The sequence below is a fragment of the Salvelinus alpinus genome, chromosome 14, assembly GCF_045679555.1.
Source record: "Salvelinus alpinus chromosome 14, SLU_Salpinus.1, whole genome shotgun sequence".
NCBI lineage: Eukaryota > Metazoa > Chordata > Actinopteri > Salmoniformes > Salmonidae > Salvelinus > Salvelinus alpinus.
Window position 1 is genome coordinate 33,535,710 of NC_092099.1, and position 72,089 is coordinate 33,607,798.

The 72,089-nt window shown below is 44.5% G+C and overlaps 2 protein-coding genes and 2 pseudogenes across 5 annotated transcripts; all 4 read left to right on the plus strand.

Annotated features, from left to right (window-relative positions):
• The first annotated feature begins 519 nt into the window (after nt 1-519).
• LOC139538812 (E3 SUMO-protein ligase RanBP2-like) lies at nt 520-36,825 on the plus strand. Of its 3 annotated transcripts, none has more exons than XM_071341276.1 (30): nt 520-739; nt 1,335-1,402; nt 1,507-1,618; nt 2,552-2,704; nt 3,039-3,269; nt 3,354-3,496; nt 3,649-3,844; nt 3,935-4,235; nt 4,316-4,497; nt 5,503-5,681; nt 9,982-10,105; nt 13,193-13,351; nt 17,088-17,225; nt 17,401-17,532; nt 18,249-18,464; nt 18,632-18,715; nt 18,843-18,984; nt 19,114-19,214; nt 22,685-27,452; nt 28,361-28,438; nt 31,240-31,395; nt 31,500-31,586; nt 31,701-31,906; nt 32,024-33,056; nt 33,211-33,321; nt 33,473-33,618; nt 34,667-34,940; nt 35,050-35,225; nt 35,346-35,519; nt 35,722-36,825. In XM_071341276.1, exons 1-30 carry the CDS (start codon nt 668-670, stop codon nt 36,025-36,027), a joined length of 10,248 nt encoding a protein of 3,415 aa, XP_071197377.1. In that variant the 5' UTR covers nt 520-667; the 3' UTR covers nt 36,028-36,825. The 3 variants fall into 3 exon arrangements, with proteins under 3 accessions (XP_071197377.1, XP_071197378.1, XP_071197379.1); XM_071341277.1 differs by having other exon boundaries at nt 31,704-31,906; XM_071341278.1 differs by lacking the exon at nt 28,361-28,438.
• A 9,615-nt stretch (nt 36,826-46,440) lies between these two features.
• LOC139538813 (translationally-controlled tumor protein homolog) lies at nt 46,441-50,358 on the plus strand. Of its 2 annotated transcripts, none has more exons than XM_071341280.1 (6): nt 46,441-46,628; nt 47,331-47,404; nt 47,964-48,148; nt 48,324-48,429; nt 48,666-48,782; nt 49,690-50,358. In XM_071341280.1, exons 1-6 carry the CDS (start codon nt 46,601-46,603, stop codon nt 49,690-49,692), a joined length of 513 nt encoding a protein of 170 aa, XP_071197381.1. In that variant the 5' UTR covers nt 46,441-46,600; the 3' UTR covers nt 49,693-50,358. The 2 variants fall into 2 exon arrangements, with proteins under 2 accessions (XP_071197381.1, XP_071197382.1); XM_071341281.1 differs by having other exon boundaries at nt 46,484-46,628; nt 47,331-47,421.
• A 9,316-nt stretch (nt 50,359-59,674) lies between these two features.
• LOC139539226 (U2 spliceosomal RNA) lies at nt 59,675-59,841 on the plus strand (annotated as a pseudogene).
• An 11,375-nt stretch (nt 59,842-71,216) lies between these two features.
• Nucleotides 71,217-72,089, plus strand: part of LOC139538814 (translationally-controlled tumor protein homolog) — a 2,672-nt pseudogene continuing 1,799 nt past the window's right edge.

Below are 72,089 nucleotides of genomic sequence, written 5' to 3' on the forward strand. Positions count from 1 at the left end.
ACAGCGAAGAGCCCAGATCTCAATCCCATTGAGCACGTCTGGGACCTATTGGATCAGAGGGTTAGGGCTAGGGCCATTCCCCCCAGAAATGTCAGGGAACTTGCAGGTGCCTTGGTGGAAGAGTGGGGTAACATCTCACAGCAAGAACTGGCAAATCTGGTGCAGTCCATGAGGAGGAGATGCACTGCAGTACTTAATGCAGCTGGTGGCCACACCAGATACTGACTGTTACTTTTGATTTTGCCCACCCCCCCCTTTGTTCAGGGACACATTATTCCATTTATGTTAGCCACATGTCTGTGGAACTTGTTCAGTTTATGTCTCAGTTGTTGAATCTTGTTATGTTCATACAAATATTTACACATGATAAGTTTTCTGAAAATAAACGCAGTTGACAGTGAGAGGACGTTTCTTTTTTTACTGCGTTAAAATGTGCGTTTTCAAAACGTATCGGCTATGTATCGACCAATCACAGGTCATGGTTCAATTACGTTTTGTACCACGTGACTACCGCTTGCATTTGACGTTCTCGTGGCAGAAGCGGGGAGACATGGCTAATTAGCTAAGCAGTGGGGGAAATATTTACGATTCCTGCTTTTTCCGGATGAGTTTTGTCACTCTATGCAATTTTAGTTTTGAATTATAAGAAAATACGCTTTACACAGCCATGCGGCGAAATAAGGCCGAAGTGGACGAATATATTTATTCAGTAGAGAGTTCCTCTCCTTCACTCAAAGAGGTGAGTCAAACCCGGCCCCAACCAGCTCTTCAGCCTGCGTATACTACCTAGCTAGCTAGGCTAAGCTAACTGCTACTGCCATCTTGGCCTGGCATTTAGCTACACCTAGCTGGTAGCTATTACAGCTAATAGTACATTAAGCATTGAACGTAGCTATCAAAATACTATTAATAGACTAACTTTGAAACAATAAGTAGCTAACGGATCAATTTGGCTAACTATCGTGGCTAACTAAAATGGGAACTGGGACACCTCAAGTTAATCCATCGCAAGGAACACTTCCTCGTTGAAAATGCGGGCAGCAGGGCTTGCTAGCTTTTGAAACCTGTCCATCAGCTTGCTTTTTGCCGGCTAACTAGCTAAAGTTATGGCTCTGTCACTCTTCCTACGATCCGTTGGAAAAGAGCCATCATTACCTTTCTTACTTGATTTGTACATAGTTAACAATGTATACTTGAATGGATCCAGCTAACTAGCTACCATTTTTAGCTAACTAAAGATGTCATATGTATGTAATCTGTAACGTTAGCGATCTAGTTATTATAACCAAGAGTGTAACCTTACTTTAAATTAGGCCTATATGATCTTTCCACAGATACCAATTAAAGGATTTTTATTTGCTAGATTATACTTCGAGGCTAAGGAGTATGAACTTGCTAAAAGGTAAGCCCTGAACACAACCAACGCAGACATTGTTGACATTGAAGTGGGTAACGATGCCGTTTTTGTGTGTATTGTGGTTCTGAATGCCTGGTCCCCTCTGTTAGACATGTATCAGCATATTTGAAGGTGGCGGAAAGAGACCCCAAAGCACACAAGTTCCTGGGCAAACTTTATGAGAGGGAAGGAGATATCAACAAGGCCATAGGATGTTACAAGGTAAGATCCTTCTCAGTTGCTCACTTACATACTATTGCTATAGTATTATTTTACCCTGTCCTTTAGGCTTTGGCAGTCATCCAGTTTGATATGATTGATTTGTTTTTGAAGAAACAACTATGCCAGTTGTGTATGTGATTAGTGCTAGGGAATATATCAAATTATTGTTTTAGCGTGATATTCCAAATGCCTGTTTTGCAAGAAATGTTTTTAATTCTCCTTTTTATGAGCGTTTATGTCCGCTTGTTCTCATGTCTTTTTGGTCTTGTCTCCTTTGCTCCTTCTGTGCTGTGTGCACCTTCCCACTTAAACCAGTGATTTGTATATAATGACGACATGCTCATGTCTCTTCCCTAACAATGGGAGTTGTTGTCCCAAAGGAGGGAGGACAGATTTTGGACAGATTTTGGCGAAAGTGAAACCTCTCTCTTTGCCTCTTTCTCTCTGTTTTCACACACCAAGCCCCTCCCCCTGCCACTCACAACAACAAAGATGAGAGATCACTTTTTCCTCTCTGACAAGCGGTTTCAACTCACTATTTGCATTTGAGGTTTGGTCCAACAGAAACAGTCATATGGACACTGAAACAGAGACATTATTTTACTGTAATAGAGAAGTTAGCCTTTCTAATGATACCCTTTTTATGTCTCAACTCTTCAAATTGCTCGCAGAGCAGATGTTACTTAACAGGAGTATCAATGAACATTCATTCTGGAAAATGAATGCTGTTTGTTGCGCATGGCATTGCAGTACTGCTAGCAGCATTTTAGCCAAATACTATTATACTAACTATAGAGTGTGTTTTATAAATGTAATGCAATAAGCATAGAACACAATTATATAAGGAATTGGCAACTCATTCTCATTCTGATGCAGTTTTAGCCCATACTGCCCAGCTTTCTGGTCTTTAATTGTGTGTGTTTGTCCGTCCAGCGGTCTGTGGACCTGAACCCACCCCAGAGGGACCTGGTTTTGAAGGTGGCTGAGCTGCTGGTCAGTAAGACCGAGAGAGACAACAGAGCAGAGTTCTGGGTGGAGAAAGCTGCCAAGCTGCTGCCTGGACACCTTGCTGTCTTCAACCTCAAGGTAAGAGCTCTAACACATTATTGATTTCCTGTATTAAAATTATTTTTAGGTTGTTTAAAATGGTTTGCCTAACCTAAAATAGTGGGTCAAGGCTAAAGTCTGACTGCATTGTGACTGGAGGATTGTTTACAAACTGTGGCACTGGGTTGACACATGATCACTACCCGCACCACTCACCCCCTTGCCAGGAGTGCCTGTTGAGCTGGCAGCTGTTTAATGCATATGCCCTCCACACTCTCTCTCCCCGTAGGAGCAGTTGTTTAGCAGCAGATGGGCATGGGGGCTAGAAACAACTGTTTAAAAAAATCCTTGCTTTACTTAACTCTCCCTCTAGGAGCACCTACTGAATCAACAGGGCCAGCAGGGATGGAACCAGTTGTTTGACCTACTGCAGGCAGAGCTGGCTGTGAGGCCTGGCGATTCCCATATCAACATCAAGCTGGTTCAGTTGTTCTCCTCCGATGGCAGGCTGGAGGAGGCTGTCAAACACTGTCTGGCCACAGAGAAGAGAGGCCTGCTTAGATCCAGCTTGGACTGGTACTCTACTGTAGTACATACTCTACAGGTCAGCAGGATGCTCACAAAATACAATTATGTTCTTATGGAATTACATGTACAATGGTAAAGTGGTGAATTGTGTGTTTCTCAGGAATCCCTAGCCCAGCCCAGTGTTTCATCCAATGAGAAGATGAGTCAACATCAGCAGAGAGAGCTACTTTTGGCCCACTGCAGCCTGCTGAGACTGACTCTGCAGGGGAAAGGACTGCAGCCTAGCATCCAGGCCCTCTGGAGGTGTGTTTGTCACATCTAGGCTAGGCAGGGACATGTGAATGCTGTACTAGTCTACCAACAGAGCTCCTTCATTAGAGCACCACTCCGTAGAGTCCTATTAGATTGTAGCACTGTGTGTGTGAGTATTTAACCTAATTTCTCTCTCTGTGTAGTTTTGACTGTGCGATGCAGGGCCTGAAGAAGGCAGAGGGCAGTGTAACAGAAGATCTGTCTGGGGTCTATGTGGAGATGAGGGGACATCTGTACCTGCATGCTGGCACTCTGCTGCTGAAGATGGCTCAGGAGAGAGAACAGCAGTGGCGGGCTGTCATCGATCTGTCTGTTCTCTGCTATCTGCTGGCCTACCAGGTAACACACACAAGCTAGAGGCTTTGTAGTAAATAACAGTCCCTGTGTATCCAATTTCTTATTTTCATTCTTCCTACTTTTCATATTTAGGTCCCCAGGCCAAAGAGCAAGGTGTCTAAACGGGAGCAGTCTCCTCCTCAGCCTCTGGAGCTACTGGCCAGTGACCGAAAGAGCCAGGCTGGACACATGCTGCTCAACCTCAAGCCCGAGACACACACCTTTGTCAGAGAGGTGGTGGAGGCGTTTGGGAACCGTAGTGGTCAGGACGCTTTGTTTGAGCTTTTGTTTGGGCCTCTGGCTCCGGCCGGGACTTCCTTCATTGGCAACGATGACATCCGCTCCATCAACACACAGGCTCCAGAGATATCTGACCTCACCAAATGGGATAACGGTATGATGCGTGTGTGTGGCTCTACACAACAGGAGCCCAGTTGATCTCACACATAAGATCTCTAACTTTTTTGTCTCCAGGCTCCATCCAGCTCCATGGTGGGGACCTCCAGCAGCTGTGTTGGCTGGGCCTCCAATGGTCTCTCTTGGCCCAGAGGCCTGCTCTGAGGGACTGGCTCAAACAGCTGTTCCCCAGGCTCAACCTGGAGACCTCCAAACTGGACACCAACACACCAGAGTCCATCTGCCTGCTAGACCTGGAGGTGGGTGTGGTCGGGGTGGCTCTACAGTATCTAGTCCTGAGTGATTTAGTGCTCTTTGGGGTTGTTCCGGTTAGATTATTACAAAATAATTATCATTTTTGATTTTGGGTTGGATTATTTTTAACATTAAATGCACTATGCATTATGTGGGTTGAATGCTGTATCACAGAATAAAACTATTAATAAAAGTCCCATGATGGTAGTGACTGCCCATGACTACATATTAACCATCAGTTATTCACATCACTTTAATAAAATATTTCAGTTGTGTATATTACATTTGTTTTATTTGATTACTTTATTTCAAGTCATCTCATCTCTATAGAGCTGATGTCTGACAAAATCACTATTTTTAGGAGTTCTTCGAAGTAAATAAGGCATACTTTTATGACGGCTGAATACCAACTATCAATCACTTAGATCATGTATTTTCAGGTACTCCCTCATGAAGAAACTGCTCTCTTGGAATAACTTCTTGGTCGCGCATTCTTCTTTCCCTTACGTAGCAGGCGTAAAACACACAGGCCGACAACTAGCTGCACGATGGATTATGGTTATTGTAGTTAATTATCACGTTTTCTGCACTAAACTATGTAGAACATTGGCCTGTTGGAAACTACAACTCCCTACTACATCGCACATTTTGGGCTAGACCTGATTTATCTCTAGAGAAACTGCAGCGCAATGTGCGCATAGAGCTCAGAAAAAAACGGAACGAAATGGAATTCAAATAATTGAACGACCTCGGTCAATTAGTTGTTTAAAAACAGGAAAATAACAAATATTGGTTATTCGCTCAGCACTAACAATATCTATGCTGTTCAGTTACGGCCTTATAACAATCTTAATACTGTCCTTCGTATCATATCATTGATGGTTTCCTTTTGCTTAATTTTTCATTCATACAATGACCTGTAATGCACTAAGAACTAATGCAATGAACTTGTTTGGGTTCTTCTAACAATACACTGGGGTGATTCCCTCCTCTCTCTCTCTCCTGTCTAGGTGTTCCTGTGTGGGGTGGTGTGGTGCAGTCACACCCAGCTCCAGGAAAGGGCCAGGATCAGTTCTACTGGTCAACACGAGCCCCGCTGCCTGCCCCTGCCCCTCCTCCACCTCCTCTTCACAGACAGACAGAGGGACTGGTGGGACGCAGTCTACAGGCTCATACACAAACGAGCTGCGTGAGTCACGATGGGTTATAATCTCTGTAGTTATGTGATAGTTGTCTGAAATCAAGTGTTTTACTACATTTTACATTATAGTAATTAAGCAGACACTCTTTTCCAGAGTGACACATATATTTTCAGCTTTTTTTTCATACTGCCATCCTCTACCAACTGAGCCACACGGGACTACACAAACAAGCTCTGTAAAAATTACCCAGGCTCCCTCCCTCCCTCCTTCCCTCACTTGAACTGATCACTGATATTATATGTCGGTAACACTTTACTTGACACCCAGCGTCATAACACTGTCATGACATATACAGTACCAGTCAAAAGTTTGAACACCTACTCATTCAAGGGCTTTTCTTTATTTAATTTTTTTCCTATGTTGTAGAATAATAGTGAAGACATCAAAACTATGAAGTAACACATATGGAATCATGTATTAACCAAAAAAGTGGTTTGAGATTTTTCAAAGTAGCCACCCTTTGCCTTGATTACAGCTTTGTGCACTCTTGGCATTCTCTCAACCAGCTTCACCTGGAATGCTTTTCCAACAGTCTTGAAGGAGTTCCCACATATGCTGAGCACTTGTTGGCTGCTTTTCCTTCACTCTGCGATCCAAATCATCCCAAACCATCTCTCAATTGGGTTGAGGTTGGGTGATTGTGGAGGCAAGGTCATCTGATGCAGCACCCCATCACTCTCCTTCTTGGTCAAATAGCCCTTACACAGCCTGGTGGTATGTTGGGTCATTGTCCTGTTGAAAAACAAATGATAGTCCCAATAAGTCCTAACCAGATGGGATGGCGTATCGCTGCAGGATGCTGTGGTAGCCATGCTGGTTAAGTGTGCCTTGAATTCTAAATAAATCACTGACCGTGTCACCAGCAAAGCACCATCACTCCACCACCTCCATGCTTCACAGCGGGATCCACACATGCGGAGATCATCCTTTCACCTACTCTGCGTCTCACAAAGACATGGCATTTGGAACCAAAAATCTCATATTTGACCTCATCAGACCAAAGAACAGATTTCCACCAGTCTAATGTCCATTGCTCGTGTTTCTTGGCCCAAGCAAGTCTCTTCTTCTTACTGGTGTCCTTTATTAGTGGTTTCTTTGCAGCAATTGACCATGAAGGCCTGATTAACGCATTCTCCTCTTAACAGTTGATGTTGAGATGTGTCTGTTACTTGAACTGAAGCATTTATTTGGGCTGCAATTTCTGAGGCTGGTAACTAATGAACTTGTCCTCTGCAGCAGAGGTAACTCTGGGTCTTCCTTTCCTGTGGCGGTCCTCATGAGAGCTAGTTTCATCATAGCGCTTGACGGTTTTTGCGACTGCACTTGAAGAAAATTTCAAAGTTCTTGAAATTTTCCAAATTGACTGACCTTCATGTCTTAAAGTAATGATGGACTGTTGTTTCTCTTTGCTTATTTGAGCTGTTCTTGCCATAAAATAGACTTGGTATTTTACCAAATAGGGCTGTCTTCTGTATACCACCCCTACCATGTCACAACACAACTGATTGGCTCAAATGCATTAAGAAGAAAATAAATTCCACAAATGAACTTTTAACAAGGCACACCTGTTAATTGAAGTGCATTCCAGGTGACTACCTCATGAAGCTGATTGCGAGAATGGCAAGGCAAAGGGTGTCTACTTTGAAGAATCTGAAATATAAAATATATTTTGATTGGTTTAACACTGTGTTTGTTCCATATGTGTTATTTCATAGTTTTTTTGTCTTCACTATTATTCTACAATATAGAAAATAGTCCAAATAAAGAAAAACCCTTGAATAAGTAGGTGTGTCCAAACGTTTGTCTGGTACTATATATCTCAAATAAAATTGATTTATATAGCCCTTCTTACATCAGCTGATATATCAAAGTGCTGTACAGAAACCCAACCTAAAACCCCAAACAGCAAGCAATGCAGGTGTAGAAGCACGGTGGCTTGGAAAAACTCCCTAGAGAGGCCAAAACCTAGGAAGAAATTTAGAGAGGAACCAGGCTATGAGGGGTGGCCCGTCGTGTTCTGGCTGTGCCGGGTGGAGATTATAACAGAACATGGCCAAGATGTTCAAAAAGTTCATAAATGACCAGCATGGTCAAATAATAATAATCACAGTAGTTGTCGAGGGTGCAGCAAGTCAGCACTTCAGGAGTAAATGTCAGTTGGCTTTTCATAGCTGATCATTGAGAGTATCTCTACCGCTCCTGATGTCTCTAGAGAGTTGAAAACAGCAGGTCTGGGACAGGTAGCACGTACGGTGAACAGGTCAGGGTTCCATAGCCGCAGGCAGAACAGTTGAAACTGGAGCAGCAACACGGCCAAGTGTACTGGGGACAGCAAGGAGTCATAACGCCAGGTAGTCCTGAGGCATGGTCCTAGGGCTCAGGTCCTCCGAGAGAGAGAAAGAGAGAATTGGAGAGAGCATACTTAAATTCACACAGGACACCGGATAAGACAGGAGAAATACTCCAGATATAACAGACTGACCCTAGCCCCCCGACACAAACTATTGCAGCATAAATACTGGAGGCTGAGACAGGAGGGGTCAGCAGACACTGTGGCCCCGCCCCCGGACAGGGCCAAACAGGCAGGATATAACCCCACCCACTTTGCCAAAGCACAGCCCCCACACCACTAGAGGGATAACTTCAACCACCAACTTACCATCCTGAGACAAGGCCGAGTATAGCCCACAAAGATCTCCGCCACGGCACAACCCAAGGGGTTGTCTATATATCTCTATCCTGAACAAAAATATAAGCGCAACATGTAAAGTGTTGGTTTCATGAGCTGAAATAAAAGATCCCAGAAATCGTATTTCTCTCAAATTTTGTGCAATAATCTGTTTACATCCCTGTTAGTGAGCATTTCTTCTTTGCCAAGATATGCCACACCCTTCAGGTGGATTGATTATCAAGAAGCTGATTAAACAGCATGATCATTACACAGGTGCACCTTCTGCTGGGGACAATAAAAGGCCACTCTAAAATGTGCCGTTTGGTCACACAACACAATGCTACCGATGTCTCAAGTTTTGATGGAGCGTGCAATTGGCATGCTGACTGCAGGAATGTCCACCAGAGTTGTTGCCAGATAATTTAATGTTAGTTTCTCTACCGTAAGTCACCTCCAACGTCGTTTTAGAGAATTTGGCAGTACGTCTAACCGATCTCACTACATGTAACCACGCCATCCCAGGACCCTCCACATCCGGCTTCTTCACTTCTGAGACCAGTCACCCGGACAGCTGATGAAACTGAGTTTTTCTGTCTGTAATAAAGCCCTTTTGTGGGGGGGAAACTCATTGTGATTGGCTGGGCCTGGCTCCCAAGTGGATGGGCCTATGCTCACCCATGGCTACGCCCCTACCCAGTCATGTGAAATCCAGAGATTAGGGCCTAATGAATTTATTTAGTTGAAAATGTTGCATTTTTATATTTTTGTTTTTTAGAGCTGTTGTGACATATTGCGTTATTTTTATGGCTGGTTATGACACCTACATAAGAGTCTCAACCTTCCAAATAAGGCAAAACATTCCATTACACTATAGCCAACTTGTCAACAGTATGAAATTCACCATATTAAATTATTTTAATTGTTCACCCCTACCCCAATGCTCTGTTTCTGATGAATGGGATGAATGCAGTAGCAGATTTTAGGAGCAGGACAGGACACCCTCTTTTTGACTGACTACTGACATAAGGGCATGTACGTGATAGGCCTATCTGGCTTATATGATTATGATGGTCATAATGCTTCATGACAGTGTCAGTGCTTTTTCTTAGTCCAAGTAATGTGACACAGGATGGTCACAATGCTTTATGACAGTGGCATGAAGTGTATTTTCTACAAGTTATTTAAAATATGATGGGGGGGAAAACATGACTGTAAAGAATTCATTTCAACAACAAAGGACTTTAAAAAAAAAAACTTTCAAACAAAAGGAAACTTCTTGGCAGGGAAAAAACACATTTGAATAAATGTGGGTTTTGACACTCCTATGTAGGTGTCATAACAGCTATAAAATAATGCAATATGTCACAACAGGTCTAAATGTATGGGTCATGACAGTGTTATGACAATATGACAGGTTATGACAATTTGTCAACTATTATGACATGGTTTTGAAGTAAAGTGTTACCACTAGATCTGATATAAGGTCAGCGTTAAAATGTAAAGGCCCAGGATGGAGAAGTCAAGCTGACTGATGGCTCTGTGGTTAACATGACTATGGTTCTGCTTCTGTCTGCGGGCCTGTATGTATAATACTCTCTGTGTATCTGTGTTTGTAGGCCTGGCATGTCAGCCAAACTGAGGATGACGGTTCAACATGGACTAAGCACCTTGCGAGCCGGAGAGAAACATGGCCTTCAACCAGCCATGCCCATACACTGGGCCCAGCACCTCAGCTCAGCGGTACACACACCTCAGCCAGATGAGACACCTGCCTTTTTCTGTCACACACTACACACACTATGCCTTATGATTAACGAGACGTGGTGTGATCATAACAACATACAGGAACTCAAGTCCTTCTGTTCACCTGACTTAGAATTCCTCACAATCAAATGTCGACCGCATTATCTACCAAGAGAATTCTCTTAGATTAAAATCACAGCCGCATATATTCCCCCCCAAGCAGACACATCGATAGCCCTGAACGAACTTTATTTGACTCTATGTAAACTGGAAACCACATATCCTGAGGCTGCATTCATTGTAGCTGGGGATTTTAACAAGGCTAATCTGAAAACAAGACTCCCTAAATTCTATCAGCATATCGATTGTGCTTACAGGGCTGGTAAAACCCTGGATCATTGTTATTCTAACTTCCGTGACGCATATAAGGCCCTCCCCCACCCTCCTTTCGGAAAAGCTGACCACGACTCCATTTTGTTGCTTCCAGCCTATAGACAGAGACTAAAACAGGAAGCTCCCGTGCTCAGGTCTGTTCAACGCTGGTCCGACCAATCTGATTCCACGCTTCAAGATTGCTTCAATCACGTGGACTGGGATATGTTCCGCATTGCGTCAAACAACAACATTGACGAATACGCTGATTTGGTGAGCGAGTTTATTAGCAAGTGCATCGGCGATGTCGTACCCACAGCAACTATTAAAACATTCCCAAACCAGAAACCGTGGATTGATGGCAGCATTCGCGCGAAACTGAAAGCGCGAACCACTGCTTTTAATCAGGGCAAGGTGACCGGAAACATGACCGAATACAAACAGTGTAGCTATTCCCTCCGCAATCAAACAAGCTAAGCGTCAGTATAGAGACAAAGTAGAGTCGCAATTCAACAGCTCAGACACGAGAGGTATGTGGCAGGGTCTACAGTCAATCACGGATTACAAAAAGAAACCAGCCCCGTCGCGGACCAGGATGTCTTGCTCCCAGACAGACTAAACAACTTCTTTGCTCGCTTTGAGGACAATACAGTGCCACTGACACGGCCCGCTACCAAAACCTGCGGACTCTCCTTCACTGCAGCCGACGTCAGTAAAACATTTAAACGTGTTAACTCTCGCAAGGCTGCAGGCCCAGACGGCATCCCCAGCCGCGTCCTCAGAGCATGCGCAGACCAGCTGGCTGGTGTGTTTACGGACATATTCAATCTGTCCTTATCCCAGTCTGCGGTTCCCACATGCTTCAAGAGGGCTACCATTGTTCCTGTTCACAAGAAAGCTAAGGTAACTGAGCTAAACGACTACCGCCCCGTAGCACTCACTTCCGTCATCATGAAGTGCTTTGAGAGACTCCACTCTACCTGACACTATCACCTCCACTCTACCTGACGCCCTAGACCCACTCCAATTTGCTTACCGCCCCAATAGGTCCATAGACGACGCAATCGTAACCTCACTGCACACTGCCCTAACCCATCTGCACAAGAGGAATACCTATGTAAAATGCTGTTCATTGACTACAGCTCAGCATTTAACGCCATAGTACCCTTCAAACTCGTCATCAAGCTCGAGACCCTGGGTCTCGACCCCGCCCTGTGCAACTGGGTACTGTACTTCCTGATGGTGAGGGTAGGTAACAACATCTCCACCCCGCTGATCCTCAACACTGGGGCCCCACAAGGGTGCGTTCTGAGCCCTCTCCTGTACTCCCTGTTCACCCATGACTGCGTGGCCATGCACGCCTCCAACTCAATCATCAAGTTTGCAGACGACACTACAGTGGTAGGCTTGATTACCAACAACGACGAGACGGCCTACAGGGAGGAGGTGAGGGCCCTCAGAGTGTGGTGTCAGGAAAATAACCTCACACTCAACGTCAACAAAACAAAGGAGATGATCGTGGACTTCAGGAAACAGCAGAGGGAGCACCCCCCTATCCACATCGACGGGACAGTAGTGGAGAGGGTAGAAAGTTTTAAGTTCCTCGGCGTACACATCACGTACAAACTGAATTGGTCCAACCACACAGACAGCGTGGTGAAGGCGGCGCAGCAGCGCCACTTCAACCTCAGGAGGCTGAAGAAATTCAGCTTGTTACCAAAAATACTCACAAACTTTTACAGATGCACTATCGAGAGCATCCTGTCGGGCTGTATCACCGCCTGGTACGGCAACTGCTCCGCCCACAACCGTAAGGCTCTCCAGAGGATAGTGAGGTCTGCACAACGCATCACTGGGGGCAAACTACCTGCCCTCCAGGACACCTACACCACCCGATGTCACAGGAAGGCCATAAAGATCATCAAGGACAACAACCACCTGAGCCACTGCCTGTTCACCCCGCTATCATCCAGAAGGCGAGGTCAGTACAGGTGCATCAAAGGAGAAGCTGTTTTTCAGTCTCTCGGTCCCTATCTCAAGGACATCAGACTGTTAAACAGCCACCACTAACATTGAGTGGCTGCTGCCAACATACAGACTCAACTCCAGCCACTTTAATAATGGAAAAATTGATGTGAAAAATGTATCACTAGCCACTTTAAACAATGCCACTTAATATAATGTTTACATACCATACATTACTCATCTCATATGTATATACTGTACTCTGTACCATCTACTGCATCTTGCCTATGCCGTTCTGTACCATCACTCATTCATATATTTTTATGTACATATTCTTCATCCCTTTACACTGTGTGTATAAGGTAATTGTTAGGTTAGATTACTCGTTGGTTATTACTGCATTGCCGGAACTAGAAGCACAAGCATTTCGCTACACTCGCATTAACATCTGCTAACCATGTGTATGTGACAAATAAAAAAATTGGATTTGATTTGATCATATGTGCTAGGTGTCTGTCTGAAATGTTTACCTCCGCATTTACTCAATAGTATTTATAACTTTGTATGATTATTTATAACTCTCGGACTAGCGAGAAAATTCTACAAAATCTCTTTTATATAACTATGTAAAACGAAATAACTGTGAGAATGCGACTCTGAACGAGGTGTCCTTAGTAAAAATGAATGATTTTGAAGAAATTACATTTCTGCGTTTGGATTAAACATCTGTTCTGATGTAATTCCCAGGGGTTTGGTGTGAACTCATACTACGCCCACGAGTGCATAAGGCGGAGTGTTCACTACTGGAACGTGGTGCTCCCCCTGCTGGACAAGATCAAGAGGAGACGTGGCATCCCTGGATCCCTGGACCCCCTGTTCATACACTTCCCCTCTAGAGACATAGAGGTGAGCTACCACCACAGCTGCTTCTCTGACCAACACTGTTAGTCTGCTGAGTTAAAGCATTGGCATGTGTGTAGACTTTTGATATTACATTTTATTGGTTACATGCGCCGAATCCAACAGGTGTAGACTTTACAGTGAAATGCCGACTTACGAGCCCATTCACAACAATGCGGAGTTAAAAAGTAAGACAAGTATTTGCTAAATAAAAAGGGAAATGGTAACACAGTAAAAACAATAACGAGGCTATATACCAGGAGTACCCGTACCGAGTCACTGAGCAGGGGTACGGGGTAATTGAGGTAATACACTGTGTACACAGTACATGTGGGTAGGGTTAAAAGTGACTAGGCAATCAGGATATATATTTGTATTTATTATGGGTCCCGGCAGCAGCTACTCTTCCTAGGTTCCAGCAAAATTCAGACTGTTTATACAATTTTAAAAACATTACAATACATTCAGACTGTGTGCCCTCAGGCCCCTACTCCACCACTATCACATATATACAGTACAAAATCCATGTGTACGTGTGTGTATATGTTATCGTGTGTGTATGCATGTGTCTGCCTTGTGTTGCTTTACAGTCCCCGCTGTTCCATAAGGTGTCTTTTTAATCTGTTTTTTAAATCTAATTTTACTGCTTGCGTCAGTTGCTTGATGTGGAATAGATTTCCATGTAGTCATGGCTCTATTTAGTATTGTGCTCCTTCCATAGTCTGTTCTGGACTTGGGGACTGTGAATGTCTTGTGGCATGTCTTGTGGGGTATGCATGGGTGTCCGAGCTGTGCTCCAGCAGTTCAAACAGACAGCTCGGGTGCATTCAACATGTCAATACCTCCCATAAATACAAGCAGGGATGAAGTCAATCTCACTTTCATACATACATAAACTCAGCAAAAAATAAACGTCCCTTTTTCCGGACCCTGTCTTTCAAAGATAATTCGTAAAATTCAAATAACTGCACAGATCTTCATTGTAAAGGGTTTTAAACACTGTTTTCTATGCTTGTTCAATGAACCATAAACAATTAATGAACATGCACCTGTGGAATGGTCGTTAAGACACTAATAGTTTACAGACGGTAGGCAATTAAGGTCACAGTTAAGAAAACTTAGGACACTAAAGAGGCCTTTCTACTGACTCTGAAAAACACCAAAAGAAAGATGTCCAGGGTCCCTGCTAATCTGCGTGAACGTGCCTTAGGCATGCTGCAAGGAGGCATGAGGCCTGCAGATGTAGCCAGGGCAATAAATTGCGATGTCCGTACTGTGAGACACCTAAGACAGCACTACAGGACGGACAGCTGATCGTCCTTGCAGTGGCAGACCACGTGTCACAACAACACCTGCACAGGATCGGTACATCCGAACATCACACCTGCGGGAGAGGTACAGGATGGCAACAACAACTGCCCAAATTACACCAGGAACGCACAATCCCTCCATCAGTGGACAGACTGTCCGCAATAGGTTGAGAGAGGCTGGACTGAGGGCTTGTAGGCCTGTTGTAAGGCAGGTGCTCACCAGACATATCCAACAACAATGTCGCCTATGGGCAGAAACCCACCGTCGCTGGACCAGACAGGACTGGCAAAAGTGCTCTTCACTGACAAGTCGCGGTTTTGTCTTTATCGTCGAAGGAATGAGTGTTACACCGAGGCCTGTACTCTGGCGCGAGATCGATTTGGAGGTGAGTGTCCGTCATAGTCTGGGGCGGTGTGTCACAGCATCATCGGGCTGAGCTTGTCATTGCAGGCAATCTCAACGCTGTGCGTTACAGGGAAGACATCCTCCTCCCTCATGTGATAACCTTCCTGCAGGCTCATCCTGACATGACCCTCCAGCATGACAATGCCACCAGCCATACTGCTTGTTCTGTGCGTGATTTCCTGCAAGACAGGAATGTCAGTGTTCTGCCATGGACAGCGAAGAGCCCGGATCTCAATCCCATTGAGCACGTCTGGGACCTGTTGGATCAGAGGGTTAGGGCTAGGGCCATTCCCCCCAGAAATGTCCGGGAACTTGCAGGTGCCTTGGTGGAAGAGTGGGGTAACATCTCACAGCAAGAACTGGCAAATCTGGTGCAGTCCATGAGGAGGATATGTTTTTGCTGAGTATTGTAGATTTGTAGTGGTATAATAATGTTATATGATGTACTGTTTTATTTTTTGTTTTATATGTAATGTAATTGACTTGATGTGTTTGGACCCCAGGAAGTATAGCTGTTGCCTTGGCAACAGCTAATTGGGATCCCTAATAGATGCAGATGTGAGTGCTACAGGGTGATAGTCATTTAGACAGGTTACAGCTGGTCAGTGCATGCTCTGAGTATGCATCCTGGTAATCCGTCTGGCCCTGCGGCCTTGTGAATGTTAACCTGTTTAAAAGTCTTACTCACATCGGCTACGGAGAGAGTGATCATAGTCTTCTGGAACAGCTGGTTCTCTCACACATGGACAGTGTTGCTTGCCTCGACGCGAGCATAGATGGCATTTAGGTCATTTGGTAGGCTGGTGTCACTGGGCAGCTCTCGGCTGGGTCTCCCGTTCTATTCCGTGATAGTTTGCAAGCCCTGCCACATCCGACAAGTGTCAGAGCTGGTGTAATAGGATTTGATCATAGTCCTGTATTGACGCTTTGCCTGTTTGATAGTTCGTCGCAGGGCCCAGCGTCGTCCGGTTTAGGGCAGGGTTTGGCTGGCCGGGATTTCCTTGTCCCATCGTGCTCTAGCGACTTCTTGAGGTGCGCCGGGCTCCTGCAGTTGGACGGTGTTTCCTCCGACACAGTGGTGCGGCTGGCTTCCGGGTTAAGCGAGCAGTGTGGCTTGGCAGGGATGTGTTTTTCCAAGGACGCATGGCTCTCGACCTTCGCCTCTCACGAGTCCGTAGGGTAGTTGCAGCAATGGGACAAGACTGTAACTACCAATTGGATATCACGAAAAAGGGGTAAAAATAATCACTGACCACTAGAAACGCCGCCTCTGGATGAGCATTTTCTTGTTTTCTTATGGCCGTATACAGCTTGTTGAGTGCGGTCTTAGTGCCAGCATCGGTTTGTGGCAGTAAATACAACTATGAAAAATACAGATGAATACTCTTGGTAAATAGTATGGTCTACAGCTTATCATGAGTTACACTAACTCAGGTGAGCAGAACATCAATACTTCCTTATTATTTGAGATTGTGCACCAGCTGTTGTTAATAAAGAGACGCACCACCACCACCCTGGATCTGCCGTTCTGTACTGTCGATGCATTGAAAAACCAGGTAGCTTTATATTATCCATATCCTTGTTCAGCTGTGACTCCAAGAAGCATAGTATTTTACAGTTCTTAATGTCCTGTTGATAGGATAGTAGAAACAGTCTCACCAGGGTGCTCGCGTGCCAGCCTCTATACGAGTGTCGTGGATCAGGGCCTGGTCCGGGATAATCCATATTTCTTTTGCATCCGACTCATTGAAGTAGAAGTCCTCGTCCAAATGGAGGTTAGTGATAGCTGTTCTCATGTTCAGAAGCTTTTTTCGGTCATAGGAAACAATGGTGGAAACATTATGTACAGAAAAAGTTCAGATTAGGACAAAAAAAGACACTAAATAGCAAAATTGGTCAGGAGCCTGTAAAACGGCCGCTATTTACTCCGGCGCCATGTAATCACTGTTGCCAAGCTGGAAAATTGACAAGACCAGTTTTAATGTATGCATTGCTCTATTTTCATTGGATTTTGTGTTCATCGCAGATCCCATCAGTGAAGGGCTTTGAGGAGGAGGCCAAGATAGCATTTGCGACCCTCCTGGACATCGAGGGGAGGACAGAGGAGGCTATCGCTACCCTGGAGACCATCAACAACATCTCGTCTAACTGGCACCTAGCTAGGGTAATGTAGTGACGGGTTCACTGCTCGACCTTGGTCTTGGAGTCTGTCACCTGCACTTTATCACCATGCTTTTAAGTGCAGCTCCCAGTAAAAAATTCTGCCAGCATTTTTCTGTTTTCCCATACAGAATGTGTTTGTTATGAATTGTCTTTTGATATATCTCTGTGTTTTGTAGATCTTCCAGCGTCTGTCTGAGGAGGCCGGTAGCGGGGTGGAGGAGACACAGGACAGGTGCATCATGTTCCTCAGGAAGTTCAGAACTTACCTGTCCAAGATCTACAACGCCAACGCTGACGACATGGATAAGGTTAGACACACACACTAGTGGTGCGCGGGTCAGCTATTTGTTCACTTGCCCGCAATTGCTAAATCTGAGGCCTGCACCCGACCCTAACCCACAAATATAGAATATGCGCTATAGGCTATAGTCAAAGACCACAGAACCATTCTTTGATAGAGTTGTATGATTTTTTTGTTGCATGATTTTGATACGTTTCTACTAATAATTTATGACATTTTGGTAGGCTATTTGTTAGTCATCTTCTCTATAATTAAATACATGCAGCTTCTCTTCTGTCATTAAATGTTGCCCTAGAAGATTAAATAAACCCTTGCTCACCAGAATAAATCGATAGAATGAATGCTTCAATCTAGTTGACATCTGAGAAAATGCAATAACTCAACAACAACAAAAAGATAAAGATGGCACCTCTACCGATGATATTTAACTGAGCATTCGCATTCTCTCAAGATGCTGGAAGAAAGAAATAATATTTCTCCACTCCTCTTCCCGAGTAAAAATGTTGCCTACATTTTGTGTATCATTTTACTGCAAGAAATGCTTAATTCTGCTGCAGTTAATATTAAGGCTATGTGAGAGGTTATAGGCCTACAGTTAGTGTCCAGATTTGAGTTTCCATTTAACCCATCTGAACAGTAGGCTACAGTTACCTTCATATAATCAAAAGTTTAAGAGTTGGAAGCATGACATGACATTCAACCGTATTCACTGTTATGACCCAGCTGCCCGTGTCGATGGAGGAGGTGATGGATCTCCTGAACGATGTGAAACAGCAGCTGGAGGAGAGTGGAGAAGCGATGGATGAAGAGGAGGACGGCGGACCGGTCCACTCCAGCCTTCAGTTTACTAAGCCTGCTGCTTCAATCTCTTGTGTCAGATTCGCCCCATTAACCCCCTCCCCCAGCAAGAGCTTGGCCTCTCCCTCCAAAAGACACCTGGTACTTTTAATTATAAATGTTGACTTATATACATATGTGAGACAGTTGCTCTTCCTATTTTTCAAACATGGACATACATGCACACAGATTTACTCTACAGGTTGTTTTTCTCGCATAAATATTTGAAATATCTTTATGGGGTGGAAAAAATTATCCTCCATTTCCAGATTTCACCAAAGACGCCACCTCATTGGGCGGAGGACCAGAAGTCCCTCCTGCAGATGCTCTGCCAGCAGGTGGAGAGCCTCAAGGTCAGCCCCTGGATTCATTGTTTTTGAGGATATGGTAGATGGATGTTAGCCATGTCAAGTGTGTGTATTAATTAAGATGTTAATGTATGGTTTCTGTGTTGATAAGTGCTGTGTGGTTGTGTTGCAGAATGAGGTCCATGACCTGAGGCATCACTCATCAGACAGCATGGCGTCACCCCACCAAAGAATGTATGGAGATGGGTACGGGGCTGAGAGCATGCAGGAGGGCTACCCCCCAGCACAGACCTTCCATGGAGCACCCCTCACTGGTAGGAACACAGTACACAACTGAGTTGTGTAGTTTGACTGTGCGTTATAAGGAATACTGAAATAGCAATGTTTCTAGGATATTCAATTATGAATGTTGATTATACCCTCTTTCCTCTTTTTGTTTACAGTTGCCACCACACAGGCACCCTCTATGTATTACAATCAATCGCCTGCTTATAACGCCGGACAGTATCTCCTTCGTACGGCAGCCAATGTTACCCCAACAAAGGTATGTGTTTATACCTTGCGATTCTTTAAGAATTGAGAATGGTTTAGTTACTTAAAGTGGGATAGTATTTTCAGTAGTGCTGGGCGATATGGCCTAAAAATTCATATCTTGAATTTTTGACACATCTACTCATTCAAGTTTTTTATTTTTTATTTTTTTAGACTATTTTCTACATTGTAGAATAATAGTGAAGACATCAAAACTATGAAATAACACATATGGAATCATGTAGTAACCAAAAAAGGGGTTTGAGATTCTTCAAAGTAGCCACCCTTTGTCCTGATGACAGCTTTGCACACTTGGCATTCTCTCAACCAACTTCACCTGGAATGCTTTTCCAACAGTCTTGAAGGAGTTCCCACATATGCTGAGCACTTGTTGGCTGCTTTTCCTTCACTCTGCATTCCAGCTCATCCCAAACCATCTCAATTGGGTTGAGGTTGGGTGGTTGTGGAGGCCAGGTCATCTGATGCATCACTCATCACTCTCCTTCTTGGTCAAATAGCCCTTAAACAGTCTGAAGGTGTGTTGGGTCATTGTCCTGTTGTAAAACAAATGATAGTCCCCATAAGCGCAAACCAGATAGGATGGTGTATCGCTGCAGGATGCTGTGGTAGCCATGCTGGTTAAGTGTGCCTTGAATTCTAAATACATCACTGACAGTATCACCAGCGAAGCACCCTCACACCACCTCCATGCTTCACGGTGGGAACCACACATGCGGATATCCGTTCACCTACCCTGCGTCTCACAAAGACATGGCGGTTGGAACCAAAGATCTCAAATTTAGACTCATCAGACCAAAGAACAGATTTCCACCAGTCTAATATCCATTGCTCGTGTTTCTTGGCCCAATCAAGTCTCTTCTTTTTATTGGTCCTTTGGTAGTGGTTTCTTTGCAGCAGTTCGGCCATGAAGGCCTGATTCATGCGGTCTCCTCTGAACAGTTGATGTTGAGATGTGTCTTTTACTTGAACTCTGAAGCATTTATTTGGTCTGCAATTTCTGACGCTGCAGCAGAGGTTACTTTGGGTCTTCCCTTCCTGTGGCGGTCCTCATGAAAGACAGATTCATTATAGCGCTTGATGGTTTTTGCGACCGCACTTGAAGAAACACAATTGATTTGCTCAAACTCATTAAGAAGGATAGAAATTCCACAAATTAACAAGGCACACCTGTTAATTTAAATGCATTCCATGTGACTACCTCATGAAGCTGGTTGAGAGAATGTCAAGCGTGTGCAAAGCTGTCATGAAGGCAAAGGTTGGCTACTTTGAAGAATCTTAAATATAAAATATTATTCTAAAATGTAGAAAATATTCAAAATAAAGACCCTGGAATGAGTACGTGTCCAAACATTTGACTAGTACGTATATAAAATAAAAAGTTCTCTAAGTAAGCTCTGTACAGTTAAAGGGTCAAAGACTGCATTTCAAACAGTCAGAAATAATCGAATGAATTCAGGGCTTGTGAAGTTATACCTCGGATAAATATAGGGCTTCCACAATCATAAGTGGTGACGCGGTCTAAGGCACTGCATCTCAGTGCTTGAGGCATCACTACAGTCCCTAGTTCGAATCCAGGCTGCATCACAACTGTCCGTGATTGGGAGTCCCATAGGGCGGTGCACATTTGACCCAGCGTCGTCTGGGTGTGGCCAGTGTAGACCGTCATTGTAAGTAAGAATTTGTAACTGACTTGCCTATTTAAATAAAATAAAAATAAGACCCACTAATAATGTAATATTTTTATCAAAATGATTTAACCTGCCTTTTTGTAATCACGGATCTGTCTAACCAGAACCATGCATAATGCACATTCACTAATAATGACTAACTTCTTATAGCAGGCATTAGGCTATAGAAAATGAATAAAGGTCTCATAATTAATCTCAAGCACAAGCCCATATGCTAGTGACTAGCTAGCTAATCTTTATATTTAAATTTGAGCTAACCTGGATCTATTTTCTAGCTAAGAAGGCAGAACAGTTGGATTGTTATCAACACACCCTTCTGTCCGTCTCCAACTGTTTGAACAGCATGTTAGCTTGTTGTCAGGAGAATTTTCAATCCCAATGATAATAACTATTAATCAATAGCTTTGACCAATCGCCGAGGTTTGTAAGACCATGGGTTTAATAATAATTAGGCAAAGACTCAGCTTTATGCAAAAGGCTAGTACAGTTTATTCAGAGAACGTTCTAAAGTCCACAATACAAAAACATCCATTTTATACTGGCTCCTTACGCATATACCTTCACACAAACAAGTTCAAATCTTAAGCTACGCCTTGCTCAGACAGTCTGTTTTTCCACTACACAGATACATTGTTTCTTTAATCTGCAACATGTTTCATAATTTTCTGCAAGCCTAACAGTTTCTCCCCTCCACGGGTGGAGACAGAATGTCCTGCAAGGAACACAGTAGTACAACTCGTCTGTCGACAGCTCCTCTTATCATTTGTTTCACACTTGCACCCTGCTTACCTACTAAAAAGGAACAAAAGGTCCTTGTTCTAATTCTGACTAAAACTACACACGTCATCAGATTATAGTTTTATGATTCTAATACATTTCATACAATTATATGGTTTCAGGGTGGAATATTTTTAGTCATTACCATTAAGCATATTAATTCCCTTATCACTTGTCCACTTTGTTCAGATATTGAAATCGAGTGGCCTACCTAAATTCTCAGAATGAGAACAAGTTGAAATTTCTTTATACAATTGTGTTTTATGCTTATTACACATTTATAAAACACAGACTAGACAGCTAGTATAAAAGTATGTGGCTAAAATGCTGCTAGTGGTACTTGATACCGCAATGCCACATGCGACAAACTGAGCATTCATTTTCCAGAATCAATGGTCATTGATAGGCTACTCTCGTTTTAACATCTCTATTACGGTAAAATCATTTCTCAATGTGTTTCGGTGTCCATATGACCGATTCTGTTGGACCAGACGTCAAATGCAAATAGTGAGTTAAAACTGCTCGTCAGAGAGGAAGAAGTGATCTCTCATCTTTGTTTTCGTGAGGGGCTTGGCGTATATGCCTGTGATTCTGTGTAAAGCAGAGGAAGAGGCAAAGTCTGTTCAAAATAACCCAAATGCGTTTCTATGGGCTTATTGTGGACCTAAGCTTGTCACATGCCTTCCTGCCTTGGTGACAACAACTCCCATTGTTAGGGCGGAAACGTACATCTCGTCATTATATACAGATCTCTGTTGTCAATTGGAAGGTGCACAGAAGGAGCAAAGGAGACGAGACAAAAAATACATTAATGTTTATAAAAAGGCAAAATACAAAAAACCTTGATTCTTGCAATACAGGTATTTGAAATATTGCGCAAAAACATACATTGGAATTAATTGACTTAATTTGATATCGCCCAGCCCTACTTTTCAGTGGCAAATATGAAATGCACAGGTTTTAGTTTGAGTACATTTTTCTTTCTCTTGTGTCTCAGGCTCCTGTGTATGGAATCAACCGCCTGCCACCCCAGCAGCACATGTATGCCTACCAGCAGCCCACTAACACTCCTCCCCTGCAGTCAACACCAGCCTGCATCTACCCTCCTCAAGATCAGGTCTTCGGCGCCCCTCTCCGCTTCGAGTCACCAGCAACCAGTCTACTCTCCCCATACAGTGAGGAATACTACGGCCACTCGCAGCCCACCACAAACCCTCCCCTCCCAGAGCCTGGCTACTTCACCAAGCCCTCCATTGTACCTGTCCAACCACCAAAGAGCATCGAGGGGAAGCCTGTGGGCTTTGGGCAGATCTCTTTTGGCCAGCCGATCCCTGCTGAGCCTCCTAAGTTGCCTAGCTTTGGTGCTGGAATAGTCGCCCAGTCCACCCCATCATCCGCTGCCTTTAAATTCAACTCCAACTTTAAATCCAATGACGGGGACTTCACCTTCAAGTCCAAAAACAATGAGAGCCTGTTGGGTCTTCTGACATCAGACATTCCAACCAAATCTGAGGGTCCCTCAGAGGGGAAGCCCCAAGAGCCTCCTAGTCAGGGAGGGATTTTTACCTTTGGCCCTAAAAGTGCGTCTGGGTTCTCCTTTGCTGACACAATCCAGATCCAGGACAAACCAAACCTGTTTGGAAAAATTGACCAGCCATTTAGTTTCACTGATGTAACCCCGCCGGTATTTGGGCTAGCAAACACAGCGAAGGAGGAGAAGGGAGCGGAGAGCAATAACGACAGCACTCATGTGGAGGAGGACGAGGATGGGCCTCACTTTGAGCCTATTGTGCCCCTCCCTGACAAAGTAGACGTGAAGACTGGAGAGGAGGAAGAGGAGGAGATGTTCTGTAACAGGGCCAAGCTGTTCAGATTCGATGCGGAGACAAAAGAGTGGAGAGAGAGAGGTATCGGCTTAGTCAAAATCCTAAAGCACAATAGATCAGGAAAAGTGCGTCTGCTGATGAGGAGGGAGCAGGTTCTGAAGATCTGCGCTAACCACTACATCACGCCAGATATGCTCCTGAAACCAAATGCTGGATCTGACAAGTCCTGGGTCTGGAATGCCGTTGATTATGCGGATGAGGAACCAAGGACTGAGCAACTGGCCATCCGGTACAAAACGGAAGACGAGGCATTGCTCTTCAAGACAAAGTTTGAAGAGGCTCAGAAGATCGTTCTCAAATCTCCAGAAAAGCAGCTAGATCAGTCATATAGGAAAAATAATTTTCCTAAACTCTCTGCTCCATTGGCGACAAACTTTGCTGCCCAGTTTGCAAAGAAGTACGGGGAGTGGGACTGCGATGTGTGCTGTGTAAGAAATGCAGCTAAAGTTATGCAGTGTGTTGCCTGCCAGACTGCCAACCCTAATGCCCCATCAAAGCCAGACAGCGCACCGGCTACTGACATCAAAGGCTTTACTAGTGGGGCAGCTTCAGTGGGAGGATTTACTTTTGGATTTGGAGCTGACTCGTCAAAAGATACCAGCAGCGCAGGATCTATTGGAAAAGGATTTGGGTCTTTTGGAGCTCAGATACCCTCCTCCTTTACGTTTGGAACCAGTGGCACCACTTATATACCTGCTGCTGGTTTTGGTGCCCAGTTTGGAAAGAGGCAAGAAACCACAAAAGTAGCAGCAGAATCAAAGCCCTCAACCATGCCATTTGGCTCTGGATTTGGTGTGCAGTTCAGCAAAAGGGCAGGGCAATGGGACTGTGATACATGCGCTTTAAGAAATGAGGCATTTGCAAACAGTTGTCTCTCTTGTCAAACTCCTAACCCTTCAGGAAAACCTGCTGCTGGTGCCCCAGCTTTGGCAACCCTCTCAATTGGGTCTGGATTTGGTGCACAGTTTGGCAAAAAACCAGGGCAGTGGGAGTGTGACACGTGTCTTGTTAGAAATGAAGAGTCTGCTAGCAGTTGTGTTTCTTGTCAAACTCCAAACCCTGTAGCCAAAACAGATGTAGATGGAGCAGCAGAATCAAAGCCCTCAACCATGTCATTTGGTGCCCCGGGTTTGGCAACCCTCTCAACTCGGTCTGGATTTGGTGCCGAATTCAGCAAAAAACCAGGGCAGTGGGACTGTGATGCATGCGTTGTAAGAAACGAGGCTTCTTCAAGCAGTTGTGTTTCTTGTCAAACTCCTAACCCTTCAGCAAAATCAACAGTAGAGGTAGCACCAACAACAAAGCCAACAGTGTCAGACTTTGGTGCTGCTTTTTCAAGGAAGGATGTACAATGGGACTGTGACACTTGTCTAGTGAGGAATGATGCATCTGCCTCTAAGTGTGTTTCCTGCCAGACACCCAACCCCAATGCTAGCAGCTCCTCTCTTAGGGCCATGTTTGCCAGGCAGGAGGGAGAGTGGGACTGTGACGCATGTCTAGTCAGAAACAACGACTCTGCTAGTCAATGTGTCTCCTGTCAGATGCCCAAACCCAATGTTAAGAGCATAGCCACAGCCGCCACTTCCAGCTCATCCTTCAGCTTTAACTTCGGGTGTCGGACTGCCTCTACTCAACCCACAGGCGCTGGGTTTAAAGCGAACTTCAACGGTGACAGCTCTTTGCAGTTTGGCACAGGCAAAGTTGATAAAAGTTCCCCTGCATTCTTCAAGTTTGAGACCCCTCAGGCTGAAAGCAGTACCCCCAGTGCTGCAGGCTTCTCTTTCACCATGCCCATCCCAGCAGGTGGTTTTAAGTTTGGCACTCAGGAAACTGCAAAGGAAACGCTACCAGCTGAAACTCAGACTCCTGCTTCAGGGTCTGTGTCAATGTTCCTGAAGAATATTGCAGAGCAGCACAGAGAGAAAGAGAAAGAATCTGGTGTCAGTGTATATGCATCAGTGCTGTCAGTGGACAAGACAGGTCAGGATGAAAATCCCCTCTTCACTGGCAAACCCAACGACTTCAGTTTTGCAGACTTGGCTAAAAACTCACAAGGGGACTTCCAGTTTGGTCAGACTGACTCCAATTTCAAAGGCTTCACCCGCGCTGGTGAGCAGCTATTCACATCCCTTCAGTCAAACCAGAGGGCAGACACCTCAGCTGACCAGGATGAAGAGGACATATACAAGACAGAGGATAATGACGATATCCAGTTTGAGCCTGTGGTCCAGATGCCAGAGAAAGTGGACCTGGTCACAGGAGAGGAGGACGAACAGGCCCTCTACTCCCAGAGAGTGAAGCTCTTCAGGTTTGACGGAGACATCAGCCAGTGGAAGGAGAGGGGCGTTGGGGTCCTCAAGTTCCTGAAGAACGCCACCAATGGCAGGCTCAGGGTGCTGATGAGGAGAGAGCAGGTCCTGAAGGTGTGTGCCAACCACTGGATCACCACCACCATGAACCTGAAGCCCTTGGCTGGCTCCGACAAGGCCTGGATGTGGCTGGCTAATGACTTCTCTGATGGAGATGCCAGACTGGAGCAACTCGCTGCCAAGTTTAAAACCCCTGAGCTGGCTGAGGAGTTCAAGCTGAAGTTTGAGGAGTGTCAGATGCTCCTGTTAGACATCCCACTGCAGACTCCTCACAAGCTTGTTGACACAGGCAGAACTGCACATCTCATCCAGAAGGCAGAGGAGATGAAGTCTGGCCTGAAAGATCTTAAATCTTTCCTGACCGATGACAAAACCAAGATCAAGGAGGACGACAGCCAAGCTAACATCACGACAGCCAGTAACACCTCTGGTCTGAATATCAAGCCCCATGCAGAGAACACTGGCCCTACCTTAGAATGGGACAACTATGACCTGAGAGAGGAGGCTCTGGACGACAGTGCTGACACCTCTGTCTACGCCTCACCCCTGGCAAGCAGCCCAATCAGGAAGAACCTCTTCTGCTTTGGAGAATCCACAGAGGGCTTCAACTTCAGCTTCCAGCCTGTCGTCAGTCCCGCCAAGTCGCTGGCCGAGATGAACCAGAGCGGGGTGTCTGTGGATGAGGAGCAGGACATTAGCCAGGAGGAGGAGCGGGACGGCCTGTACTTTGAGCCTGTGGTTCCCCTTCCAGACCTGGTGGAGATCTCCACTGGAGAGGAGAATGAAAATGTGTGTTTCAGCCACAGGGCAAAGCTGTATCGCTATGACAAAGACCTGAACCAGTGGAAGGAGAGGGGCATCGGAGACCTCAAGATACTGCAGAACTGCGATACCAAACGAGTCAGACTCATCATGAGGAGAGACCAAGTCCTGAAAATCTGCGCCAACCATTGGGTCACACCTTCTATGAAGTTGGAGCCCATGAAGGGTGCTGAGAAGGCCTGGGTCTGGAGCGCTATTGACTTTGCCGAGGTAACTAAGGGAAATGTTGAGCAGTTAGCTGTGAGATTCAAACTGAAGGATGTGGCTAACTCCTTCAGAGATATATTTGACCAGGCTAAAACTGCCCAGGAGAATGAGATTCTGGTCACTCCAATAGCCTCCAGTGAGACCCTTACTCAGGAGGAAGCAATAGCGACGGGGACAACAGTGTGTGGACAAGCTGATGTGGACATCCTGGAGGAGACCACCACAGAACGGACGGAGCTGTATCATGAGACTTTACACACCCCTGACTGTAAGTCCTCCACTGGCACGCCACATAGCCCTCTCAACCTCTCCAGGATGGTGATGTCCCCACCCAAGTTCCTCTTTGGAACAGACTCTCTCCAGAAGTTTTTCGGCAGCAGCCCCCCGTCGTCCAAGGAGGATAGTTCTTCAGAGAGCTCCAAGGTTAAAGACAGCGGTCGGACCTCCCAGCCTTTAACTGCATTCAAAATCTCAGAAAAAGGTAAGCCTTTTGTTATTCTTTCTTGATTGTTTTTGTTGATCTTGTGGTTCAGTGTAAACCGCTTGTTTTTGAATGGTGACGCCCATTATGGAGATTTCACATAATTTGACCCCATTGTGTTGTGATTCCATTCATGTCCCATTGGTTTATCGCATTGCTCCTCCCACCAGCCCACACTCTTGTGTTAGTAGGACAGAACATAACCGTCACTCCCATTAGCCTAACTTACATCCACTCTTCCTCACATTTGGTATTTTGATATAGGTTGTTTGATATGATAGCCGATGAAATTGATTATATAGTCCATTTCATTTAGTATATTATACAAAATAAGGCAGTCACAAGATTTATTGCAGGCTTTGTCTTCATGAAGGCAGAAATGGGGACAGGACGTAGTTAGAGATTAGGCCTGGGCAATTCCAGTCCTCGGGGGCCGGATTGGTGTCACACTTTTGTCCTCTAACTATGTTCTGTCCCCACCATTCTTAAAGTAGTCAACAGGGTGGGACTTGCCATGGGTTACGGAAGGATCACATGATTCCATCCGAGTCATCTGCCAGTAAATTATACTTCTGAGCAAACACTAGGTGGCAGTATGCACCCTTTCAGTTTGTTTGCCAACTAGGAGGAGAAGGAGGAGGTAATAATAATGGAGATTGCCTCAATGGCGCTGCCCGTGAGTTTACAGACGCCATAATGGAACTTATATAAAGATGATATCTCTGTCTTTCTCTATGGGACAGGACCGAAATATAGAAAGATTGATATAGGCCTAATCCATTACACTTACTTAATGCAATGACATTCAGCAACTTGAAGCTAACCAAAGATGCATTAATACATTTTCATTTCTTAATCCAACCACCCCCAATTCTAGTTTGTCTCACATGCCAACCATTATTTTGTAGGATTGGATTTTAGGTTTTTCAAAGATAACCCAAAGACTTTTTGGACCAGCACCTCATCCACCCAATTTGAGCCCCCAGGTACTCTGTCACTACACTGTGTGTGTGCTGTGACACGTCACCTACACAGCTGTCACCTGTCTGGCCTTGCCTGGTAGCCGGTCTTAACCAGCACGCAACTAGTGGAACATGCAGTGCATTCGGAAAGTTTTCAGAGATGTAGATTTTTTCCCACATTTTGTTACGTTGGTCTTATTCTAAAATTGTTGTTTCCCTCAATCTACACACAAAGCAAAAACAGGTTTAGACATTTTTGCAAATTTATAAAAAATAAACAAATAATACATTTACATAAGTATTCAGACCCTTTACTCACTACTTTGTTGAAGGTGAACCTTCGCCCCAGTCCTGAGCGCTCGGGAGCAGGTTTTCATTAAGGATCTTTATGTACTTTACTCTGTTCATCTTTCCCTTGATCCTGACTAGTCTCTCAGTCCCTGCCGCTGAAAAACATCCCCACAGCATGATGCTGCCACCACCATGCTTCACCGTAGGGATGGTGCCAGATTTCCTCCAGACGTGAACCTTGGCATTCAGGTCAAAGAGTTCAATCTTGGTTTCATCAGACCAGAGAATCTTGTTTCTCATGGTCAGTACTTTAGACCCTTTTTGGCTATCTCCAAGGGGGCTGTCATGTGCCTTTTACTGAGCAGTGGCTTTCGTCTGGCCACTCTACCATAAAGGCCTGATTGGTGGAGTGCTACAGAGATGGTTGTCTTTCTGGAAGGTTCTCCCATCTCCACAGAGGAACTCTGGAGCTCTGTCAGAGTGACAATTGGGTTCTTGGTCACCTCCCTGACCAAGGCCCTTCTCCCCCAATTGCTCAGTTTGGCCAGGGGGCCAGCTCTAGAAAGAGTATTGGTTGTTCTAAACTTTTTCCATTTAAGATTGATGGAGACCACTGTGTTCTAGGGGACCTTCAATGCTGCAGAAATGTTTTGGTACCCTTCCCCAGATCTGTGCCTCGACAAAATCCTATTTCAGAGCTCTACGGACAATTCCTTCGACCTCATGGCTTGGTTTTTGCTCTGACATGAACTGTGGGACCTTATATAGACAGGTGTGTACCTTTCCAAATAATTTCCAATCAATTGAATTTACCACAAGTGGACTCTAATCAAGTTGTAGGAACATCTCAAGGATGATCAATGCAAACAGGATGCACCTGAGCTCAATTTCGAGTCTCATAGCAAAGGGTCTGAATACTTATGTAAATAAGTTCTTCGTTTTTTTATTTGAATGAAACATGCAAAACATTCTGGTCCTCCCGAGTGGCGCAGCAGTATAAGGCAGTGCTTGAGGCGTCACCACAGATCCGTGTTCGATCCCGGGCTGAGTCGCAGCCGGCCGCACCCGGGAGACCCATGAGGCGGCGCACAATTGGCCCAGCATCATCTGGGTTAGGGGAGGGTTTGGCCGACCGGGATGTCCTTGTCCAATCGTGCTCTAGCGACTCCTGTGGCGGTCTGGGCGCATGCACCCTGACACGGTCACCAGTTAGTGTTTCCTCCGACACATTGGTGCGGCTGGCTTCCGGGTTAATCGAGCAGTGTGTCAAGAAATAGTGCATCTTGGCAGGATCGTGTTTTGGAGGACACATGGCTCTCGACCTTCGCCTCTCCCGAGTCTGTACGGGAGTTGCAACGATGGGACAAGACTGTAAATATAAATTGGATATCACAAAATTGTGGAGAAAGAAGGGGTTAAAAAAAAATATGAAAAGTGTTTTATTTATTTTGATTCTAAAAATGTTTTCGCTTTGTCATTATGGGGTATTGTGTGTAGATTGAGGAGGATAAAAAAAAATATATATGTGTATTTCATCCATTTTAGACTAAGGCTGTAACTTAACAAAATGTGTAAAAGGGGAAGGGGTCTGAATACTTCCTGAATGCACTGTACAAACCTATAGTACAACAACCTAATGAGCTGCATGCCCATGTGTGATACTCAACAGTAACTCTTACTCTAGTGAAATATAGATTTCTACAGATGAAAGTTAGGATAGCTGTTTAGCTATTGGAGGGGTGAAATTACTAAGTTCCTGGTAGCAGCCAGTTGTGTTAACGGCGATTCAGAGTACTTCTCCCTCTGTTTAAAAGGAGACACGGGGAGATTCCAGCCATGCTTGCTGTCACACACACATTTTTAGTCCAGGATGTGTAGCAACAGTGTGAAATCAAATCCCACTCTGGTCCGGTTTGTTCCAGAGATTTACGATATGTCCCAGTGAAAGAGCCATTGTTGAAACTCCGGTAGCATCTTCTGTATGTCACAAGCAAAATGTGTTCTACCACTGGACAGTTATCTATGAATTGGTTTAAGAGGAGCAGGAAGAAATGGTACAACTGCTATGGTTGGCCTCATGTACAGTACACTGTAGATCCATGGTTCAAAGGTTTATGATGCTTTTGAGATTGACTTACTCAGTAGTAATAGCAATGTCAGAGATATAGGAGACTGCTCGCTCGGGGGGTGAAATGCACGTTGTCAATTTTTTTTTAGATGCATGTGTTTTGATGAGGTACTAACCCTAGACATGCAACTATCTGCTTAGTGAAATGGTTTTGTGACTTTCTAGTTAATAAAATGTTAGCCTGCCTTTTAGTACCAAACAATAACCTTGGAGCATAATTACGTCAAGTCTTATTACAGTTTCTGTAGATCCAATTTTCAATAATAATAATAAATCAAATTCACCTTGGAGATTAATATAGTTGTATTAATCGGTTCCTGCTCTCAATGTCTCTCTGTTCTGTACACTGTTCTGTAGGAAGGGGGCCTCCTGACTGAGTTGTCTCACCATTTGTGTTGTGTTATAGCACCCTCCCAGGCGGAGGCCGACGGTGAGGTGGAAGTGGTGTATGTGAGGCAGCCAACAGTTGAGCAGGCTCTTCTGGCCAGGGAACTCCTGCTGCCTCTCACCTTCTTCTGCTACCAGAACGAACCAGGATATACCAGCGACGCCCAGACAGATGGTGAGAAACACTCTCTCTCAAACTTTTTCTACCTGCATGAGCAACCGTTTAGTAATTGTAGTTGACAGTGTTGCTAACGTTAGTTTGTGCTGTGAATATTGCAGATGAGGACTTTGAGACAGCAGTTAAAGCCCTGAATGGAAAACTGTACCAGGATCCTCCTGAGAGAGAAGCTGCAAGTGCAGGTTCTGGTAAGTTTCATGGCCAAAGCAGCTATAGAGATGGGTATGAATAGGACAGGTTGGGGTGAAATTTCTCCACAGAAGTTACTTCTCCAATAACCTGCTCAACTCATTTCCTCTCAGCAGGCCAGGCGGACGCAGGTGTTCAGGGTCTGGACCTGGAGCTTGAGGTGGTATGGGAGAAGAGGCCTACTCCAGAGCAGGAACAGAAAGCCAGGACCCTGCAGCTGCCTTCAACCTTCTTCTGTGGTGTAGGCAGCGATAGCGAGGCAGAGAAGGACAAGCCAGAGGATTTTGAGACAGAGCTTCGCAAAGCACAGGAGGCTCTGGTGAGATTATATGCATGTGTTTGCACATAGGTAAACAACTTATGTGGCATTGGGTTATAAGAAATTGAAAGTGGTTCTCTCAAGCAAATGTTAACTGTTTTAGTTATTGTGTTTTAGGATGCTGAGAGAAGCTCAGACCCTGTTTCATCTGAGGCTGTGTCCTCTAGCACCGGTGATACTGTGCCAGAACAACAGGTCCCAGACCAGTCCCCCAGCAGCCAGGAACAGGCTTCAGATCAGTCTGAGGCAGAAGTCCAGTCCTCTACAGCAGAGGAACATGTCCCAGATCAGTCCTTAACCATACAGGAGGCTGAAATCCCAACCCCAGGTAGCCAGGAACAGGCCACAGAACAGTTGGTTACCATCCAGGAGGCAGAAGTCCAGTCCTCTACAGCAGAGGAACATGTCCCAGATCAGTCCTTAACCATACAGGAGGCTGAAATCCCAACCCCAGGTAGCCAGGAACAGGCCACAGAACAGTTGGTTACCATCCAGGAGGCAGAAGTCCAGTCCTCTACAGCAGAGGAACATGTCCCAGATCAGTCCTTAACCATACAGGAGGCTGAAATCCCAACCCCAGGTAGCCAGGAACAGGCCACAGAACAGTCAGTTACCATCCAGGATGCTGACATCCAATCTTCTACAGCAGAGGAACAGGTCCCAGTTCAATCAGTAACCATCCAGGAGGCAGATGTCCAGTCCTCTACAGCAGAAGAACAGGTCTCAGTTCAGTCATTAACCATTCAGGAGGCAGAGGTCCAGTCCACTACAAAGGAGCAGCAGACTCCAGATCAGTTAGACTCCACTTCAACACCATCTCAGACTGCGGTCTCCCGCAGCAGGGAGCAGGCTACCACTCCAAACCGTCCAGAAAAACCTGCTGCTAGTGCCCCAGCTTTGATAACCCCCTCATTTGGTTTTGGATTTGGTGCACAGTTTGGCAAAAAGCCAGGGCAGTGGGAGTGTAACATGTGTCTTGTTAGAAATGAGGAGTCTGCAAGCAGTTGTGTTTCTTGTCAAACTCTAAACGAGCAGGCTCCAGATCAGTCTACTCCTGCAGCTACCAGCAGCAGCAGCCCTATAGACCTGTCTGCCAAGAAGACCTCTGAGCCTGGCTCCAATACTACATTTTCTACAACCACTACTCAGGGTATGAGACATTTATCACTACAAAGCCTTTTGAATTTTGCCCTCACTTAACTCTTGGCAATGCCTTCTATGTCCTCCCAGCAACACAATCCCACTTCTGACACCAATGCAGCAAACTGAGCTGTCTTCTCTTTCTTACTTACTCTCTTTTACAGATGCTCCTAACTCATTTGGCTCATTGGGCTTCAGTGCTCTAGGAGGGGAAGGGTTCTCCTTTGCTGATCTGGCACAGAACACTGGGGGGGAATTTGCCTTTGGAAAACAAGGTTGGCACTTCTAAGTTTTCTCTATACGATTGACTGAAGAAAATTCAATATGATGTGTGTTCTTAAGATTTCTATTAGTCACCATGACAACTGAGCTATGTTTCAGTGAAAACAAACATTTCAGTTAACTTTTTTTATGTTTCATTATTAGATTCCAACTTCTCGTGGGCGAACGCCGGGGCTACGTTGTTTGGAGCTGCAGCCCCAGCCAAAGCTGAGGGAGGGGAGGAGGGGAGTGATGAAGAGGACACTAATAATGTGGGCATTGACTTTGAACCCATAGTCTCTCTACCAGAGGTACTTATCAATGCACTGCTACTCATTTATCTCCACTTACCCTTACTGGGAATGTTATGAAGAACAGCTCATAGGAGCAGACCGGTTTCTGTAGTGAGGCAGCTTGTTGTACAAGTACACAGCCTGGACAGGACACTAGTCTAACGCAGGGCCTTACCCCAATCTCTCTCTTTAAAGGAAAAATCTAAATAAAACCACTCATTCTTTAATTTATAGGGTTAAATAACACTAAAATGTGAGAGACGTTTTTTAGTGAATATATTTTTCATTTTGGCGTCATAATAAGGTTTGTAGCAACATGTAAAATTGTTATGGAAATCTGTTGCATCTCAAGTCGTCTACAAAATCCACAGTGCAATGCTCTCTCTACGGGCAAACGTAGCTACACACAATAATACAGAAGATAATATCAGCATGTTTAGTTAGCTATAAAATCTCCTAAACAAACTTCACTATCAATTTATGAGTCTACAATCTCACCGTGTTCAACCTGCAGATCGATGTGCCTTACAGAGTGGAGTCTCTAAGGCACATGGAAACGATGAGAGAAGACTTCCTCCCGAGTTGTGACATCGGCCAGTATTGAAATCTGACATGTATAATAGATAATTTTGCAATCTAAAAGGCGTATTCCTCTTAATTTCCAGTGTAGTGAGAGTGACTTTATCACAGTGCTACGTCATACCGGAGGCAATTCTGCCTGCTCGAACCACAATAACTCTGATACACATGAAAACATGAAATGACCCAGGGAATCGATAGAACATCACTCATAGATGCACAAAAACAATATAACATTCAAAATGGGTGAACCTTTCCTTTAATGCTGAGTTCCAAGCAGAGACTCTACGTCATCGTTATAACTGTCTAAATGTGTTCTAGGTGGAGGCTTAGTCTAGAGCTGGCATTACTCCACATTCTATCTATATGACAGAGAATCTTGCATGTTCTACGCAATACATTTCTATATGAGTTCTGTAATCTTACACCCTCCTGATTAATGAGCCCTTGGTCTCGTCATTAACCTGCGTGTAACTGTGTTGTCCAGGTGGAGACTAAGTCAGGGGAGGAGGATGAGGAGATCCTGTTTAAGGAGCGTACCAAGCTGTACCGCTGGGAGAGAGACCTGGGCCAGTGGAAGGAGAGGGGTGTGGGAGACATCAAGATCCTCTTCCACCCCGATAAGAGGTTCTACCGGGTGCTGATGAGGAGGGAGCAGGTGCTGAAGGTCTGTGCCAATCACACCATCTGTCAGAGCATGGAGCTCAAACCCATGAACACCTCTAACCAAGCCCTAGTCTGGACAGCTACTGACTTTTCAGGTAGGTCTATACATAACTCGGCAACACACACACAAAGCTACGTAAATATATTGATTCGTATATAATTTGAATTGATAAATGTTTTTTTATCAACAACAAAACATTCCAGAGGGTGAGGGTAAGGTGGAACAGTTGGCAGCCAAGTTTAAGACCGCGGAGCTGGCCGAGTGTTTCAGGAAGACCTTCTGTGAGTGTCAGAGTCGTATGAGCCAATCAGAGGCCTCGTCCCTCTCCTCCCCCCAGCTGTCCAGGGTACAGGAACATTCCAGAGACGCCAATCCCCAGGTCAGTGTTTCCCCTGTCTGCTAATGTATAGGTGGGCCGCCTAGCCTACTACTTTTGTCCCCTCCACCTACAATAATGTTTAATAATTGTACTAAAGAGTCCACTAAACTCTGCCCCCAGGTGTACCTCTCTATCTCCGCTGACGACGAGCCCCTGGGAACGGTCACCATAGAACTGTTCTCTCACATCGTCCCCAAGACAGCTGAGAACTTCAGAGCGCTGTGTACAGGACAGAACGGCTTCGGGCTGCGCAACTCTGTCTTCCACAGGGTCGTACCGGACTTCATGTGTCAGGTGAGAAGCGGGGAGTGCAGTTGTGGGGTTAGCCTCCAACCAGACAATAATCAGAGCCAAAGTGCTTTCATAACCTTCAATACCATGTTTCCCAAAACATAGGTCACAGTTAGTGCCTCTTGGAACACAAAACATTTTGTAAACCTCTGCAAGAATGTATAACTCTGTTTGGTCCTGTCTCTGTATTGTCCTCTTTCTTCAGGGTGGAGACATCACCAACCAGGATGGGACAGGAGGGAAATCCATCTACGGGGACAAGTTTGAGGATGAGAACTTTGACGTGCGCCACACAGGCCCGGGGCTGCTGTCCATGGCCAACCACGGCCGAGACACCAACAACTCCCAGTTCTTCATCACCATGAAGAAGGCTGAGCACTTGGACTTCAAACACGTGGCCTTTGGCTTCGTCAGAGAGGGCATGGATGTGGTCCGCAGCATGGGAGAGCTGGGCACAAAGACTGGCAAACCCAGCAAGAAGATTGTCGTCACCGAATGTGGACAACTGTAGAGCTTCGCTCTGTTCACTGACTGTGGACAACTCAACTGTAGGGCTGAGATCTGGTCACTGACTGGATGGCTATCGGCCTTCGCTCTGGCCATGGACTGGACAGTGATAGTATTTCAAACTGTGGACAACTATAGTAGGCAAATCTCAAATGAGACCCTATACCTCATGTAATGTAAAACATGTTTTTTTTTTTTACAAGAGCCCATGTGCACGAAGGGTTCTGGTAGTGCACTATGTGGGGAATAGGGTGTCATTTGAGACAGAGATGGTCACCTTTTCATAAGTGTTGCCCCACCCTGAGGGCAGCACGTGACTGCGTGAATCCCCAGTCTGTATTTTTGTGTATAATATACATTCACTTTTCATGTTTTCCAATAAGAGTTGAAAACGCTGGTTCCTTCATAAGCTCCTTAACTTGATTGTTTTGCATAATTAAGCCTTAATTGAGATTAAGAAACCTTGTTTAAAAACCAACCTCTGTTCATTTTGAACTACGTTCCTTTCTCCTGCTCCCTGTGAATACTTTTAGGTGTGTTTTTGTGTATACATTGATTTCATAATGTACAAATCATTGAGACTACCTTTGTCCATTTTAAACTCTAAAGTTAGGAATATGAAGAACTATAACCTACTGTGTGACACTTTGGGAGAGGGATGACATAATATCTTATTGTTGTGGAAGAACCTTTTATGGTATTCTGTTGACAAATATCACTTGGAGTTGAAACAATTCTTATTGTCAATAAATAAATGATGCTGGAGAATGTCTTTAGAAATAAAGTTACTTTATACTGATAATTATGAGGATGCCCTTTACGATTACAAACATACTTTTAGTCATGTAGTGTATGTGGACACCTGCTCGTTGAACATCTCATTCCAAAATCATAGGCATTAATATGGAGTTGGTCCCCCCCTGCTGCTATAACAGCCTCCACTCTTCTGGGAAGGCTTTCCACTAGATGTTGGATCATTGCTACTGGGAATTGCATCCGTTCAGCCACAATAGCATTAGTGAGGTCGGGCACTGATGTTAGGCGATTAGCCCTGGCTCGCAGTCGACGTTCCAATTCATCCCAAAGGTGTTCGATGGGGTTGAGGTCAGGGCTCTGTGCAGGCCAGTCAAGTTCTTCCACACCTATCTCGACAAACCATTTCTGTATGGACCTTGTTTTGTGCACAGGGGCATTGTCATACTGAAACAGGAAAGGGCCTTCCCCAAACTGTTGGCACAAAGTTGGAAGCACAGAATTATCTAGAATGCCATTGTATGCTGTAGCGTTAAATTTCCCCTTCACTAGAACTAAGGGGCCTAGCCCCAGTGATGGCCCCAGTGATGTACTAGGCCGTACGCACTACCCTCTGTAGTGCTTTACTGTCGGATGCCGAGCAGATGCCATACAAGGAGGTGATGCAACTGGTCAGAATGCTCTCGATGGTGCAGCTGTAGAAGTTTTTGAAGATCTGGGGACCAATGCCAAATCTTTTCAGTCTTCTGAGGGGAATAGGCCTTGTTGTGCCCTCTTCACTACTGTGTTGGTGTGTTTGGACCCTGATAGTTTGTTGGTGATGTAGACACCAAGGAACTTGAAACACTCAACCCGCTCCACTACAGCCCTGTCGATGTGAATGGGGGCGTGTTCAGCCCTCCTTTTCCTGTAGCCCACAATCATCACACTGCCAGGTCTCTGATCTCCCTATAGGCTATGTCATTGTTGTTGGTGATCAGGGCTACCACCGTTGTGTCGTCAGCAAACTTAATGATGGTGTTGGAGTCGTACTTGGCCACGCAGTCGTGGGTGAATAGGCAGTACAGGAGGGTACTAAGCACACACCCCTGAGGGGCCTCCGTGTTGAGGATCATTATGTCTGATGTGCTGTTGCCTACCCTTACCACCTGGGGGCGGCTCGTCAGAAAGTCCAGGATCCAGTTGCAGAGGGAGGTGTTTAGTCCCAGGGTTCTTAGCTTAGTGATGAGCTTTGTGGACACGATGGTGTTGAATGCTGAGCTGAAGTCAATGAACAACAGTCTCACATTTGTTTGCTCTAGTAGCTACGTTTCAATCCAATTTGCGACAGCTTTTCATATGACTATTCTGAACGAGGCCTACGCATAAAGAAAATATGCTCATTTTCCCACCAGTAGTGTGTTTCCACCAAACAGACTTGTTGCCGATAAAAATCGGTGAGGGATGACGTTGTGGACAAAAAATGTACACTTTTTGCCTAAGTTTTCATGTGCCTATTAAATATCTACAGTTCAATATGTTTCCATTGCATTTTGTCAAATGGCACTCAAGCATCGATCATCATGTCATCAGAATAAGACCCTCACTATTTATTGGAAAGGAGCATCGAAATCATTGTGCATTTTCACTACCCTGTGAAGTTCATCATAATTTATTTAATCTTTAGCCTAATAAACTGTATGGTTTCCCGTGTTGTATTGGGAAGACCTCACACCATTTCATTGCGTAACTACAAGAATACTTCGACATAACGGTTATTATATAAATATTTGTGCATAAAGGCATTTCCACTGCCTCCTCTCGCCTAGTTCATTTTCCGACACAAAAAGATCCACCATGTCAAATGAACTAATTATCTGTAACAGTGGAGGCTCCTCAGAGGAGGAAGGGGAGGACCATCCTCAGTGAATTTCATAAAATAAAAAATTGTAAAACATTTAAAAGTTATCCTTTTTAGATAAAACTATACAAAATATATTCACGTCACCAAATAATTGATTAAAACACACTGTTTTGCAATGAATGTCTACAGTAGCCTCAACAGCCCTCTATAGGGTAGCACCATGGTGTAGTAGGAGGGCAGCTAGCTTCCGTCCTCCTCTTGTTACATTGACTTCAATACAAAACCTAGGAGGCTCTTGGTTCTCACCCCCTTCCATAGTAATTAAACAAAGTAATTATGGCAATTTCCAGAGGATGTTCTCCAACCTATCGGAGCTCTTGCAGCATGAACTGACATGGTGTCACCCAATCAAAGGATCAGAGAATGAATCTAGTACTGAAAGCATAAGCTACTGATAGCTAGCACTGCATGCATATCATGTGGTGAGTAGTTGACTCAAAGAGAGAAATAGACAATAGTTGAACAGTTTTCAACTAATTAATTTATCAAAAATGTTGGAGAAGCCAGAGATGATTGCGCCGACAGAGATGACCACCTCGCTTCAGGTCCTTACAAAACTATGCAGTTATTCGTTTTTTTGATGTACTATTTCTGACATTGTTAGCCCATAAAATCTCAAGTGTTATTACATACAGCCGGGAAGAACTATTGGATATAAAAGCAATGTCAACTTACCATCATTACGACCAGGAATACGTCTTTCCCGAAGCGGATCCTTTGTTCGGTCCTCCACCCTGGACATGCGATCTTATCCCAGAGGCCGACCCAAAACAACGCGGTCGCCGCAGGAGAGGCAGACGGAGCGGCCTACTAGTCAGACCCAGAAGACGAGCACACCATCCACCGCTTCCTAGCATATTACTCGCCAATGTCCAATCTCTAGATAACAAGGTGAACGAAATTAGGGCACGAGTTGCCTTCCAGAGAGACATCAGAAATTGTAACATTCTCTGTTTCACGGAAACATGGCTCACTCGGGATACGTTGTCAGAGTTGGTACAGCCACCTGGTTTCTACACGCATCGTGCAAACAGAAACAAACCTCTCTGGTAAGAAGAAGGGCGGGGTGTATGCCTTAAACGAATCATGGTGTAATCACAACAACATACAGGAACTATGGTCCTTTTGTTCACCTGACCTAGAATTCCTTACAATCAAATGCCAACCGCACTATGTACCAAGAGAATTCTCTTCGATTATAATCACAGCCGTGTATATTCCCCCAAGCAGATACCTCGACGTCCCTGAAAGAACTTCACTGGACTCTTTGTAAACTGGAAACCATACATCCTGAGGCTGCATTTATTGTAGCTGGGGATTTTAACAAAGCTAACCTGAGATCAATACTACCTACATTCTATCAGCATATCGAATGCACGACACGAGCGGGCAGAATTCTGGATCATTGCTACTCGAACTTCCGTGATGTGTAACAGTTTAACTTTAGTCCGTCCCCTCACCCCGACCCGGGCGCGAACCAGGGACCTTCTGCACACATCAACAACTGACACCCACGAAGCATCGTGGCCGCGGCCCTTGCAGAGCAAGGGGAACCACTACTTCAAGGTTTCAGAGCAAGTGACGTCACCGACTGAAAGGCTGGGCTAGCCATTTCACATCGGTTACAGATGCATACAAAGCCTTCCCTCGCCCTGCCTTCGGCTAATCTGACCATGAATCCATTTTGTTGATCCCAGCCTACAGAAACTAAAACAGGTCAATACAACACTGGTCTGACCAATCGGATTCCACGCTTCAAAATTGCTTCAATCACATGGACTGGGATATGTTCCGGATAGCCTCAGACAACAACATTGATGTATACGCTGACTTGGTGAGCATGTTTATTAGCAAGTGCATCGGTGACGTCGTACCCGCTGTGACTATTAATACCTTCCCTAACCAGAAACTGTGGATTAATGGCAGCATTCGCGCAAAACTGAAAGCGCGAACCACCGCTTTTAATCATGGCAAGGCGACCGGAAACATGACCGAATACAAACAGTGCAGCTATTCCCCCCGCCATGCAATCAAACAAGCAAAGGGTCAGTATAGAGACAAAGTAGAGTCGCAATTCAACGGCTCAAACACGAGACGTATGCGGCAGAGTCTACAGTCAATCACGGATTACAAAAAGAAAACCAGCCCCGTCATGGACATAGACGTCTTGCTCCCAGACAAATTAAACAACTTCTTTACTCGCTTTGAAGACAATACAGTGCCACTGACACGGCCCGCTACCTTCTCCGTGGCCAACGTGAGTAAAACATTTAAACGTGTTAACCCTCGCAAGGCTGCCGGCCCAGACGCCATCCCTAGCCACGTCCTCAGAGCATGCACAGACCAGCTGGCTGGTGTGTTTACGGACATATTCAACCAATCCCTATCGCAGTCTGTTGTCCCCACATGCTTCAAGATGGCCACCATCGTTCCTGTTCACAAGAAGGCTAAGGTAACTGAACTAAATGACTATCGCCCCATTGCACTCACTTCTGTCATCATGAAGTGCTTTGAGAGACTAGTCAAGGATCATATCACCTCCACCCTACCTGATACCCTAGACCCTCTCCAATTTGCTTACTGCCCCAATAGGTCCACTGACGATGCAATCGTCATCACACTGCCCTATCCCATCTGCACAAGAGGAATACCTATGTAAGAATGCTGTTCATTGACTACAGCTCAGCATTTAACACCATAGTACCCTCCAAACTCGTCATTAAGCTCGAGACCCTGGGTCTCGACCCCGCCCTGTGCAACTGGGTCCTGAACTTTCTGACGGGCCGCCCCCAGGTGGTGAAGGTAGGAAACAACGTCTCTACCCCGCTGAACCTCAACACTGGGGCCCCAAAAGGGTGCGTTCTCAGGTCTCTCCTGTACTCCCTGTTCACCCATGACTGCGTGGCCATGCACGCTTCCAACTCAATCATCAAGTTTGCAGACAACAATACAGTCTGATTACCAACAACGAAGAGATGGCCTACAGGGAGGAGGTGTGGGCCCTCGGAGTGTGGTGTCAGGAAAATAACCTCTCACTCAACGTCAACAAAACAAAGAAGATGATCGTGGACTACAGGAAACAGCAGAGGGAGCACCCCCCCCCCCCCCCCCCCCCCCCCCGCATCCACATCGATGGGACAGTAGTAGAGAAGGTGGAACGTTTTAAGTTCCTCGGCTTACACATCACGGACAATCTGAAATGCTCCACCCACACAGACAGTGTGGTGAAGAAGGCGCAACAGCTCCTCTTCAACCTCAGGAGGCTGAAGAAATTTGGCTTGTCACCAAAAACACTCACAAACTTTAACAGAGGCACAATCGAGAGCATCCTGCCAGGCTGTATCACCGCCTGGTACGGCAATTGCACCACCCTCAACCGCAAGGCTCTCCAGAGGGTAGTGCGGTCTGCACAACTTATCACCGGGGGCAAACTACCTGCCCTCCAGGACACCTACAGCACCGATGTCACAGGAAGGCCAAAAATATCATCAAGGACATCAGCCACCCAAGCCACTGCCTGTTCACCCCGCTATCATCCAGAAGGCAAGGTCAGTACAGGTGCATCAAAGCTGGGACAGAGAGACTGAAAAACAGCTTCTATCTCAAGGCCATCAGACTGTTAAACAGCCATCACTAACATTGAGAGGCTGCTGCCAACATACAGACTCAAATCTCTGGCCACTTTAATAAATGGAATTAATATAAGTATCACTAGTCACTTTAAATAACACCACTTTAATAATGTTTACATATCCTACATTACTCATCTCATATGTATATACTGTATTCTATACCATCTACTGCATCTTGCCTATGCCACATGCCATCACTCATCCATATATTTATATGTACATATTCTATTCACCCCTTTACATTTGTGTGTATTTGTGTGTATAAGTTAGTTGTTGTGAATTTGTTAGATCACTTGTTAGATATTACTGCATAGTCGGAACTAGAAGCACAAGCATTTCACTACACTTGCATTAACATCTGCTAACCATGTGTATGTGACAAATACATTTTGATTTGATTTGAGAGAGAGAGATTTCGTCTTTTCTTTTCACTTTCAGTTTCAGTTACTTAGCTAGCAAATGCAGCTGGCTAGTTTAACCTACTCAAACGCCCGGCTCAAATAGAGGGATAGTATGTTAGCTAGCTGGCTATGACTTTCCAACCCAACACTGGAACTCTTCCAAGTCAAGGTAAGCTTTTGGTTGTATTAATTTATTGCCGCCGGAGCTGCCGGTGTAACTGCTAAACTGCTTACTGACTATACACTGTAACATTATTTCATGATTGTAGCGGGTTAACTAACACATTAGTTCTATTAGCTATGTTGACTAGGACGTTACTTTAGCTAATATGGGGACAACAATGTAGGCTGTGTGTAGCAGTTATGATCGCCTGGTCACATACAGTTGAAGTCGGAAGTTTACATACACTTAGGTTGGAGTCATTAAAACTCGTTTTTCAACCACTCCACAAATTTCTTGTTAACAAACTATAGTTTTTGCAAGTCGGTTAGGACATCTACTTTATGCATGACACAAGTCATTTTTCCAACAATTGTTTACAGACAGATTATTTCACTTATAATTCCTTGTATCACAATTCCAGTGGGTCAAAATGATGTCATGGCTTTAGAAGCTTCTGATAGGCTAATTGACATAATTTGAGTCAATTGGAGGTGTACCTGTGGATGTATTTCGAGGCCTACCTTCAAACTCAGTGCCTCTTTGCTTGACATCATGGGAAAATCAAAAGAAATCAGCCAAGACCTCATAAAAAAATTGTAGACCTCCACAAGTCTGGTTCATCCTTGGGAGCAATTTCCAAATGCCTGAAGGTACCACGTTCATCTGTACAAACAATAGTACGCAAGTATAAACACTATGCAGCCGTCATACCGCTCAGGAAGGAGACACATTCTGTCTCCTAGAGATGAACGTACTTTGGTGCAAATCAATCCCAGAACAACTGGAGGGAACAGCTGGAGGGAACAGGTACAAAAGTATCTATATCCACAGTAAAACTAGTTCTATATCGACATAACCTGAAAGGCCACTCAGCAAGGAAGAAGCCACTGCTCCAAAACTGCCATAAAAAAGCCAGACTACGGTTTGCAACTGCATTTGGGGACAAAGATCGTACTTTTTGGAGAAATCTCCTCTGGTCTGATGAAACAAAAATAGAACTGTTTGGCCATAATGACCATCGTTATGTTTGGATGAAAAAGCGGGAGGCTTGCAAGCCGAAGAACACCATCCCAACCGTGAAGCACAGGGGTGGCAGCATCATGTTGCATCATGTTGGAGGGACTCGTGCACTTCACAAAATAGATGGCATCATGAGGCAGGAAAATTATGTCGATATATTGAAGCAACATCTCAAGACATCAGTCAGGAAGTTAAAGCTTGGTCACGTATGGGTCTTCCAAATGGACATTGACCCCAAGCATACTTCCAAAGTTGTGGCAAAATGGCTTAAGGACAAAGTCAAGTTATTGGAGTGGCCGTCACAAAGCCCTGACCTCAATCCTATAGAAGATTTGTGGACAGAACTGAAAAAGCGTGTGCGAGCAAGGAGGCCTACAAACCTGACTCAGTTACACCAGCTCTGTCAGGAGGAATGGGCCAAAATTCACCCAACTTATTGTGGGAAGCTTGTGGAAGGCTACCCGAAACGTTTGACCCAAGTTAAACAATTTAAAGGCAATGCTACCAAATACTAATTGAGTGTATGTAAACTTCTGACCCACTGGGAATGTTATGAAAGAAATAAAAGCTGAAATAAATCATTCTCTCTTTTATTATTCTGACATTTCACATTCTTAAAATAAAGTGTTGATCCTAACTGACCTAAGACACTTAATTTTTACTAGGATTAAATGTCAGGAATTGTGAAAAATTGAGTTGAATGTATTTGGCTAATGTGTATGTACACTTCCGACTTCAACTTTACAGCTGATGTGTTGTGCATTGAAGTCCACAAACAAAGGGAAATGGTGAGAGGAAGAGAGTGCATAGATGCGAGATGAATACAACTGTGGCTGCTATGAAAGTGAACTGTGTGTACGTGTGATCAGGGGTGTATTCATTCCGCCGATTCTGTTGAAAAACGTTTCATAAAAATGGAAACAAACAAAACGGGGGGGAAAATACCTGAATTATGTCCAATTGAATCTCTTGTTTGCAACTGTTTGACTAATGATTACACCTTAGATAAGCTAGACGCAGGCGAGTGTGTGCAAGGCGGCATATGTCACGGTCTCTCACCTCAAGATTGTTTTTGACCTGTGTTCCTACGTTGTAAACTTTCATTCATAGGCTAGGTTGTAGAAACCTCATGATGGGTATAGGGACATTTTGAGTGTCATGTAGTAGCCTAAACCTATTGATGTTACATTGAACTGGGTGAATGGAATATGAATGACAGTCATCCAATATGCTGTAATAGAAATAAGACCATGCTCATGAGAAGAAAATAAATTGTCCTCCCTCATCTTAAATGGCACTGACCGCCACTGGTGTCAACAGCTGCCCACAGTGTGTAGAAAGACCTTTACCCTGAGGCCTGTTCTGAACAAAAATACTGTACTGATTAGATTGGTGGAGGAACTGAAGAATACAGGACTACATGTTGCTTCTCCTGCTCACTGTTATGCTGAACCTTGTAAAGGGTTGCGTCAATCAAATCTGGTATCAGGATAAAATGTGATTCAGAGTCACCGAATATACTTTAAGTATTTTTATTAAACTCAAGCGATAAATGGTAAATGCAATTTTCGTATATACGGGTTCACTGTATCACCACGCAGGGTAAAGCAGAGAACTGACTAGAATAGTACAGACATCTTCTTTTATACTGGGACAGAGGTAGTTCCAACTTCAGAGTTGGCCTGTAGTAGAGGCTCAGCGTGGTTTAAACTTGCTAGCCTATCGGTGATGCCCAGGCTGGTCCCAGCCCCATAGCACTCAGGATTTAGATGTCCGGAAATGTTGTTGTGAAGATTGAGCTGAGTTGTCGGTTGCTACACCTTACTCAGTTCCTGTTTTCTTGTTATTCAGCACTTTTCCATCTTGTCTCAACCTTGTGGTTTGCACAGTCGACACCCTAGATTAGCAACATCTTTACTGCAGTCCCGCTATGTTTGTGCAACACTATAATAGCTGGGTTAGCAACACACTATGTTTGTGATTAACATGTCCTATTTATATAAGGCATACATTTTTGTTAAAAGGAGAACAAAACCATCCTTCACAACCTGGAGATGTGGAGTATCTGACCTCTTACTACGAGACTCATCTTCAGCCTCATTATGAAGTTGGGTGGGTCCCCGCGCGGGACGGTTGAGCTAACGTAGGCTAATGCGATTAGCATGAGGCTGTAACTAACAAGTGCAGGCTTACCCTGGCGTGTCGTTTTGATAACCATGTATATCTCTCTCGGACAAGGTGACTTTGATCAATATATTCGGCTCTATTTACTCCCAGATTCTAAAAAGGTTTTATGGGTATTATGACTCATACTGTGGTACTCTATGGTGTTGGTGCATGATGTTTCTGTCCTCTACTTCTATACTGATGTGACAACACCACATCTCACACACATTGGTATCCTCCACAACCCGGTCACCCCAACCATCCTTCCACCCAAAACAAACTAACTTTTACATTTAAAAAACATAATAGTATGTATAGCTCCACTTTACATATAGTAAAGTAATGTCTTTTTATGGGTTTTCGTATTTCTATCCGCCAGAGGGCAGACTTGCCTCATAAATGGGTGAAATATATATGACTTCAACAGCAAATTGTACACTAGACCGCGTTGGATGCATGACGCTCTTTTCTGGTCAAGCCAGTGAGGGTGAGGGGACTCCGTTGTCTTTGTGTCGAATTCGAAACTTCAATCCGACAAAATGATCATCTACAAGGACATCATCACTGGTATGGACAAATATATCGTATGCCCATTCATGTATTTTAATTTTATTTATTATGTTGTCATGCTATCTATATTCAGAATCAAGTGTGTTGGTCTTTAATGGTTCCCAGTGTGGTGAAATCAAAGGCTAAGGCCTTGCACAGGGCCACATGTAACCTCAACTGTGTATGTTTTTACTATAAACTGTTTTACTATTACACACGCCGGGGCTTTTAAGAAAAAAGGAATGTTTGGTAATGTAACCAAAGGAGAATATTTACTTATCGCGATGCAAAACAGGTGCTGGGATATGTGGACCTTGTTAGTTAGTCAGCCTGCAGCTGCTTGTGTTCCATGCGCGCGCTGCCAGATTTGTCAGCTGTCAAAAGGCACTGTCAACTAACAGCAAACGCTATCAATCACTCAATGGTTGAACTGTACATTCGACGATTATCCACATACTAACCATTTGCACACATACTAGTATCTTAATGTTATGCTTCTAATCCAGTTATATTAGCATTGTAAACCTAGCAGATCTTGCTAGTATGTCTGTCAGCCGTCTAACAAATAGGATTAGTGGGCAAGCTCAGCTATGTTAGCCGGCAGCAGCAGTACCTGGCCTGGGGAAGTCTGTAGAGGCCCAAGGCAAACTACCTGACAACAATGTAACCTTGTGACTGTGAACTATTAATGTGGTTACTATTCATTTTGTTTTATTGCAGGGGATGAAATGTTCTCTGACATTTACAAGATCAAAGAATCACCAACTGGGATGTTATTGGAAGTAGAGGGAAAGGTGCGTCTCCACTGCAGGTATAAGCTCTCTGAGTTGTGGTGGTGAGGTGTATTAAGATTTGGAGACACTTATTGACTTGCGTATCATCTTAACTCAACTCATAGTTTTGCATTATGCCTGAGTTTACATAGACAAGTCCTATCAGATGGTCCTGAAATACACTGCTCAAAAAAATAAAGGGAACATTTAAACAACACAATGTAACTCCAAGCCAGGAAGCATAGGAACTGAGAAGTGGTCTGTGGTCACCACCTGCAGAACCACTCCTTTATTGGGGGTGTCTTGCTAATTGCCTATAATTTCCACTTTTTGTCTATTCCATTTGCACAACAGCATGTGAAATTTATTGTCAATCAGTGGTGCTTCCTAAGTGGACAGTTTGATTTCACAGAAGTGTGATTGACTTGGAGTTACATTGTGTTGTTTAAGTGTTCCCTTTATTTTTTTGAGCAGTGTAGAATAAGATGTTTGACAGTATTGGGACCCAACCAGAGTGATTCAGCACGCACTCTCCTCCCTCCTTCCCATCTTCCTCTGGTGTTCCCCCTCCTCCCCTCAGATGGTTAGTAGAACGGAGAATATCGATGACTGTCTGTTGGGGGCAAATGCGTCGGCGGACGTGCAGGATGACGGCTGCGAGTCCAGCACAGTCAATGGAGTGGACATCGTTCTCAACCACAAACTGCAGGAGACATCCTTCACCAAGGACTCATACAAGGGCTACATCAAGGACTACATGAAGGCGTGAGTGTGTTAGTGACGGGTGTCTGTGCATGTGTTGGGTGTGCTAGGACTGATACAGGCTAGACCCATCAGTCTCCCTGTATGCCCCTCAAAACTGTGACTGTACTTGTGTAGATGAAAATATCCTTATTTGAAATGAAAAGCAGTTGTTGAAGGTGTGTGGGGGTGTGTGCAGGATCAAGGCTAAGCTGGAGGAGAACAACCCAGACAGAGTGAAGCCCTTCATGGCTGGAGCTCAGGAGGAGATCAAGAAGATCATGGGCAACATGAAGAACTACCAGGTAACTACTAGTTACAGCTATACATCTACTACTGCATACAGCAAATTCAGCTACACATGCATTCCTCACATCACATCAACTATTTGTGCTCAGTCAAGCTGTGATGATTGAAGGTCCAGGCCTATGAAACTAAAAAGATCTAGATTGGAGAAGAATCATGTGGATGTAGTTTCACTGACCTATTTTCTCTTTACCCCCGCTTACATTCCCTCTCTCTGTTCCCCCGCTCACTGTAGTTTTTTACAGGTGAGTCCATGAACCCAGATGGTATGGTTGGTCTGCTGGATTTCCGTGAGGACGGCATCACTCCCTTCATGACATTCTTCAAAGACGGCCTGGAGATAGAGAAATGCGTGAGTCCCTTTAGCCCAGTCTACTCATGTCCCTTTAGCCCAGTCTACTCATGTCTAATAACACACTGATTATGTTCTAACTTATAACCAGTCTACTCATGTCTAATAACACACTGATTATGTTCTAACTTATAACCAGTCTACTCATGTCTAATAACACACTGATTATGTTCTAACTTATAACCAGGCTACTCATGTCTAATAACACACTGATTATGTTCTAACTTATAACCAGGCTACTCATGTCTAATAACACACTGATTATGTTATAACTTATAACCAGTCTACTCATGTCTAATAACACACTGGTTATGTTATAACTTATAACCAGTCTACTCATGTCTAATAACACACTGATTATGTTCTAACTTATAACCAGTCTACTCATGTCTAATAACACACTGATTATGTTCTAACTTATAACCAGTCTACTCATGTCTAATAACACACTGATTATGTTCTAACTTATAACCAGTCTACTCATGTCTAATAACACACTGATTATGTTCTAACTTATAACCAGGCTACTCATGTCTAATAACACACTGATTATGTTCTAACTTATAACCAGTCTACTCATGTCTAATAACACACTGATTATGTTATAACTTATAACCAGGCTACTCATGTCTAATAACACACTGATTATGTTATAACTTATAACCAGTCTACTCATGTCTAATAACACACTGATTATGTTATAACTTATAACCAGTCTACTCATGTCTAATAACACACTGATTATGTTATAACTTATAACCAGTCTACTCATGTCTAATAACACACTGATTATGTTATAACTTATAACCAGTCTACTCATGTCTAATAACACACTGATTATGTTATAACTTATAACCAGTCTACTCATGTGTTATAACCACTGACCTTCCTCTCCTCTCTTTCACAGTAACACTCTGGACTAACTTTGTTTCGATTAGCTGCTCAGATGCATCTCACCTGACCCACGACCACCAACCAACGAGAGGACTGCTCTGTATTACATTTGGATTGAAAGCATTTAGTTACAATTTTTATATTATATCTGATTGGAATGGAAGTATTACTTTAAAGTATTATAAGATGCCCAAACCATGTCATGTCTATGGGGTTGGCTGAAGGGGAGCTGTGACAGTATTTGGTGTTGATTTTGTAATTGACCTTACTGATTACTGTGTTAAACTCTGACTATTGCAGTGTTCTGGTAACTGGTATATTCAGGAAGGCCCAATCAGAACATTCAGATGGAGGCATATATGCTCTATATATACATATATACATTTCTATCATGCAGAATAAGGAATTGTGTCAGGTCTAATATGTTACATTTCTACCTGGAACATGCAATATGTCACACAGTTTGCTGGGATGATTTGTTAATCTCTGCAAAGACAATGTTTCAGTCCACTGATTAGTTATTCATTAATTGGTTATTTATTGTTGATTTGATTTAACTCTCAGGCCTCCATTTGCTTGGTTTACAGTTCCATTAGATGCGACACCCTTACTAAAAGTAGTGGGATAGCTTAGGACTTCCTGATTTGAGTTGTGAAAAATAAAACTAACACTGGGTAATACATTTCCAGTTGTGGTGTTGATTTGTTTAAAAATGTAGATGATACAATCATTGGATCCATGAAAGATATGTTATGTTAATACCATTGGCCTTTTTGTTGAAAAGTTTATCTCTAAATCTTGTTCTGTCAAGTAAGTAGTCCTACATATTTAGTGAAAATGGAAAATATGCAACAAGCATACACTCTGGTCATGTGACTTTGGGTACCAGTCAAAGAACAGAAAGACTCCTCCCAACTCTCCACCATGATGGGAGGCCCTTGGGACAACGTCCATATTCCAGGCAGGATGCTCCTTTCTGGGCTAGTCACTCTTCATCTCCTCCCCTCTTCCCTGGTAGTGGCGGTACTCTGGCTTCAGTTCCCAGGTGCTCTTGTGGGTTCCTTTAGCGTTGTACACGCCTATCTCGCTCAGGATCTCCTTCAAGTAGGTCTACAGGAAACACATCTCTCAGGATCTCCTTCAAGTAGGTCTACAGGAAACACAAACAAAACACATCTCTCAGGATCTCCTTCAAGTAGGTCTACAGGAAACACATCTCTCTGGATCTCCTTTACATATGTCTGAGACCAAAAATGTTTCCTCTTCTCATACTCCACCTACACACACACAACACACAGCCCACAGAAAACCCACACGGGCAAGGAGGGAGCATGGTAGAAGTGCACATTACAGTTCCAGGTGTATGTTGATCCAACACTATAAAGATATGCATGTAACCTTCAGGAGCATGCAAGCAGGCAGTTACACACACACACAAACACTGCTTTTTAATATGTGATATGGCAGTGTTCTTACATTAGCAACATGGTTGGAAACAAGTTTGAAGTTGTTGGTGACAGCCCTGTCTATCTGCTCGGTCAGATGCTGGGACTTGGTAGACACCTCGATCTGTAATCTGAGGAGAGCGAGATACAGAGGAATACAAATGATAACATTAACACATACAAACACCCAGTAGCGACCAGTCATTCAGGGTAGGTGGGGCTGAGCCCTGTTTAGCTATAAAAAATATATATATATATGGATATGTATATATTATTTTTTTGTTGCCTGTTTTGCATGATATTTTGCATCTCTAATTGCGCCGTGATTGGCTCAGTTCTCTGTCACTCCTGGGGACACTACATCACTGCAAAATCTACAGGGAGAGATTGAAAGTTCAAGCCCCCTTGGGTGCTGCCATAGAGTTACATTAGAGGTGCCCATCCAAGAAGGCTCAAGGTCATTGGCCACAGATAAAATTACGTCAATTCCCGTGATATCTACAGTAGCTTTGATTGGACATTCAAAATCTTAGCTAGCAAGCTAGACAAGCAGTCATCGTCCTTTTCCATCCTTGTCATATGAAGAGAAATTATAAATAAAATGTATCGGTGCTCATCGGCCATTGGACATAAACATTAGACAACAAGTTGGAAATCGCAAATTCAACAACGAGTGGTTTGCAAAGCAATCGCTATTTAGCTTCCCCTGCCTGCTATTTGGTGGAGAGGCTGTGTGGTCCAAGTCAGGGTTTAAGGGTCTCTTTTCCTAGCTTAGAAGGATAAACATTCACACGCAACACCATGGGCAGAAGAGGTTGAATACATTGGCCATGCTGTCAATCCAGCATGACTTCTGCCGCGTTCAAAACAACTGGAAACTCGGAACTGGGAAATCTCAGACTTCAGTGAGTTCAAGACAACTGGGAACTCGGAAAATACGAGCTCCGACTGGGAAATATGTTTTGAGCGGTCATCCAACTCGGAATTCCAAGTCGGGAACTCGGGCCTCTTTCTAGAGCTCCGACCTGAAGATCACTGACGTCCTGATTCGACCTTGTTTTTTCCCCAGTTGTATTTAAAGCACCACAAATCCAGAGAATGACAGACTTTGATGACAAAGTTTGATGACAAAATTTGCCCACAAGAAGGACAGCCGCGCCACTTTCCTGTTCAAGTGTGAACAGCACAAATGTGAGTCCAAAAATGTATTGTATGCTGCTACATAAATTATGTAATATGCCAGGGAGATATACTAAGAAAGTAATCCTACGTGTACAATGTGTAGTAAGCTGTTAGTAGCCCACGTGTCTCATCCTAATAATTTGGCCCCTTTCCCCCTCATAACCGAGTTCCCAGTTGTAGCCTACTGTTCAGACTTGGTTGTGAACATGTAGTTTATAGCTTGTTTTAGAGAATTTTCATCATCAAATATATGCCCCCTTTATTTATCATACGGTTCTGACTTGGTCCTACAGAGAGAATACTGTAAAAACAGCTCATGTTCTGAATTCTGTCGCTGTACATTTCAAGTGCTGAACAAATAGTTATATTGACTACGTCGGTCTTAGCTCGCTCATTAATGTCTTAATCAAAATTACGGATTGCTTTGTATCCGCTCATCGTTCCCTTATGCCATATTTGTACATCTCAATTGTCAGCAGGAACCACATTTGTTTAAGCAAGTCAGCGATATCAGCTATGTTTTTTAAAAAGGCAGTAAATTAAGCTAAATGATCTGTTTCGCTGCCAGACAAGGCTCCGCTGATAACCAGGTGTAGCGGTGGTAAGGATTCACTCCATGGTGCTGAAAAGAAAGCTCAGCTTTTGGAACAGCTTTATGTAGGCCCTAACAGTTTGTGGGCACCGTTTGTTACCCTTATACTGTAATTGATGTATTGTTTAGTGTTGTGATGTGTTGTGTTGTGGCTTTGCTGGCATGCATCTAATACAATTTATTTTATTTTTTTCCCCACCAAGATTTACATTCTAAAATCGCCACTGCAAACACCTGATAGAAGCAGATCTCCCAGATCTCTCTGGGGGAAGCAGATCAATTAATGAAGATATAGGGTCTGATTTAGAGAAGCAGAGAAATTATTGAAGATATAGTGTCTGATTGAGAGAAGCAGAGAAATTAATGAAGATGTAGGGTCTCATTGAGAGAAGCAGAGAAATGAATGAAGATATAGTGTCTGATTGAGAGAAGCAGAGAAATGAATGAAGATATAGGGTCTCATTGAGAGAAGCGTCCCATTGGGCAGAGCAGGTGATAAAGACACAATGGCACACTCTATGTTGTACAATGGTTGAATAGTGAATATAGCCTATTAGTATAATGCACAGTATTGTCACTACTGTACATATACAGACACAGGCAATCATGCATGTTCTCAAACACTCAGGGAGAGAGAAGAGTTGCTATAGCACACACCGAACAGTTACTATAGCAATGCCTGCCAACCTCAGCGACAATAAAACAGTATGGAAGACATTCATTCCATTATTAGGCATTCTCCTGGACTTAGATATGACTACTGTTCCTCCACATCTACTAAACTCACTCAGAAAGGAAGCCAGGAGAAATAGCCTACAGTATCTATCAGTGATGCTTTATAAAACAGTCACCTCATTATATTTAGTGGTATTGAATTTTGTTTCACTCACTTCTTTAGTTTCATGTAGTTTTCATTGACGTGAGGTCTGCACTCTGCTCTCTATACCATTATGCCCTCCAGACTGATCTTATCTGAAACAAAGACAGTACATGTTTGCATCAATGACACGCACACAGACACACACACAAATCAATAACAGAATTCTGGTTTTAATCAGATTGTATTCTTTATTTCAGTACAACAGGGCTAAAAAGTGTTACTTAATATACTTCAGCACTGAACTGAATATGCAGCCACGTGTCACACTGAACTGAACCACTTAAATTCGTTCAGGTGGGTTTGGATTTGGTGAAGTTTGGTAAAAAGACAGGGCACCTGTGGGAATGTGACACATGTCTTGTTAGAAACGAGGCCTTTTGCTGTTTGCTGATGTCAATGTTGTGAACAGAGTGCCCCATGGTGGCAGTGGGGTTACGGTATGGGCACGTATAAACTACGAACAACGAACACAATTGCATTTTATCCATGGCAATATAAATGCACAGAGATACCCTGATGAGATCCTGAGGCCCATTGTAGTGCTATCCATCTGCCGCCATCACCTCATGTTTCAGCATGATAATGCACGGCCCCATGTCGTAAGGATCTGTACACAATTCCTGGAAGCTGGAAATGTACTAGTTCTTCCATGTCCTGCATACTCACCAGACATGTCACCCATTGAGCATGTTTGGGATGCTCTGGATCAACGTGTATGACAGCGTGTTCCAGTTCCCACCAATATCCAGCAACTTTGCACAGCCATTGAAGATGAGTGGGACAACATTCCACAGGCCACAATCAACGGCCTGATCAACTCTATGTGAAGGAGATGTGTCGCCCTGCATAAGGCAAATGGTGGTCACACCAGATACTGACTGGTTTTCTCATCCTCGCCCCTTTTTTTTCAAGGTATCTGTGACCAACAGATGCATAATCTGTATTCCCAGTCATGTGAAATCCATAGATTAGGGCCTAATGAATTGATTTCAATTGACTGTTTACCTTATATCAACTGTAACAGGCTTCTTCCCTGTTGCGTTTATATGTTTGTTCAGTGCTACAACTGAACAAAAACCCAAGAGGTAGCCTATGGGTTTTAGGCATTTTTACTGAACAATACCATTAGGCCTAGTTGAAGACAGAATGCACAAAAAAGGCTGACAGCCTGGCCTAAACGTTCCCTGGTCGCTGAAGACGTGGAGATGTCGATTATGGCAGCCTCCCGCACTTCTCTGATTCAGAGGGGTTGGGTTTAATGCGGAAGACACATTTCAGTTGAATGCATTGAACGCTTGCGTTTGAAGGAAGCACATGAATATCAAACAACGATTTGTAGTTATGGCTAGGCGAGTATTGGTATGGAATCAGTACTATTGGGAATTTTCCAGTACATATGTGCACATTATACATCTTAGAGTAGTAAGCAGAATCAATACAAGCCATATGTATCTGGGCCATTAGACGTGCACTGTGAAGCCATTAATCAATAGGTCATTAGGTTAAGGGAAGGCATATGTGTCTGGGTCATTACGCTAAGGGAAACCAATAATCAATAGGTCATTAGCATAGGGAAGCCATTACCTAGTCCCGCGAGGTTCATTAGATGTGCGTTAGGAGGATAGGTTTGTATTACTAAAAGCACCATTAGACATGCACCTACATTAGGAGTGTGCGTGTCTGTTTCTTTTTGTATCATTGCTATGGATCCACCACCAATAGATTCTATGCCCTAAGGTCTGCGCCAAACAAGAAAATGGAAACCAAGCTGAAATAAAGATGAAGTCGGAAGTTTACATACACCTTAGACAAATACATTTAAACTCAGTTTTCACAATTCCTGACATTTAATCCTAGTAAAACTTCCCTGTCTTAAGTCAGTTAGGATCAACACTTTATTTTAAGAATGTGAAATGTCAGAATAATAGTAGAGAATGATTTATTTCAGTTTTATTTTTGTTTCATCAGACCAGAGGACATTTCTCCAAAAAGTACGATCTTTGTCCTCATGTGCTGTTGCAAACCGTAGTCTGGCTTTTTTTATGGTGGTTTTGGAGCAGTGGCTTCTTCCTTGCTGAGCGGCCTTTCAGGTTATGTCGATATAGGACTCGTTTTACTGTGGATATGGATACTTTTGTACCCGTTTCCTCCAGCATCTTCACAAGGTCCTTTGCTGTTGTTCTGGGATTGATTTGCACTTTTCGCACCAAAGTACGTTCATCTCTAGGAGACCGAACGTATCCCCTTCTTGAGCGGTATGATGGCTGCGTGGTCCCATGGTGTTTATACTTGCGTACTATTGTTTGTACAGATGAACGTGGTACCTTCAGGCATTTGGAAATTGCTCCCAAGGATGAACCAGACTTGTGGAGGTCTACAATTTTTTTATGAGGTCTTGGCTGATTTCTTTTGATTTTCCCATGATGTCAAGCAAAGAGGCACTGAGTTTGAAGGTAGGCTTTGAAATACATCCACAGGTACACCTCCAATTGACTCAAATTATGTCAATTAGCCTATCAGAAGCTTCTAAAGCCATGAAATCATTTTCTGGACTTTTCCAAGCTGTTTAAAGGCACAGTCAATTTAGTGTATGTAAACTTCTGACCCACTGGAATTGTGATACAGTGAATTATAAGTGAAATAATCTGTCTGTAAACAAGTGTTAGAAAAATTACAAAGTAGATGTCCTAACCGACTTTCCAAAACTATAGTTTGTTAACAAGACATTTGTGGAGTCGTTGAAAAATGAGTTTTAATGACTCCAACCTCAGTTTATGTAAACTTCCGACTTCAACTGTAAGTGCAAGGCTAAATGCCCAAGGGGATAAATCATTAACATACAGAGGAACGACTATATGTGTGACGTAAGGAGGAAAACTGTATAAAAAGTATGTGCCGAGGCTGGAAAGGCAGTTGATCCATGGACCAGCTCGGCTTGTTACTTTGTAATAAAGTCTATTTGACAAGTTCACAAGTTCCGGTATCTGAGAAATATTATTGAGCGAATATTTCTACGACAGTACATATATATTTTTTGGTTTATTTAGTTAGCTAATATTTAGTCAAACAGTTGTAGCCTGCCAGGATATTGAGCAAGATGGCCAGCTAGCTAGCTAGCAACAGTCACGAGCTCCGTCTTCGAACCTAGCCAGTTGACAGAAATGGTGAGTCAAAAATGTACTTCAATAGCAGTGAGTCATTGATGATACATTAAATATTGTAATGTGTGTGTTTGTACTCGAAAAAGGATGTGCTTTTGTTGGTTTGAGAATAACACCAGCTAGCTACCTAGCTTGCTAGCTCAGTGAGCGGGAGACTGACAACTACTGAGTGCCCCACCTCCCCCACTGCACTGGGTACCCAGGCATAACATTTCAGACCTGCAGAGAATGCTACACAAAGAGCCTGCTTGTAAAAGTTTGGCTACAGACATTTGTTTCAGTGTATATAGGTAACTTTAGTTACATTCATGTTTCTTTGGTTGACATTAAGGTAAAATGCCAGGCGACTGAGTTGTAATTGGATGAGAATATGATAGTGGATGTAGCTGAATATTGTAGCTATGAAGACTACTACCTAGTATGAATGCCATTTTGAGTTCGGAATGATAGCTAGACCTCATAATTTTTTAAGTTGCCCCCTCCACATGCACTAAATCGATATATTACTACTGTAGGCTATACAAAGTAACGCTACTGCCTGTGTGTACATTTAGCAACAGCTTCATTGTTAGAATAGCTTTACGCATGTGTTGTAAACAAAGTTGAGGCCATAATTGTCTGAGATTGCGAGGTTCCGCTGCTGCTTCTAAAGCACTCAACCGGAATTTTTTTTCACACATTCACTCAAGTCGCTACATCTAGATAGGCTCGAAATGTTTTCAGTAGACTGCAGTGAATCATCCATATACTGTAAAAATCTGATAACTAGTGTGCTTGCAAGGTTTTGACTGCAGAACTCAGTCCACATAACTACTGTTCGCTTTGCTGTTTTAGACGAAACAGCTGAGTACAGTACAGTATGTTAACCTTATTAAAGTGACAAGTGTTCCATTATTAAAGTGACTAGTGTTCCATTATTAAAGTGACTAGTGTTCCATTATTAAAGTGACTAGTGTTCCATTATTAAAGTGACCAGTAATTCCATGTCTATGTATATAGGGCAGCAGCCTCTAAATTGCAGGGTAACCAGGTGGTAGCTCACTAGTGATGGCTATTTAACCTTCTGATGGCATTGAGATAGAAGCTGTTTTTCAGTCTCTCGGTCCCAGCTTTGATGCACCTGTACTGACCTCGCCTTCTGGATGGTAGCCGGGTGAACAGGCTGTGGCTCAGGTGGTTGATGTCCTTGATGAACTTGATGAAATGCTAAATGGGGTGCCAGAGAAGCCATCCCCGTTCTTGCCAACTCGAGCGGATGTCGGGGGTCAGGTGGGTTTGAAGGAGAAGTCCTCAATGGTGTCGGAAGTAACCCCGGAAACCCAGATGAACACAGGCCCGACATCCGCCACCCAACAGCCGGTGGAAGATGAGGTTGGTGGCGGGACGGACAGGCTGTGCTCATCCCTCGACAAGGAGGCGTTCGGGGTCCTCGTTGGGGAGATGAGGGCGATGATTGAGGACCTTCAAGCTTAGCAGACCAGGAAGGCAGAGTGGGAATCCATCTCGCCCCTGTTGCTTTCTCCGAGACAGAAGAGTTCGGTGGTGGGCGGAGGAAAAATAAGTGGTTTTCCCTTGAGCTGGCTGAGGGCCAGAGTGGACTGGGAGGAATAGGGGAGGGTTTGGGCTTGTGAGCAATGGGGTGGAAAGACAGTGCAGCTGAGGTGGCCTCCATGTCCTCGCAGCCTCTCACTCTCTTTTATGAACGTGGTCCTGTTGACCCCTGCGCTATGTCTGCCAACTGGGGATGGGGTGTCTCAGGATAGTTCTGGAATGCCGGGACACCCCATCCCCAACCCCTTCCCTGCGTCTTGGGGTTCTCAGGAGGAAGGGGTTGGGAAAGTTGGGGAGATGTCTGCAGCTGCTGGCCCGACACCCTCGTCTGATGAGGACCTTTACCCATCGGTCGGAGTAAGTACTTGAAATCTCTGTTACTGTTTGACCTTTTCTTTAATTTCGTTTTTTGATCATGACAAACATTCAAATTATGATGATGAATGTTCGGGGTCTAAGAGAGGCTATTTAGAGAACTGCTGTCTTTAGTTTTACTTTTTGTTTTTTATAGGAGGTACATTTAATAAGGGATGGGGGAAGTAAAGAAATATAAGAAAGAATGGGGAAAAGGGAAGTCTGTGTGGAGTTGTGGGGGGGGGCTTCGGCCACAGACGGCGCCGGAAAGAAGGGTGTTTATTATTGGGTTTTGTAAGAGGAAGGTGAGGGAGGAGAGCAGGGTGGTGGAGCGTCTTCAACCGTTACTCGATCTCGAGTACAAGGCTGGTAGGGACCGCTGGTAGGGACCGTTTTAAAAGGGCTGTGGGACGCAAGGCAGGGATTGGTTAAGTCTGGGGCAGACTGGGGGGTGGAGGAAATAGTAAGGTGAGTGGAGGGGAAGGTTAAGGAGGGAGGAGAGGAAGTGGGGCCACCATGCCGCCTTCGAGTGGTGGAAAGGGGGGCTGGGGCTGGTTATGTAGGTGACTAAGGTTTAGAAAGTAGGTTTTATAGGTCGTGTGGGTTTTGTGTGTGTGGGCACTTAGAAAGAGGCCTCCATACCATGGTTGGCCAAGTGCAGGGTAAAGTTTTTTATCCTTAACTGGTTTAAATGCGCCCAGGACTGTTTATTGATATTTTGTTGGCTGCAGCCCCCTGCAAAAGAATGGGGGATGGGCGTTGGTTGTCTTTCCTTTTTATGGTTATTGACATGTGAACTGTTCACCCTTGTAAGTGATTGAATAAGTAGAATAAAAGCTTTGAATCATCTGTTCTTAATAGTTTAATGTCTGGTACGTCCTCTATCTGGAGACCATATATTAAATAGATTTTTGGAATAGGGAGATGGAATAGGGGCTTGCGCCGTCCACTCCACACATCGACCTGGTATTGCAGTACCTCCAGGAATGGTGCCCCCCCCCACCCAACGTTGTCAAAAGAAATACAGTTTCATCTTGAGTCGGATTTCATGTGCTTTCTTTGCTTAGTTACTGCTGAAAAGTGATGAGATTTTGTGAAACTGTCGGCCTACAGATATTTTTATTGCAACAGTGAAACACGAGATTGGGCAACAAAGCCTACGATTCACAAAATACAACCAGCTAAAATGGTTAAAAAGTACTATCAGCTAAGGTAGGTCAAAACAACCACGTATCACAGTCAGGCTATTTGGACTGTGGTTTCAGTATATGCATGGTTTATGTATACATTTGTGAAACAGTTACTATTAACCCAAGCTTTTTACTGTAGCCTACTTCTCTGGAGGACTACCAGAACTGTGTTTGCGCTTTCCCCTGATCATTTGTGGCCCCCCCAAAAAAGGATAATCTAGTGGTAGTGCCATGATAGTTTGGGCTAGTACAGGCCCGGCGCCACGAGGGTGCAAAAGGGGGCATTGCCCCCTTAGTTGGAATATTGTGCCCCCTCAGTTTTGTATACCTATTCTGTCCCACAATTTGCCCCCTCTGTCATGCCCAACTGATTTGTTGAGTATGCTTCATTCATGCAACTCCCTTGCATGTATCATACATCATGCACATTTTACCAGCCTTCATGGTAGAAGGGCGGGATCAATTTGACCGTTTAGGTTTACTTTCAAAGCTACGGAGAGAAAAAAAGTTGCAGCGCGCAGCTGGAATGTAGCTAATGTTAACAGTTAGGTAGGTAGCTGATAGCATGATGGATATTAGAAAGTGGCTTCGCCAGGGCACAACGGCAGCATCGGATAAAAGCGGCGGGGAAGGGGAGAAGCCTGCCACAGAGGCCAAGGCCGCTGAGCCGACGCTAACCACAGAGGCCAAGGCCGCTGAGCCGACGCTAATCACAGAGGCCAAGGCCGCTGAGCCGACGCTAATCACAGAGGCCAAGGCCGCTGAGCCGACGCTAATCACAGAGGCCAAGGCCGCTGAGCTGACGCTAATCACAGAGGCCAAGGCCGTCGAGCCGACGCTAATCACAGAGGCCAAGGCCGCTGAGCCGACGCTAATCACAGAGGCCAAGGCCGCTGAGCCGACGCTAATCACAGAGGCCAAGGCCGCTGAGCCGACGCTAATCACAGAGGCCAAGGCCGCTGAGCCGACGCTAACCACAGAGGCCAAGGCCGTCGAGCCGACGCTAATCACAGAGGCCAAGGCCGTCGAGCCGACGCTAATCACAGAGGCCAAGGCCGTCGAGCCGACGCTAATCACAGAGGCCAAGGCCGTCGAGCCGACGCTAATCACAGAGGCCAAGGCCGTCGAGCCCAGCACCAAAGGCGCCTTTGTGGCACCTCTGTGCTCCGGGCATGTGCTGACCAACTGGCAGGTGTCTTCACTGACATTTTCAACATGTCCCTGACCGAGTATGTAATATCAACATGTTTCAAGCAGACCACCATAGTCCCTGTGCCCAAGAACACGAAGGTAACCTGCCTAAATGACTACAGACCCGTAGCACTCACGTCCGTAGCCATGAAGTGCTTTGAAAGGCTGGTAATGGCACACATCAACACCATTATCCCAGAAACCCTAGACTCACTCCAATTTGCATACCGCCCAAACAGATCCACAGATGATGCAATTTCTATTGCACTCCACACTGCCCTTTCTCACCTGGACAAAAAGAACACCTATGTGAGAATGCTATTCATTGACTACAGCTCAGCGTTCAACACCATAGTACCCTCAAAGGTCAACACCATAGTACCCTCAAAGCCGCCCCTGTCACGCCCTGGCCATAGAGAGGTTTTTATTCTCTATTTTGGTTAGGCCAGGGTGTGACGAGGGTGGGCATTCTAGTTTCTTTATTTCTATGTTTTCTATTTCGTTGTGTTTGGCCGGGTGTGGTTCTCAATACGAGGCAGCTGTCTATCGTTGTCTCTGATTGAGAATCATACTTAGGTAGCCTTTTTCCCACCTGGGTTTGTGGGTAGTTGTTTTCTGTTTAGTTTAGTTACCTTACAGAACTGTTAGTTTGTCTCTTTGTTATTTTTGTTCAAGTGTTCTAATTTATTAAAATATTATGAACACGTGCTGCGCTTTGGTCCACTCCTTCTTCATCAGACGAGCGTTACAGCCCCCCAGGTGGTGAGGGTAGGTAGCAATACATCTGCCATGCTGATTTTCAACACTGGAGTCCCCCAGGGGTGCGTTCTCAGTCCCCTCCTGTACTCCCTGTTCACCCATGACAGCATGGCCAGGCACGACTCCAACACCATCATTAAGTTTGCAGACGACACAACAGTGGTAAGCTCCCGCGCTCAGGTCTGTTCAACGCTGGTCCGACCAATCTGATTCCACGCTTCAAGACTGCTTCGATCACGTGGATTGGGATATGTTCCACATTGCGTCCAACAACAACATTGACGAAAACGCTGATTCGGTGAGCGAGTTCATTAGAAAGTGCATTGACGATGTCGTACCCACAGCAACGATTAAAACATTCCCAAACCAGAAACCGTGGATTGATGGCAGCATTCGCGTGAAACTGAAAGCGCGAACCACTGCTTTTAACCAGGGCAAGGTGACCGGAAACATGACCAAATACAAACAGTGTAGCTATTCCCTCCGCAAGGCAATCAAACAAGCTAAGTCCCAGTATAGAGACAAAGTATAGTCGCAATTCAACAGCTCAGACACAAGAGGTATGTGGCAGGGTCTACAGTCAATCACGGATTACAAAAAGAAAACCAGCCCCGTCGCGGACCAGGATGTCTTGCTCCCAGACAGACTAAATAACTTTTTTGCTCGCTTTGAGGACAATACAGTGCCACTGACACGGCCCGCTACCAAAACCTGCGGGCTCTCCTTCACTGCAGCCGAGGTGAGTAAAACATTTAAACGTGTTAACCCTCGCAAGGCTGCAGGCCCAGACGGCATTCCCAGCTGCGTCCTCAGAGCATGCGCAGACCAGGTGGCTGGTGTGTTTAAGGACATATTCAATCAATCCTTATCCCAGTCTGCTGTTCCCACATGCTTCAAGAGGGCCACCATTGTTCCTGTTCCCAAGAAAGCTAAGGTAACTGAGCTAAACGACTACCGCCCCGTAGCACTCACTTCCGTCATCATGAAGTGCTTTGAGAGACTAGTCAAGGACCATATCACCTCCACCCTACCTGACACCCTAGACCCACTCCAATTTGCTTACCGACCCAATAGGTCCACAGACGACGCAATCGCAACCACACTGCACACTGCCCTAACCCATCTGGACAAGAGGAATACCTATGTGAGAATGCTGTTCATCGACTACAGCTCAGCATTTAACACCATAGTACCCTCCAAACTCGTCATCAAGCTCGAGACCCTGGGTCTCGACCCCGCCCTGTGCAACTGGGTCCTGGACTTCCTGACGGGCCGCCCCCAGGTGGTGAGGGTAGGTAACAACATCTCCACGCCGCTGATCCTCAACACTGGGGCCCCACAAGGGTGCGTTCTGAGCCCTCTCCTGTACTCCCTGTTCACCCACGACTGCGTGGCCATGCACGCCTCCAACTCAATCATCAAGTTTGCGGACGACACTACAGTGGTAGGCTTGATTACCAACAACGACGAGACGGCCTACAGGGAGGAGGTGAGGGCCCTCGGAGTGTGGTGTCAGGAAAATAACCTCACACTCAACGTCAACAAAACAAAGGATATGATTGTGGACTTCAGGAAACAGCAGAGGGAGCACCCCCCTATTCACATCGACGGAACAGTAGTGGAGAAGGTGGAAAGTTTTAAGTTCCTCGGTGTACACATCACGGACAAACTGAATTGGTCCACCCACACAGACAGCGTTGTGAAGAAGGCGCAGCAGAGCCTCTTCAACCTCAGGAGGCTGAAGAATTCGGCTTGTCACCAAAAGCACTCACAAACTTCTACAGATACACAATCGAGAGCATCCTGTCGGGCTGTATCACCGCCTGGTACGACAACTGCTCCACCCACAACCGTAAGGCTCTCCAGAGGGTAGTGAGGTCTGCACAACGCATCACCGGGGGCAAACTACCTGCCCTCCAGGACACCTACACCACCCGATGTCACAGGAAGGCCATAAAGATCATCAAGGACAACAACCACCCGAGCCACTGCCTGTTCACCCCGCTATCATCCAGAAGGCGAGGTCAGTACAGGTGCATCAAAGCAGGGACCGAGAGACTGAAAAACAGCTTCTATCTCAAGGCCATCAGACTGTTAAACAGCCACCACTAACATTTAGTGGCCGCTGCCAACATACTGACTCAACTCCAGCCACTTTAATAATGGGAATTATGTAAAAATGTATCACTAGCCACTTTAAACAATGCCACTTAATATAATGTTTACATACCCTACATTACTCATCTCATATGTATATGTATATGTATATACTGTACTGTATATCATCCACTGCATCTTGCCATCTTTATGTAATACATGTATCACTAGCCACTTTAAACTATGCCACTTTATGTTTACATACCCTACATTACTCATCTCATATGTATAGGCTGTACACTATACCATCTACTGCATCTTGCCTATGCCGTTCTGTACCATCACTCATTCATATATCTTTATGTACATATTCTTTATCCCTTTACACTTGTGTGTATAAGGTAGTAGTTGTGGAATTGTTAGGTTAGATTACTTGTTGGTTATTACTGCATTGTCGGAACTAGAAGCACAAGCATTTCGCTACACTCGCATTAACATCTGCTAACCATGTGTATGTGACAAATAAAATTTGATTTGATTTGGTAGGCCTGATCACCGACAATGACGAGACAGCCTATAGGGAGGAGGTCAGAGACCTGGCCGGGTGGTGCCAGAATAACAACCTATCCCTCAACGTGACCAAGACTAAGGAGATGATTGTGGACTACAGGAAAAGGAGGACCGAGCACACCCCCATTCTCATCGACGGGGCTGTTGTGGAGCAGGTTGAGAGCTTCAAGTTCCTTGGTGTCCACATCAACAACAAACTAGAATGGTCCAAACATACCAAGACAGTCGTGAAGAGGGCACGACAAAGCCTATTCCCCCTCAGGAAATGAAAAAGATTTGGCATGGGTCCTCAGATCCTCTTCTACAGCTGCAACATCGAGAGCATCCTGACTGGTTGCATCACTGCCTGGTATGGCAATTGCTCAGCCTCCGACCGCAAGGCACTACAGAGGGTAGTGCGTACGGCCCAGTACATCACTGGGGCTAAACTGCCTGATATCCAGGATCTCTACACCAGGCAGTGTCAGAGGAAGGCCCTAAAAATTGTCAAAAACCCCAGGCACCCCAGTCATAGACTGTTCTCTCTACTACCGCATGGCAAGCGGTACCGGAGTGCCAAGTCTAGGACAAAAAGGCTTCTCAACAGTTTTTACCCCCAAGCCATAAGACTCCTGAACAGGTAATCAAATGGCTAACCGGACTATTTGCATTGTGTACCCCCCCCCCCCCCAACCCGTCTTTTACGCTGTTGCTACTCTCTGTTTATCATATATGCATAGTCACTTTAACTATACATTCATGTACATACTACCTCAATTGGCCCGACCAACCAGTGCCCCTGCACATTGGCTAACCGGGCTATCTGCATTATGTCCCACCACCCACCGCCCCCTCTTTTACACTACTGCTACTCTCTGTTCATCATATATGCATAGTCACTTTAACCATACATGTACATACTACCTCAATAAGCCCGACTAACCGGTGCCTGTATGTAGCCTCGCTCCTGTTATTTTTCACTATCTTTTTACTATTGTTTTTATTGCTTTACTTACCTATTGTTCACCTAATACCTTTTTTGCACCCTTGGTTAGAGCCTGTAAGTAAGCATTTCACTGTTGTATCCGGCGCACGTGACAAATAAACTTTGATTTGATTTGACCTGCCAACCGTCTTGTAAGGCAGATGCAGCTTTCTGCTATCCTTGTCGAACATGTTACATCGGATCCAATGCTAACGCCGATAAGGCATTCACCCAAATTGGATATAATAACTGGCGACATGCCATTGATAGCAACAAGGGACTGGGGAGGCACGCATCAAGCAAAGAACATTTGAAATGCATGGCACTTTGGACAGAACGACAAGAGGGGAGGGGGCGGGTGGACTATTCCTGGCAATGTTAGATTATACGCTCAGGAAAGTAAAGGAACTTGCTAGTGCCTTAAGCACAATTCCCCCCAATGCCACATACACATCTCATGACATCCAGAACAAAATAATTGGGCTCGTGAGTGAGGTAGTCACAGAGGAAATTGTGAAGGAAGTAGGTGATTCATGGTACATACTTAAAGTGGATGGGACTAAAGACCCAACCGGGTGAGAGAACATTTCAATTGTACTGCGTTATGTGGGCGAAAACAACCGTGTTTGTGAGCGGCTAATCAAATCAAATCACATTTTGTTGGTCACATACACATGGTTAGCAGGTGTTATTGTGAGTGTAGCGAAATGCTTGTGCTTCTATCTCCGACAGTGCATCAATATGTAACAAGTAATCTAACAATTCCACAACAACTACCTAATACACACAAATATAAGTAAAGGGATGGAATAAGAATATGTACATATATATATATGGATGGGCCATGACCGACTGGCATAGACGAGATGCAATAGATGGTATAAAATAGAGGTATATACATCTGGGATGAGTAGTACAAGATATGTTCACATCAATATTAAAGTGGCATTAATAAAGTGACTAGTGATCCATTTATTAAAGTGGCCAATGATTTCAAGTCTGTATGTTGGCAGCAGCCTCTCTGTGTTAGTGAAGGCTGTTTAACAGTCTGATGGCCTTGAGAGAGAAGCTATTTTTCAGTCTCTCGGTCCCAGCTTTGATGCACCTGTACTGACCTCGCCTTCTGGAAGGTATCAGGGTGGCTCGGGTGGTTGTTGTCTTTGAGGATCTTTTTGGCCGTCCTGTGACATCGGGTGCTGTAGGTGTCCTGGAGGGCAGGTAGTTTGCCCCCGGTGATGCGTTGTGCAGACCGCACCACCCTCAGGAGAGCATTGCAGTTGTGGGCGGTGCAGTTGCCGTACCAGGCGTGATACAGCCCGACAGGATGCTCAAACATCAACGAGTAAAGAATGTGATGCTTTATCGCTGACTAACTTGGTTCTGTCAGAGCGAACAAATGTTGGCCTTAGCACAGAGAAGATTCTTAGTCAATGTTATGATAGGGCCAGTGTGATGTGTGGTAAACATGGGGGCATGCAGAACGTAGTGCAGGAAAGGTAGTGTAGGAAAGGTAGTGGAGAAAAGGTAGTGCTGAATCGGGAAGTGCCTTATGTGCATTGCTTTAACCACCAGCTGCATTTAGTCATAGTGCACGCTATGTTCTCTGAGGGTGCATTGTATGATTTTTTTTATGTGTGTAATTCCCTTTACAAGTTCCTCAGGAAACCAACTGTGGCTGCGCAATATATATATGGGAGAGAAACTGAAACGGCTGCTTTAGCAGTGATGGACTGGTCATCTGGCCATGGTGAGTTTCGTTATAAAATGATGGTACAGAGGTGCGACTTGAGGCTGTGGACCTATTGAAAGCTATTTGCGAGCAGAGCTTCAGATTCATTGCCTTCATGGTCCACAAAGTCCTCAGCCTGCTTGACCCCTCTAACAAGTTACTTCAGGTTGAACCAACTGATCTGTACACTGGCATCCGAGTCGTCCGCTATGCCCACAATTGCGTGGAAAAACTGCAACGTGACAGTGAGTTTGATGAGTTATGGGAGAAATACAATCACACGGGCACCCCGCTCCAAGCAAACGGCAAAGAGTAGTAAGTAGTAATCTAAAAGAATATGTGGTCGAAACAACAATGGGTCAGCAAGAAGAGGTTATAATGAGATGGAGTGCAAAATACTGTTTTTCAGCACTCTGGATCCTGTACTGGGAGAAATGTCAGCAAGATTTAATGAACAAAACAGCCAACTTGTTGAGACCCTATGTTGCCTTGCACCCAGAGAATGAAAACTTTATGGGATGTGGAAAATGTGAAACCACTGCTGGACTTAATCTCAGGAGACTTTGTGGAAGCTGAGTTTACTGTCACATGCTAGTTTCTACAGAATGAAATCGCCCGATCTGGAGAAGAAAAATGGAGTACACAGAGCATTTTGGATAGATACTCCAGGCCTCTAACAGCAATGCCTACTGTGATGATGGCATTGAAGCTGGGATTAACATTTGGAACACCCAACTTGCGAGAACTCTTTATCAACATTGAAAAACGTATTCAGTGAGCACAGACAGAGTATGTTGCACAGGAGGAAAGGGCAGCTGATTCAACTGGCATTTGAGAGGGATCTTACAAGCAAATTCCGTGGGGAATGGAACAAGAGACTGCTGAGCAGGTTCAACACAGCATCAAGGCGGCTGCAACTCTTTTGAATCTGGGTAAGAACAGGTTGGCTGGGCTGTGAAGGACAGGTTGGCAGGAGTGTGAAGGTGAATGGAAAGGCACAAGAGCAACGAACCGCCCTTGCTGTCTCTGTCTTGCCGGTTCCCCTCTCTCCTCTGGGATTGTCTGCCTCAAACCCTATTACAGGGGCTAAGTCACTGGCTTACTGGTGCTCTTCCATGCCATCCCTAGGAGGGGTGCATCACTTGAGTGGGTTGAGTCACTGACGTGATCTTCCTGTCCGGGTTGGCGCCCCGCCTTGGGTTGTGCAGTTGGGGAGATCTTCATGGGCTATACTTGGCCTTGTCTCAGGATGGTAAGTTGGTGTTTGGAGATATCCCTCTAGTGGTGTGGGGGCTGTGCTTTGGCAAAGTGGGTGGGGTTATATCATGCCTGTTTGGCCCTGTCCGGGGTATCGTAGGACGGGGCCACAGTGTCTCCCGACCCCTCCTGTCTCAGCCTCCAGTATTTATGCTGCAATAGTTTGTGTCGGGGGGCTAGGGTCAGTCTGTTATATCTGGAGTATTTATCCTGTCTTATCCGGTGTCCTGTGTGAATTTAAGTATGCTCTCTCTAATTCTCTCTCTTTTTCTCTCTTTCTTTCTTTCTTTCTTTCTTTCTTTCTTTCTTTCTTTCTCTCTCTTGGAGGACCTGAGCCCTAGGACCATGCCTCAGGACTACCTGGCCTGATGTCTCCTTGCTGTCTCCAGTCCGCCTGGTCGTGCTGCTGCTCCAGTTTCAACTGTTCTGCCTGCGGCTATGGAACCCTGACCTGTTCACCGGACGTGCTACCTGTCCCAGACCTGCTGTTTTCAACTCTCTAGAGACAGCAGGAGCGGTAGAGATACTCTGAATGATCGGCTATGAAAAGCCAACTGACATTTACTCCTGAGGTGCTGACCTGTTGCACCCTCTACAACCACTGTGATTATTATTATTTGACCCTGCTGGTCATCTATGAACATTTGAACATCTTGGCCATGTTCTGTTATAATTTCCACAGCCAGAAGAGGACTGGCCACCCCTCACAGCCTGGTTCCTCTAGGTTTCTTCCTAGGTTCTGGCCTTTCTAGGGAATTTTTCCTAGCCACCGTGCTTCTACACCTGCATTGCTTGCTGTTTGGGGTTTTAGGCTGGGTTCCTGTACAGCACTTTGTGGCATCAGCTGATGTAAGAAGGGCTTTATAAATAAATTTGATTGATTGAATTTGATTGTATTATTTTGTTATATGCTAGCTTCTGGAAATACGTGGCAAATGTCAGAAATAGGCGTAGACGTGATTTCTTTATTGGCGTTGCTGCCAAGTATACTGCTTGATTTCTGTGATGTGATTGGATTGGAAATGTTTGGTTTATAATATAATCAGATTGTTTTGAATGTTGTTTTATATGGTAGAAGAGGTGCTTTGAATTACTTTGATGAGGGTGGGCAGACCTTGACCAATGGTTGAGTAACGATGTAGCTATAGTGTTGCCATAAACAACTCGTTGCTATGGAATACAAATTTCTCTGTTATCATACGCAGCGTAGTACCGCACTCTTGTGGGAAGACAGCTTGGTAGCTGCATTGTACAGTTAAGTCGTGATATTGCATTGTACATTATTGTTTGCGTTCCGCGATTGGAAATGCATTGTATTGTCATGGGAAAGTGTTATTACGGTAATTAGCAAATGTTTTGCATTGCATTGCATTGATGGGTATTGTGCATGTAGCTGTTTAGCGTTGTCAAAATTTGTAATTTCTCGAGCCAGTTATGAATTGTCCATGTCTGTAAAGCGGTGCAGTAGCCTGTATTCTTGCGGCAAGACAGCCGTGCGTGGCTGCAAATACATTGTATGTAATTGTACTATCGATTATTATCGATCCTGTGTTATCAGTAAGCAAAAATAGTTGTGCCACTTTAGTCATTTCTGATGCCCCCTTGCAGAGTTAATCCTGCCGCCGGGCCTGGCTAGTATCGCATCAAACGGTGTGCTGTTGTGCCCATGTGCCATATGCTTGTGTGTTCTGTTTTATTATGTGGCCCATAGTCACAACAATTATCCATAACTATTGGTGCTGAAAACAACTGAGGTTACCGATGAGAATAACTTTTGAGAGTAACTATTTTCACAAGACTCAAATATATGCTCTGGAATGTAAAGAGGGGTTGTACTACGGTTGCACTCCATCTGCCTTTGTATTCCCTAATTTTTTGGAGCGATTGACACATTCACTTTATAACGTGTAATGAGAGTTATTCCTATTTACGGGCATACCAATTTGACTACGCCTGATCTCGGACGATCTTGGAAACTAAACATCGTCGGGCCTGGTTAGTACTTGGATGGAAGACTGCCTGACAGTGTTGCCAACTCCTCAGTAAGGAAAGTAGCTATTGGCTGTCCTAAAAGTCGCTAGAAGTCGCTAAATGACGTCATCGCCTAATTAGCATAATTTGACATGTGCATGTAATTGTGATGGACACTGTAGGAGAGAGAAAAAGTGAGTAAAAAACATCCTAAATATGTTTAGAACTACAAATTAAATTTCTTCTGTCGATTCTTTTTTTATGTCACAATTCCAACCCTCCTCCTTTTTCCGGACTTGGGACCGGCAAAGGTGACCCAAAAGAGACACTCTGGCAGAGTTACTTAATTTTTAAAATTTTATTTTTAATTTAATTTTTCTTAATTTGTTTTTGTTTTTAACCTTATGGTCCACTTAGCAGCCTACAACAAGTCACAGTAAAACATGAACATTTTTAACCATACATTTTTTAACATTTTGTTTGTATACAATCTACATTAACAATCCAAATGGACCAAAAAGAGACAATAGAAAAAAACTGTCAATGGCAATGTGAGAAAATTATGGTAACTAGTCTGGCCCTAATTCAGGTTAAAAAAAAAATGTTTTTATGTAAACCAGGGCGGGATCAGCCAGCGGCGGCTTCCCGCATGCGAGATTCATTTGCAGTCGACGCGGAGGGTGAACATCTCCTGCTCTGACTGCAGCGCGAGGACTGGGCCGCTTTGGGACCCACGGCAGCACCTGCTGCTCGTTGAGAATAGTAAGAACGATACGTGCTTTCACGTCAGTCTCCAATAACACCAGAAAAAGTAGCTAGATTTGTCGCTAGTCGCTTTAAAAAAAAATTGGTCTCTAGTGGGGTCTGAATACTCGCTAAATATTTGTCGCTAAATTGTCAACACTGCCTGAGAATACCAGGTGCTGTAAGCATGAATGCGTAATGTTCCAGAGTGCACTGTTTGTTGCATTAAGCAAATTAAAAACCTTTGAACCCGCAGCAAAAGGAAATCGGGCATAAAATTCACACCTGCCGCTTGCCAAATGCGGGTAGATTTAAGTATTGGCTTGTAAGAATGTGTATTTCAACAGCCACGTTAATGGGTGTTCAATTTGCAGGGCTCTACAATGCGAGAATTACATTCGCATTTGCGAATAAAAATAGTCAAAAGTCAATCATGAGCACATGTGCGAGTTGCGATTTATAGCAGAAAAATGCTGCAGTAGCTGTTTTAAAAGTTTTTCTGATATTGTTTCATAGCTGCAAATTGCACAAAGAAATACGAAACCTATATCCCACCTTCTGGTTGGGGAGCTGAAAGCAAATGCAAAAGGTTTATGAGGCATTGTACAGGGCCACACGTAACCTCAACTGTGTATGTTTTTACTATAAACTGTTTTACTATTACACACGCCGGGGCTTTTAATTAAGAAAAAAGGAATGTTTGGTAATGTAACCAAAGGAGAATATTTACTTATCGCGATGCAAAACAGGTGCAGTTTACGGTACTGGGATATGTG

Bases quoted from the DNA above. Each gene is read 5' to 3' on its own strand.
- LOC139538812 (XM_071341276.1), top strand. From the start codon at position 668: ATGCGGCGAAATAAGGCCGAAGTGGACGAATATATTTATTCAGTAGAG. The intron at 4,236-4,315 runs GTATGATGCGTG...TTTTGTCTCCAG, and splicing joins CCTCACCAAATGGGATAACG to GCTCCATCCAGCTCCATGGT. The intron at 33,322-33,472 runs GTTGGCACTTCT...TTTCATTATTAG, and splicing joins ATTTGCCTTTGGAAAACAAG to ATTCCAACTTCTCGTGGGCG.
- LOC139538813 (XM_071341280.1), top strand. From the start codon at position 46,601: ATGATCATCTACAAGGACATCATCACTG. The intron at 46,629-47,330 runs GTATGGACAAAT...GTTTTATTGCAG, and splicing joins CTACAAGGACATCATCACTG to GGGATGAAATGTTCTCTGAC. The intron at 47,405-47,963 runs GTGCGTCTCCAC...TCCTCCCCTCAG, and splicing joins TATTGGAAGTAGAGGGAAAG to ATGGTTAGTAGAACGGAGAA.